Here is a 72,089-nt window from a genome sequence, read left to right on the forward strand (position 1 = left end):
ATTTCACATAACAATCTTTGAAATATTCTAAGATAGCAAGACCTGTACTTTCCTATAGAAACAATATCACCAATCGTCTCTATGAAGAGAAAAAGACCACTTTTTTTTAGGAATTTTCATCTGCCTTGAACATTGTTGGACTTGCAGGAAAAATTAAGATTTCTCATTGGATGCAGCAATCCTTTGATCATCTGACCCATAGTCATTGCAAAATAATCCTAAAAAATCCGGTAAGTATCGCTGCTGGATGAATTGCACAATTTGATTGTTTTTTCACTACTTCATCCGTGCACTACCAAGCCTGTTTTCAAGATGTTAAGTCAAGAGGAACCTGCAGGGTCACAAACTTTTACCTATACAGAGTTTGAAGCCTCTAGAATCACTACACTGGTGAAAGGATCACGGAATTTTTTACACACTGCACCTAAACAAGTGGCAAGTAATGAATATGAGAAACTAACTAAAAGGCAGCTGGCATATGATCTTCATGCCACCACTCTGGCCGAATATCACAGAGTCAAGAGGATTCCCAGGGGTCTACGGATGAATACCAGACCGACACTGTTGAAGGACAATCAGGAGTATTGCAAAAAGTTTGAGCAGATCCTCAACAAATGCTCCTTTGACCTGATTGTCCTTACAGTTGAATATTTACAGATTGACCTGAACAACATCAAGGTGGCTATTGCAACATTAGAGGAGAAGATTCGTCAGAGTATTTCCACAGAGGAATGGGACAAATTGATATCTTCCAACAAAGAATTACTCACCGAGATGAGAACAACGATCGAGGAAAGGAAGAGGTTAAAGTTCCAAAGGGACACTGATGATTATTCCTCCAATCGTATCTACCGCTGGGTGTACGACCCTATGGGAAAAGAGCGTTACGTCACTTCCAGTGCAAGGAGAAGGCAACAGCGACGTAACGCAACGTCAGGCAGCAGCTCCGATTCATCCTCTGATTTTTTACAAACAGAGGCCTCCGACAGTGCAGGAGAAGGGGCCGGAAACATCGGAGGCACAAGCAAGTCTACAAAGGTAAACAAGACCAACAAAGCCTTAACCAACAGAGTTACCAGGGCACGCAAAAAGATATAGTTGTTAATATATCTGATTGCCCGCTTGATACGAGGGAAGCGGATGTTCTACAGAAAGGACTAACGTTTTGCCCACTGAATGACTGTGATTTCTTTAACCTTAACAAGGATTTGTATAGGTTTTTCTGGAATGTTAGATTAAAATTCTGGCATTTTAATAAGGATAAGAGATTGTCACGGTGTAATAGCGATATTGGGTCTACTGCTGTTAGCTCTGACCCTGTTGGTGATTGTGTCAATAAAACTAACCCTTTAAGCATCAAGAATTTGGGGCTGTTTAATAAAAGTTCATTTTATCCTATGGTTACTGATCATAGTATAGCTACTTTTGAACAACTTGTCCTTTTGGATGTACATAAATTGCAGTCTAAAGTTATTCAACAGAAGCATAAGGTTAAACCTGGTTTTATCAACTTCACAGCAGCTGACCATCTAGCCTTGAAATCACTTAAATCTAAGGATGGGGTGATTTTAAAGCAAGCTGATAAGGGCGGTGCGACTGTGATCTTGAACAAAACTGATTATAGGTCTGAGATTTATCATCAGCTAAGTAATGGGTTTGTATATAAGAAAATTGCTGCTAATCCTCTATCTAAAATTACTAAAGAAATTTCTGTCACTGTCAAATTAGCGCTTAACAATGGCATCATTGATGAGAAAACTGCTAAATATTTGATTGTTAAAGACCCTATCTCGCCAGTACTTTATGTGCTGCCTAAGATTCATAAGTCCTTGACTGCTCCACCTGGGCGACCCATTGTTGCTGGGACTAACTCTGTGTTCTCAGGAATATCCATCTTTTTGGATAAACTTTTGAGACCCCTGGTGGAGCAGTCAAGTACTTTTATCAAGGATACCAATGATTTTTTGGTCAAATTGAATAACTTACAACTCCAGACTGATAAATTTATACTTTTCAGTCTGGATGTGGCAAGTTTATATACCTCCATCACCCACGAGAGCGGGTTGGGAGCTGTTAAACATGTGCTCTTTACTTCTGGTTTATACTCCAGTTCACAAATTTGGTTTATTCTGCAACTGCTAGAGATCATACTCTTTAATAATTATTTTTTGTTTGAAGATTTTTTCTATCTGCAGTTGCAGGGTACAGCCATGGGCTCCAACGTTGCCCCTAACTATGCAAATATTTTTATGAACCTCTTTGAAGAGAAATTTGTTTTTGAAAATTTTTTGTTTCGTCAGTGTGGCGCCACCTGGTGGTGCTACATTGATGATATTTTTGGAGTGTGGTTGGGCAACGTTGGAGCCCTTGAACTTTTTGTTAAGGAGTTAAATAATTCGACAAATAGCATTAAGTTCACACTCACAGTGAAATTTCAATTGACTTTTTGGACGTGACTGTTCTAAAGGATGGGTGCAATTTCAAGACTGATATTTTCAGTAAGGAGACTGACAGGAATAATCTGCTGTTATACAGCAGTGCACATCATCCTTCTTTGATCAGATCGTTACCAAAGAGCCAATTGCTCAGAGTAAAGCGCATAGTTGCAGAGGAATCTAAAGTACCCTTGAGACTCTCAGAAATGGGTGACAAATTTTTGCAACGCGGGTACCCCAGAGATTTCATTGTAGACACCATCAATCAGGTGTCTCAATTGGATCGCAAGTCACTGTTAAAGCCAGGTTTATCTGCCAAAAAAGATTCAAAGAGGATGATTTTTGTATCTGAATTTTCCAGACAAAGTGATCAGGTTTGGAAAATTATCAGGAAACATTGGGGTATCCTAAAAAACTGCAATTCGGAGGTTATTGAATTTGACCAAATGCCTATGCCAGCATATAAGCGGAATAAGAGTCTGAAGGACTCTTTAATCAAAGCTGACATTGGCCCTGGTAGAACATTGTCACAACGGTTCATTACCAAAAAGAATTTAGGCTGTTTCCCCTGTTTAGGGTGTAGCAATTGTAATTCAATAGTAAAAAGTCCCTATTTTTCACACCCACATAGTGGTTATAAATTTTATTATAGGGACTATTTTACTTGTAATAGCAATTATGTTATCTATATGATCAAATGCCCATGTGGGAAAGCCTACATTGGCGAGTCCTCTAGGAGGGTACGGGATCGAATTACTGAGCACAAGAGCAACATCAGGTGCAAGGTACTCACTGCACCGGTGGCTTACCATTTTTTAGCCATGGGACATCATATTAGCCAACTTAGGTTCCAGGTGATCGAACAGATTAAAATCCCCCATAGGGGTGGCAATAGGGATGTCCTTTTGAAACAACGTGAATCCTATTGGATTTTCAAGTTGGATACCCTGGAGCCTAGGGGGCTTAATAGAGAGATAGACTGGTCTGTGTTTTATTGAACTGGTGTTGCTCTTGTGTTCATATATTCTGCAGTATTAATCTTAAGTCATGTTGCTTAATGTTCTTAGAATAAATTCTAATGATTGAATTGCAGTGTTTCTGTATGTATAGATGTGGTTCTGTTATAGGGGCTTCATAGCTGTTTTGTTTTTAATTTTTGTACATGGTCTACCTATTTTTCACCAGCAGATGGTGCTGTTGCATTTATAGAATGTAAATTACAAGATTGTAAGGGTTAAAATCCCAAGGTGAGCTATTTAAACAGGTGTACCTGTACTATCACTTACCACATGATTAAGGGGCATGGTTCCCCGAAACGTCGTGGCTGTTTGACTCTGCACTCTCTCTAATAAAGTATTGAAACTTTGGCATGTTGGAGAGCTTCATTTCACTTTATTCTACTATTGTTGGGGAGTTTTGTAGTGACTCCTTGAAGCTCTAACCTGTGAGTATCGCTGCTGGATGAATTGCACAATTTAATCCTAAAAAATCCCCCAGATATTTTGTGAAATTTCTCTCCCTGACGTAGTCTTTAATCATCATAATTTGTGGCCATTCTTTTTCAAAAGCCAAAGTCCAATTGCTTTATATTAAGGAGCCACTGTCATTGTGTTATCATAATTATCATTGTTTTGAAGTTCCATATCTGATCACATCTGCAGAGGCTGAGCGCATGTGTGTTACAAAGTGCGGAACTGGTTTTTATAGTAAAGTAGCCTCAATAGCCAAACAATAACATATGGCTTGGGCTTCAGATGATAAATATTTTTGAATGCAGCAGCAAAACCAGCTATGATTTTGGATTCTTGCAGAGATTTACAAACCCTGCTAATCAGAAACAAATTGTCTTTGTAGTTTTTTTATGTGAAAAAAGAGAAAAGTAAAAGTGTGTAAAAGAATTGTAACTTGTTTACAGCTTAAGCTACTAAAATGTTGTACTGAAATGTGTCATGAAAAGAGAAGTTGAGTTCAGATGAATAAAAAATATCTGGTTACAAGTTTAGTATTTCTAGAGATAATTGTCTTTGTGGTGGATGTAAAAAATTTTTTTATGTAAGAACTTACCTGATAAATTCATTCCTACCAGGAGGGGCAACGTTTCCCAAAACTCAAATGCCTATAAATACACCTCCCACCTCATTCATACCTAAGTTTAACGCATAGCCAAGAAGTGAGGTGTAAAAAAACAAGGAGTAAAAAGCATTCAAAAGAGGAACTGGAAAAATAATGTCCTTTATACTAAAAAATCATAACCACAAAAAATAGGGAGGGTCTCATGGACTCTTGTAACTATGAAAGAAATTAATTTATTAGGTAAGTTCTTACATAAATTATGTTTTCTTTCATGTAAGTGGCAAGAGTCCATGAGCTAGTGATGTATGAGATATAATACCCAAGATGTAGAAGTCCACGAGTCACTAGAGAGGGAGGAATAAAATAAAAACAGCTATTTCCGTTGAGAAATTAAATCCCAAAAAATAATTGTTTTCTTAAAAAATAAAAAAAAACGCAAATCATAAGCACTAGAATCAAACTGAGACAGCTGCCTGAAAAACGTATCTAACAAAGGCTGCTTCCAAAGAAGCAAACGCATCAAAATGGTAAAATAAAGTAAATGAGTGCAAAGAAGACCAAGTTACTGCTTTGCAAATTTAATCAACTGAAGCTTCATTCTTAAAAACCCAAGATATAGCGACTGATCTAGTAGAATGAGCTGTAATACGCTGAAGCGGAGAATGCCCTGCCTTCAAATAAGCCTTCTGAATCTAAACTTCAACCAAGATGCCAAATAAATGGCAAAGGCTTTCTGACCTTTTCTGGAACCAGAAAAAATAAATAGACTAGAAGTCTTTCTGAAATCTATAGCAGCCTCAACATAATATTTCAAAGCTTTTACCACATCCAAAGAATGAAAAAGACCTTTTAGAAGTATTCTTAGGATTAGGACACAAGGAAGAAACAAACATCTCCCTATAGATGTTAGAATTCACAACTTAAAGCAAAAAAAATAAAAACAAAGTCCACAAAACAGCTTATCTTGATGGAAAATCAGATAAGAAAACTCACAATAGAGAGCAGACAATTCAGAAAACTCAGAATAGATAGCCAAAGAAATAACACTTTTTAAGAAAGTAGATAAAAATCAAAAGAATGCATAGGCTCAAAAGAAGAGCCTGCAAAATCTTAAAACCCAAATTGAGACTCCAAGAAGGAGAAATTTATTTAATAAGAAATAACAAAACAAAACTTGAACAAAACAGTGAATATCAGGAAGCTTAGCAATCTTTCTATGAAATAAGACAGAAAGAGCAGAGATTTGTCCTTCAAAATATTTGCAGACAAAACCTTTTATCCAAACTATCCTGAAGAAACTGTAAAATCCTAGGAATTCAAAAGAATGCCAAGAATAACCATGAGTGGAACACCATGAAATATAGGTTTACCAAACCCTATGATAAATCTTCCTTGAAACAGATTTACAAGCCTGTATCATAGAAATAATTACTGAATCAGAGAAACCTCTATGACTTACGAACTAAGCGTTTAACTTCCATGCCTTCAAATTCAAAGATTTGAAATCCTGATTGAAAAATGGGCCTTGAGACAGAAGGTCTGGTCTTATAAAAAATAACAAAGGCTGACAACTAACATTCAGACAAGGTCTGCATACCAAAACCAGAGAGGCCATGCTGGTGCTATCAGAAACACATAAAATTGTTCCAATATGATCTTGGAGATCACCCTTGGAAAAAGAACCAGAGGCAGAAAAATGTAAGCAGATTGGCAAAACCAAGGAACTGCTAGAGCATCCATCATTTCTGACTGAGGATCACTGGACCTGGAAAGGTATCTGAAGTCTTTTGTTCAGACGAGAGGCCAACAGATATATTTCTAGAAGACCTCACATCTATATAAGTTGAAAAAGCACATGTGGAAAAGGAGACCACTCCCTCGGATGTACAGAATGACGGCTGAGATAATCCGCTTCCCAAATGTCTACATCAGGGGTGTCCAAACTTTGCTCTCCAGAGGTTTTGGAACTACATTTCCGATGATGCTCAGCCAGCATTTTATCTAGATGAGCATCATGGGAAATGTAGTTCCAAAACCTCTGGAGAGCAAAGTTTGGACACCCCTGGTCTACATAGATATGAATCGCAGAGTCTTTAAAATAGTTGGATTCAGTCCAAGAAAATATCAGAGATACTTGGGACTTCCTGTGCAAGCTTCAACTGGGTGGAGCTAGACGGAGCACGCAAATTCGGCGTGCAGCCTGAAGGAGCTCCGGAAAAAAACAAGCTGCCGCCACGGTCCGTTGTCGGAGTACCTGGTTTACTCCCTAGGACGTTACCCCACCATTGCAAGGGGGTAAGGCGGGGAAGTCCAATAAGCTGTCTTGGCTCACTAGCTAGAGCCACTGCCATATCATAAGCTATTTAAAGCAGAGAGGGACTTACAGTTTTAACGAAAGCCTACCAGGAGAACAATTGTACCCTGTCGATAAGCCTTGATGGAAACTGTAATTGCGGATGTCCATCTCAGGATTACAGCGTCTCCTGCAGAGTACAGAAAGTAACGCTTCGTAGCACCTACTTGAAGTGAGGAAAACTTTCTGGTGCACAGAGGGAGGCGAGACAAGCCTGGTCAGCGGAGAAAAGAGGAGAGAGATACCGCAGGCGGCTGTCATTGGTATGAGAGTGTGGAAACCTTTGGATGCAGTGTGTTTGCCTGGAGTGGCGAGGAGAATTGCTGAGGGATATAGCCGGCTGGTTGGACTCCTGGGTCCTCATAACACAATGTGTTTGAAAGCCTTCAGCGGAAATAAAACCGGGCTACCACTTAGATGAAAGAAGACACTCGTCCCTAAGGGCCCACACGGAAAAGAAAGTAAAGGAACAAAACTCAACTGGAGGACGCTATGGGAAATTAGCAAAACTTTTTTCCTGCAGCGAAAGACGGTCTGATTATCCACTAAGAGCAGCTGAAGCGCAAGTACTTTTTTGTTCATTTCGTTTGTGAACATTGCGTATGCTGCATTATATCTATCTTATGCTAGAGTTACTAACTACATTTTTACCTGCTGGGGTATTGTTAATGCCCCTTGTTTCTCTGAGAAAGCCAAGAGCAGATAAAGTTAGATCCTAGGTTATTACTGTGATTTGATATTACAAAAGAACTGAGCCAATTTGTATTTTTACAACTGCTTTGTGTTTGCTGTCAATTTATTTAAGTTACGCTCTGGCAGCTAAAGTAACAGTTATTCAGATGTTGCTAAGTTGCTCAGAATTATATCAAGAAAAGGTCTTTTTTTTAAAAAAAATGTTTGCAACAAAGTTTCAATCCCTCTGGGGAGAAATTAGGTTGTTTATGATCTAAAATGTTGTAACTTTTTTTCTAACTATTTAGTTTTTGCTGGTTAGTTGTTAAGAGAATAGCTGTCTTTACAGCGTCAGTCAGCTTCACAATCTAATACAAATAATTTTCTTGATTTGACTGTTTGCAGAAAGGTCTCAGGATATCTGTGTTTTGCGGGTGACTCTAAACTTTGAAAATACCTGCTAATTATTAATAAGAGTAAGCAGCATTATGTGTTACTTCAAAATATATTATTAACATCCCAGGCTAATTTATTAATATCCTGAAGGTCTAGATACTGCACTCATAAAGCTAAACAGTTATTATAATAGAAAGTAAAGCTGTTAACTCCCTATATTTTCATTTTTTTTTTTCAAATAAGATGTACATCAAGTTATTCTTTGGCATGAATATTTAGACACTCACTATATTGTGATTACTCTTTTTTTCTTTTTTAAAAAAAAGAGAAAAAAAAATAATTCTTCACCATTTTAGGTGAATTCACTCTAATACAGGGCGCCGCCCATTAACACGTCAGATTTGAAACACATTTTTCCTTCTGTTCACTGTGTTTCCCCCTCCACACTTCCTTTTCCCCCCATACACTTACACAGACTCACATGGAAAGATTCCTTTTCCCCCAGAGCACTATCCCCCAGACCATGCTGCCTAAAATCAAAGATAGACGTCCACGCACATCTGACATCACTAATGAGACCCTAAATGAGGGAGTAAATCTAAAAACAGATCTTCAACCACTAGTTAGTCAACTGTCTGATATCTTTCTGCCTCAATTTGAACAGCTTAAAAATCAAATGTCCAATTTATCAGTGGAAGTAAGACAATTTGCAAATAGACTCAGAGGCAGAGGATAGAATTTCAGCTATAGAAGACTTATCTAATAGCTATTCACACAAAATCTCTGAGCAGGAAAAGAAAATACTAGCTATGACCTTAAAGATAGAGGACCTTGAAGACCGCTCAAGGCGGAACAACTTAAAAATAATAGGTCTCCCTGAGACAGAAGAGTTCAAAGACTTATTACAGTTTGCAACTAATACTCTCCCTAACGCTTTAGATATGGAATCTAGGGATCTCCCGCTTATAGCTGAAAGAGCTCATAGATTGGGTTCTCCTAGAAGCAGAGCCGACGGGAAAAATGTTCACAGACCAATTTTAGTAAAATACCTCAACTTTCAAGATAAGATAAATATATTAAGAGCATATAGGAAAATTGAGAATTTATATATTGGAAAAAACAAAATTTTACTGTTTCAGGATTATTCCGCCGACACTGCTTCTAGGAGGAAAGAGATGGCCCCCTTTTGCACCAAGTTAATACAGAGTGGATACTCTGCAAAGCTATTATACCCTGCAAGAATACTTATCAATGAGGAAGAGGGCTCAGTTAAGCTAGACAGTGTGCAGGAAGCCAAAGCTTATTTTAAAGAAAATAAATTGTCACTGGTATGAGATGTGTTTCGGAACAGGCAATGCGAAAGTTCCTCAGGCGATATAACCCATTCAAGAGAAAAACAACTGATGCAAGTAATTGCATATATAAACATGGCAGTGAAAGTTTTTTTTTATTATTATTTTATTTTCTCTCAAGTTATCTGTGTAAGTGGTAGTCATATTATCCTCTCCCCTTTTCCCCCTTTTTTTTTTTTTTTCCCCCTCCCTCTCTCCCTCCCGGCACCTTACTGATATATAGATATATTAAATTACCCTCATGAAAGAAAATATTAGATGTTTTTCTTGGAACGTCAGTGGCATCACCTCCCCAATCAAAAGAAAAACTATAATTAAACAACTAGGTAAATATAATCCCGATATAGCATTAATACAGTAAACGCACTTAAAAGCAGAGGAAGCTGCTAAACTTCGTAGCAAATGGGTTGGGGAGGTGATAGCCACCCCCTGTTCCAGAAGAAAAAGAGGTGTAGCATTTCTGATCAATAAAAATCTATCATATATTATTACCAATACAATTTTAGATCCCCAAGAGAGATGGGCAGTTCTAGAGTTACAAATAAATGGGGTAACGGTGATTATCTGTAATGTGTATGGACCCAATAAATTTGACCCCGCCTTTTGGAACGATTTAACCTATCAGCTAACAAAATACATTGGTCAAAATCTAATTCTGGCAGTAGATTTTAATTTAATACCGACAGAAGCATTAGACAGATATTCAAAAAACTCCTTATTTTCTAAACAGAAGGCGGAAATATTTAAACAAATTAATAAAACTTTGAAACTCCATGACATCTGGCGGCTACAACATCCAGATGGGAAGGCCTTCACCTGTGACTCTAAATCTTATGGCTCTTTGTCCAGGATAGATTTTTTTCTCCTTTCTAGCTCAATAATTAAAACAGAAGTTAAGGCGGAGATACATGATATTATTATTTCGGACCACGCTATTATCTCAGTAGACATATCTCTAACGACACACCAAAGAGGTGAACGGAATAATTTTTTCTTTCCAAAATATCTAATAAATGATTCGGAATTCGATAATTGGTTAAAAAGTAAGTGGAGGGATTTCGTATATTTAAATAGATCATATAAAGAAAAAATAGATTTTTTTTGGGAAGCCTCCAAGGCATACTTAAGAGGCGAGATCAAAGCCTATATGATATATAGGGGAAAAAAATTACAAGAAAGAGAAATCCAGTTATCTAGACAAGTTCAGAACTTATTCCGTAAATATATTAATGAACCCTCTAAACGATCCAGAGACAGATATAGGACAGCCAAAACAGAAAGGGATATTTTTCTTAGACAGAAAATAATAGCGGAAGAGATAAAGTTAAGCGCTAAGTTCAGAGGCCAGTACGGTAAATCGGCCAAATTTCTTTCACGACTAGACAAAGCTAGGAGAAAAGTGAACACAATAGAAGCAGTGATGGATGGAATAAATAGAGTCACAGACCAAATTAGTATTAAAAAAGTTTTCTTAGAATATTATCAACAACTATATTCCTCTCAAGAAGTCAACATAGATAACAAAAACTCTTTTTGGCATAAAGTCGCGTTACCCGAGTTACCTAGAGACCTGCTTACCGCCCTTAATAGACCTATAACTAAGGAGGAAATATTAGAAGCTATAAATCATGCCCAATGTAATAAAGCTCCAGGTCCAGACCAGATCCCAGCTGAACTGTATAAAATACTCAAAATAGACCTTGTTGATGTGCTTTTTCAATTGTTCAATAACTATTATATTCAGGGCCAAACCATGTCTAAATATTTTAAAAAATCTATTATATCTCTGATCTTAAAAAAAGGCAAAGATCCCTCAGACCCTACATCTTATAGACCCATCTCATTACTCAACACAGACTACAAGCTATTGACACACATTATTTCAAATCGTTTTAAAATATGTCTTGAACCCATCATTCATTCAGATCAAACTGGCTTCATGTTTGGAAGATCCATAACTAAGAATATCCGCAAAGTATTCTTGACATTAGAACATTTCTGGAACAAATTTCATGTTAAACCGATAAACAACCAAGACTTTGCATTAATAACAATTGATGCTGAAAAAGCGTTTGACGCTGTGGTTTGGGATCATTTATTTACAGCTCTGGGAAAATTCGGGTTCTCGAGCTACTTTTGCCATTTCGTAAAGCCTATTTATGATCACCCTAGATCTTCCTTATTAATAAATGGGAGCCAGACTCCTGATTTTACATTACACAGAGGGACGAGACAAGGCTGCCCACTCTCCCCGTTATTATTTAACGCGGCAATAGAGCCCTTGGCTACTTATCTACGAGAGGAATTGCAAGGAATTAGGATGGGAGGGCAAAAACTAGTATTATCCCTTTACGCAGATGACCTCTTATTATTTATTAAAAACTCTAAGTTAAACATACCCAAGGCTCTTAACATTATTGACACATTCAGCACCTTCTCGGGTTATAAAATTAACACCAGTAAATCCGAAATCCTTTGGATATATAAAAATAAAAAAAGTATCCAAGAACATCCCTTCCAGGAATCCTCTAGTATTAAATATCTAGGGATATGTATTCATATTGATCCTACCCAATGGTATAGATTAAATTATGCCTTATTTTTTAGAAAAGCAACTGAAAAATTTAAACAATGGAGTGCCTTTCCCATTTCTTTATCCGCGAAGGTGATGATTATTAAAACTATTTTATTTCCGAAGTTAATGTACATTATGCAAAATGTTCCCTTATTTATTCCGAATCAAGATATCAGGAGATTTAACAGAGAATGTACTAATTTTATATGGAGTAACAAGAGACATTTATTATCTATTTCAAAATTAACCCTTAGACCAGAAAATGGGGGTCTGTCTTTTCCAGATATCAAAAAGTATAATATCGCAAATTTAGCGCGCTTCGCCTTTGATTGGCTAAGCAAAGCTAACTACCTTACACTCTTTTCTCTGGAAAAGAATTTATGTGCCCCTTATTCTTTTCAAGCCCTTCTCCACTGCACAGCAACCCATCTGCCCAATAACATCAAAAGCATGAAGATAATATATAATTCTATTGAAGCGTGGCAAAAATTGAATACAATCTTAGAGGTAAATTTTGAATTGTCACCATACCTTCCGATTCAAGGCAATCCAAAATTTATACCCGGTCTATCTTGTGAGATCTATAATAGATGGACCCAACAAGGGCTGATCTATGTCTATCAATGTTTAAATAATCTCTTACAAATGAGATCTTTTGAAGATATTGATAGTGAATTTCGTTTATCCAACAAGAATTTTTTTGCTTATCTTCAGATAAGACACTTTATAACGGGAATTAGAAAATCAAATGCAGAGTCTACTGGATGGGCGCAAATTAAATCTTACATAGCAAGTTTCAAAATTGGTAACCATAGCATAGCTCTGCTATATAAAATTATGCTTGCAAAACAAGGTCAATTAATAACCAATTACTTGGTAGAGAAATGGAGTAATCAATACAATGATATTTCGTCAGAAGTACTAAATTTAACCTTTAAGTGGATTAAAACTGCTATCATTCCTATATCCTGGAAGGAATCCCATCTAAAGCTGCTTAATAATGCTTATTTAACCCCATGGAAAATTTCTAATTGGTGTAATGACGTTAGTAATAACTGTCCAAAATGCAATAACTTAAGAGCAGATTTGACACATTGTTTCTGGTCGTGTCCGAAAATAGCACAATTTTGGAGTAAGGTGGAATTTTGGATAAACAAGAATTTAGAAAGTAAAATTAAATTGAAGTCTAGAGATATTTTTTTTTTCCTATTTACAGATATCAAAAAAATAAATACGAACCTTATCAATACTGTCATTGCCTTAGGCTGTAACCTTATATTAAAAAACTGGAAAAGCAAAAAGGCACCCTCTATGTTATGTTTTGTAAATTATATTTACTCCCAGATAGTATTTGAACAAGCAAACATATCAGCTCTACATAGAGAAACAACAAAAGATTTATTTTCAAAATGGCTTAATGTTATTCTAACTTATCCACCGGGCATACAATTCTCTCTTATATTTCATTTCCGTAGAACCGATTACTTTGAATCCTTAGTTCTATCTAATGTTTTTCCAGCAGATTGGTACTAAATATAATAGGCGCTGGTGAATGGAGTAGAAATGGGAGGGATGATTATCCTTTTTTTTTTTTTTTTTTTTTCTTTTTTCCTTCTTTCCTCTTGTGTCTGTTTGTTTTGTCCTGCTCTAAGCTGCTGTGCCTCACACCACCACTTCTATTAAGATCTAACCCCTTCGGTTCAAGGAAGAGGAATTCAATTAAAGGGATAAATAGTTAAACAAAGATATTAGACTATTTCTTTGTTCCCCTATTTTTTGTTATTGAATAGAACCTAGAAAGAGAAATATATATATATATTTTTTTTCTTTTCTTTTTCTTTCTTCTTATCTTTTGCTATTTATAGGTAATATATTTTAAAAAAAAAAAATATATATATATATACCCCAACAGTGTATCTTTAGTTAATGTATTTTTATTTTAAGCCTGATCGACATATTATCTGATTATCTTTATATGAACTAATATAATGGCTAAATAAGGCGCTTATTGGTTTATACTGTATTAATTCTTTTTTTCCAAATATGAAAGCACCTGATGTATTTGTTTTTTTTTATATGTTATGATTATATTTTCAGATGTTATTATTCTTTTTCATTCTCCAAGGCACCCTGCATGGTGAGCTGGAGAAGTAAAATGTCAGTTTTGCTGTGTCCACTGTTGGATTATAAATAAATAATTAAAAAAAAAAAAAAAGGACTGCAAGGCCCCCATTGATGATTGACATATGCCACTGTTGTGATATTGTCTGAAAATGAATGTTAAGTTCTCTATTCAATAGAGACCAAGCCTGAAGAGCTCTAAAAATAGCACAGAGTTCTAAAATAATTATTGGTATCCTCGCCTCTTGAGGATTCCAAACCCCTTGTGCTGTCAGTGATCCCCAGACAGCTCCCTACCATATAAGACTTGCATCTGTTGAGATCACAGTCCAGGAAGGATGAACAAAGGAAGCCCCTTGAATAATAATAAGGTGATGGTTTAAACACCAAAAACAGAGAGAGTTAAATGTTGGGATTTAAGTATATCAACTGTGATATCTGAGTATAATCCCTGCACCACAGGTGCAACATGCAAAACTGTAGAGGTCTCATAGGAAAATGAGCAAAGTAGCTTGCGTCCGATGCTTCAACCATGAGACCTAAAATTTCCATGCATATAGCCACTGAAGAGAATGATAGAGACTGAAGGTTTAAACAAGCTAAGACCAACTTCATTCGTCTCTTGTCTGTAAGAGAAAAAAATCATGGACACTGAATCTATCTGGAAACCTAAGAAAGAAACCTATTTCTAAAGAATATATAAACTCTTTGGTAAATTGTTCCTCCAACCATGTCTAGAAGAAACAACATTTAGTTGTTCCGTGTGAGATTCTGCTAAATGAAAAGATTGAGCTAGTACCAAGATATCATCCAAAATACCACAATGCCTTGCTCTCTGATTATAGAAAGAAGATCACAGAGAACCTTTGAGAAACTTATTGGTGCAGTTGCTAGGCCAAAAGGAAGAGCAACAAAATTGTAATGTTTGTCTAAAAAAGAGAATCTCAGAAAACGATAGTGGTCTGGATGAATCAAAATGTGAAGATAAGTGTCCTGTAAGTCTATTGTGGACATAAAATGACCTTACTGAACAAAAAGCAGAATAGTCCTTATAGTCACCATCTAAAAAGTTGGGGACTCTTACAAAACAATTAACATTTTTTTTTTTTTAAATATATTTTTTTTATTGAGGGAATAACAAAAACAGACAAGAATCAGTTTGCTCAGACAAACATATGGCATGTAGTATGACAATATAGGTTTCATGAACATAAACAAATTCTAAATAACAAATTTGGGTATAGATCTCTTATTATAACAATCATAGAAGACTCGTAGGTTGGGATATACATAAAATGGCAGAGCAAACCTCAAAGCACCCCCTTTTCCCCCCATGGTAGCCGAGGCCACTTTTGGACCTCATCAAGAAGAATGTACTACTCAGAGGGCTTTTAGTTAGTTCAGGCCTGAAAGAGGCCTACACTTTATATCCTCCTTCCTATAGCCGCTGGGACCATGGTTAGGTCCAGAAAACTAACAATAAAATTGAAGGAGATGATAGAAAAAAAATGAAAATTAACAATATATACACGAGTACCTTACATTACTTCAAGCAAATAAGCTACAGGGACTGTTTCATAATTAAATTTGAACCTTAATAGGTGCCAGCGTATAACTATTCGCATTAAAACAGCTACCAGGAGGTCAATAAGAATGTGAGTCTAAAAGCTGTAGGTTCAAAAGACTTATAATCAGGTGAGAAATATACAATCCCTAAACCCATTGCAACGCACCAGTAGTGTTATCACATGCATTAGGTACATAAGTGAGAAAACTCTTATACTAAAATGAGAGTGAAAAAGTATCTAGAAGTATTGAACACAGAGTATTAAACATAGTAAATTCCCGAAGAGCCATTTTTATAATCAAACCGGGACACACTCAAACAAGGCTCCACGGGCAGGGCAGAGACAACACAACTCTGCCAAATGGGAATGTGGAGGATAAGGTGTTTATCTCTTACCACATACTTGGAAGAGGGAGGAATGAGAAGGGAGAGGGGGATAGGGTAGGGGGAGGGGAGGGAGAGAGAGGAAGAGGTGAAAGAGGGAGAGAGAGGGGAGGAAGAGGAGAGAAAAAAAAAGCGGGGGAAAAGAGGGGAAAGGAGGGGGGAAGAGGGGAAAAAAAGGGGGGGGGGGAAGGGAAAGGGGGAGAGAGAGGGAAGGGGAGAGGGAGGAGTAGAGGGGTAAAGGAAAAGGTATAGGGGGGAGAAGAGGGGAAAGAAGAGGGGGGGGGGAGGGGGAAGGGGGAGGGAAGGAGAAGAGGGGAAGAGGGATAGGGGGGGGGGGGGATTTAAAACAGATAATTAACAATTGGTCCCTAATATAAGCCTCAAGGGTACTGGGAACAGTAGGTATCTATTCGGATATCAAGAGCAGCTAATGTGATTCTGTATACACGTTTTCCCAGTTATAGTCTCAAACAACATTTCCAAAACATTTGCTCACATTTTTGTATTACATTAGCTAAATAGTTGCTTATAAATAGCACGGACATAGAATAACCCCTTAAGAGCTATAAAAGTTAGGGCTTAGTATATAATGACACTTTAAGGGATCTACATACAAAGACATATACACTTAGATTTTTGGAGGAGCAGGTAACTAGCGTAGATAAATATTCAAATATGCTCAGTAAATAATTAGCAGTGAACTAGCTTAAGCACATGTTGCACATACATAACGGCTTTTACAGCCTTCATACAGTATTATCTTGGATAGGTTGGATAATGATACAAACGCACTAATAGGCAAGATCATGCAAATCATGTCGGTTGCAAGTAGGTTAGATCTGCTGGTCTCTAGTTCACTACTTCTGATCTAGAATACAGACAGTTAAATAGAGCTTCTTAAAATATAATAGTTTGCTGTAGGCAACATTGATAACAGTGACATAGGCCCCCCCTGAGCTCACGAAGGAGCACACTGGAGGTGCCATACACACCGCCACACAGATCTATCACTTGAGACCCTTACAGGAAAGATAAGAAACTATCTGTACAACTAAAGTCATTTGTACAACTAAGCCCATGTGCAGAACAAATAAGGAATAGGTAAATATACTATGCAGTGTGGAATAACAGTGTGCATTGAGGTAAATGGAGCACTAGTATATATCTGAATCTCACCTCACTACATTACCCAGCCCTAGAGTCTAACCACTTACTGCTCATCGCTCAAACTTGGTCCTAGCACAGCAAATACTAGTTATGTAGCTTTAGGCAGGTCAACATATCGTTATGATACACAGTGTGGGATAATAACAATAAGGCTAGCATAGTGGACTGTACAGTATGTAAGGCAAGTTACAGGACATATCACATCGGTATGTACATATGCTATATTTAAATTAGTCCCAAAAAACTCACCCCAAGCTAGGAAATAGAGATACATAACACACCAAGAAATATCTGTAAATTACAGCATTACATTGCTCTAGATATGTATTCAAGGAGAGGAGACAATGGCACTACTCACTTAATGGTGTGTTATAACGTTCCCCTACTGGTATTGATATACTGTAATATGAATTGTCTAATAGGGGTAGGTGCTTGTACCTGGGAACAAACTATACAGAAAATCAGTGAGGGACTGACAGAAGGGTACAAATATAGCACTCTATGAACGTTATTATTAATGCAAAAAATTAGGAAATTAAAATATAACTTTTACTAGATCAAGTTAAAAACAGGGGATTGACAAACATCATTAAAAGTATAAATTTGGATCCACCACTTTTTAACCAGATACTGTCACTGCTGGTTAATAGAGACAAACACCTTTGTTAGGTATATGTGAGTCTCTTGTAAATCAAATGACAAGATTATCTCTTGGCATATTACTCATATAAGGTGACAATACTCCTGATTCAAGGTAGGTTTGGAGGCCACTAATAAATTACAGTGAATTACGCTATCACAAGTAGAAGGTCATATAGGCTGTTGGTGGTTATTCATAAACATCTAGGTGGTTTGCACTGAAATATCTTTACCTATGGTTGTAAGGAGTTGTGAACTCAGATATTAAATTACCTGTTGATACCGTTTAAGGAAATATTACTCCTAAGTATCTATGTTCATAAGGGTAAGTATTGTGCTGCCCACACTAATATAGAGAGTGGGATACCTCACACATTACTGATTTTTACCTGTTAATACCGTTAATTTCTGACACACTCCTAATTTTTACCTGTTAATACCGTAAAGATGGGTATTGGATTTATCTAAAGTATTAGGTAGAAAGTCTGTTACCTTATAGATGTCACTAAAATATTGTGAATTAAGGTAAATCTGACTCTATTACCCACTCAGTTTTATGAATAACTAGGATACTGTATATACTTGGCCTAGCCTAGATCAACACCTATATTACCTATGAGTAAGCAGGGTTTGTGGTGTACCTAGTGTGGCTCGATCAGCTTACAGCTTGCCTATGGTTGTAAGGAGTTGTGAACTCAGATATTAAATTACCTGTAAATACTGTTAATAAAATATTGCTGCCTGAGTATCAATGTTCTTAAGAATAAGTATTGTGCTACCCACGTTAATATAGAGAGTGGGATATCTCACACATAACTGATTTTTACCTGTTAATACCGTAAATATCTGACACACTCCTAATTTTTACCTGTTAATACCGTAAAGATAAGTACTGGTTTTTCTAAAGTATATGGTAAAAAGTCCATTACCTAATAGATATCGCTAGAATATTGTGAATTTAAGGTAAATCTGACTCTGTTACCAGCTATGTTTGATAAATAACTTGAGTACTATGTATACTAGGCCTGGTCTGGATCAATACCTATATTACCTATGAGTAAGCAAGGTTTTTTGTTATACCTAGTGTAGCTCGATCAGCTTAGACTAGATACCGCTATTGCGGCCTAAACTATTTTAATACCATTTTATAATGTCATTTAAGAAAGAATGGAGGATCAACAAATTGATTTAAAAACAACAATTAGGGGAGAACAGGGGGACGCCACTGACGCGTTTCGCCGTGGTGGCTGTATCAAAGGGCAGTCTCACTCTGTTTGCGTGAGATTTAAATACCCTTAGGTGTTGGCGGATTGGCTGTTAGAAACAGCATTATTTGTAATCATTGATTGGATTGGTCATAATCGAGGGTGTGTGACTTAAGATGCGTGTTGATTGGTCTATTTGCCTCAGCTCTTTTTCTGTATTTGTCTCGATAATATTGTTATCTGCATATATTCAACAATGTTATTTGGTTGGCATCACAGTCTTATTGTGTCTCTTATATGATAATGTTGATGTCATTCATTCATTTGTATATAGTTGTATGCTTGTTAAACGATCATGATCGTAGCCTTTCTGTTATTGGGTACCGCATCTGTCAATCATAGTGACTTGACTTGCGAGAGCAGAGACACGAATGTTGATTGGCCTGAATGCGCTTTCTATCTTGCATTCATATCAGGTTATTCAGATTTACGTCATCCTGTTTCGTGACTCGGCTTTTCTACGCACATCTCATGTTATTAGGTGACGTATCTGTCTGTCAATGTCATTCTGTGTGTTAAAAGTGAATGTCATCAAATAATAATGATGAGTAGAGTGATGTCAATAAAAGTTGATATGTTGGTGCTACTTTAATGATAATTCAAATTTGAAAATATTGAATATTGTGTGCCTTATGGGTGTGTGAAAGATAAATGGATAATTTGGTTGAGGAGAAAAAGGGGTTGTATAAAAATGATCGTTATACATAGCAAAAAATGCTGATGGTGTTGTGACCATATAAGTGTGATCAGTGAATAGGAGCAGTGTAGACTGAAATATTAGTGTGATAAAATTTAGTGTAATATTTGACACTTGAAGGTGCTTGAAAAATGAATTTATAAAAATAGAGTCCATATCCTAGAATATGTATATATTGCAGAAAAGTATATGGAATTCCATATCCCTATTTCCATGTGAATCTTTTTGAGTTACATATAGTCTTATCCATGTGTAGGATAATGAATCCAGCATTGGATATATTTTATTAATAACTCTCCTTGTCGTTCAGAGATAATTCGTTAGAATGTTAACTACAGATGCTATTTTATCGTTTTATTTGATACTTTTATTTAGGAAGAAATACATAGTAGTTGTTATTTTCATTTAGACCATGTGGATTGACAGAATTGAGCAAGGAAATCCACTTGCACTCTGCCTGAAGTAATGCATCTTCTAAGTCTCCTCCTCTGATTCCTAATGATATTTTTTCTAAGCCAAAAAAGGATAGATGTTCAGTATTTGAATCATGTTTGTGCAGAAAATGTTTGGCTATCTGGGTGATCTTTTTGCCTCTTTGGAGGTCTGATTCAGCATTTCTTATATTACACATGTGTTCGCCTACCCTCTTTTTGAGTAGGTGTGAGGTCATACCTACGTAGTTTAATTTGCAACTACATTGTAGTACGTAGATCACACTCGCAGTGGTGCATGTGATATGTTGTTTGATGTGGTGTACTTTCCCAAATCTGTCTTTGATTTGGTCAATCTGAAAAGTATTGGGGCAATACGTGCAGTTTCGGCATGGATAATTTCCAGGGTATGAGATTTTAGCCTTTTTCCTTACAAAATGACTCTGGACTAGTCTATCCTTCAGGTTCCTAGATCGCCGGTAGCAGATAGAAATTCTATCTCCAAGGCTTTCACTCAAATGGCAATCTGATAACTGATCTATTCCGTAAACAAACTGCAACGAACTCAATTTTACATCATAGCAGTGCCCATACCAAAGCACACTCAGATCCCTGCCAGTAGGCGAATTTCTAAGAACACGTAGAAATTGTTCCTCAGACTCAATATTTAAAATAAGAGCAAAAGAATTGGAAACCAGATTGAAAGCACGAGGCTACAGCAATAGAAGCCTGAAAAAAGCCAAATATAGAGCCTTACACACTCCAAGACAAGATCTCCTATTTCCCAAATCTAAGATGAAGGATAACAAAACCAGATTAATAACCACATTCAACTCACAAATTCAGGATGTAACACAGATTATACAAAAATCGTGGTATATTCTTCAGAATGATCCGGATTTGAGTGAAAGCCTTGGAGATAGAATTTCTATCTGCTACCGGCGATCTAGGAACCTGAAGGATAGACTAGTCCAGAGTCATTTTGTAAGGAAAAAGGCTAAAATCTCATACCCTGGAAATTATCCATGCCGAAACTGCACGTATTGCCCCAATACTTTTCAGATTGACCAAATCAAAGACAGATTTGGGAAAGTACACCACATCAAACAACATATCACATGCACCACTGCGAGTGTGATCTACGTACTACAATGTAGTTGCAAATTAAACTACGTAGGTATGACCTCACGCCTACTCAAAAAGAGGGTAGGCGAACACATGTGTAATATAAGAAATGCTGAATCAGACCTCCAAAGAGGCAAAAAGATCACCCAGATAGCCAAACATTTTCTGCACAAACATGATTCAAATACTGAACATCTATCCTTTTTTGGCTTAGAAAAAATATCATTAGGAATCAGAGGAGGAGACTTAGAAGATGCATTACTTCAGGCAGAGTGCAAGTGGATTTACTTGCTCAATTCTGTCAATCCACATGGTCTAAATGAAAATAACAACTACTATGTATTTCTTCCTAAATAAAAGTATCAAATAAAACGATAAAATAGCATCTGTAGTTAACATTCTAACGAATTATCTCTGAACGACAAGGAGAGTTATTAATAAAATATATCCAATGCTGGATTCATTATCCTACACATGGATAAGACTATATGTAACTCAAAAAGATTCACATGGAAATAGGGATATGGAATTCCATATACTTTTCTGCAATATATACATATTCTAGGATATGGACTCTATTTTTATAAATGCATTTTTCAAGCACCTTCAAGTGTCAAATATTACACTAAATTTTATGACACTAATATTTCAGTCTACACTGCTCCTATTCACTGATCACACTTATATGGTCACGACACCATCAGCATTTTTTGCTATGTATAACGATCATTTTTATACAACCCCTTTTTCTCCTCAACCAAATTATCCATTTATCTTTCACACACCCATAAGGCACACAATATTCAATATTTTCAAATTTGAATTATCATTAAAGTAGCACCAACATATCAACTTTTATTGACATCACTCTACTCATCATTATTATTTGATGACATTCACTTTTAACACACGTCTTTTCACCTTTTATTCTTTTTCCCCATTGTTTCACTTTTAGTATTTTGTGCACCTATTTAATCTAGGCATTAAACAATTATAAGATAGAGATTCCCCTAAACATAAAATAGCCCGGTATGCAGAAAGATCCAAAGAATGAACTAACAGCATATTTTGAATCAAATATGACATTGGATAACATAAATATCATTGATAACTACCAAATGCAAATTTGAAATTGGCACAAGATACAAGTTAAGTAAAACATCTATTGTATATATGATACAACTTGTTACGATCATTCTGTTTATCATATTTACAAATATGATGGGAGAATGCAAAAACGGCGGATACACAGAATGACATTGACAGACAGATCCGTCACCCAATAACATGAGATGGGCGTAGAAAAGCCGAGTCACGAAACAGGATGACGTAAATCTGAATAACCTGATATGAATGCAAGATAGAGAGCGCATTCAGGCCAATCAACATTCGTGTCTCTGCTCTCGCAAGTCAAGTCACTATGATTGACAGATGCGGTACCCAATAACAGAAAGGCTACGATCATGATCGTTTAACAAGCATACAACTATATACAAATGAATGAATGACATCAACATTATCATATAAGAGACACAATAAGACTGTGATGCCAACCAAATAACATTGTTGAATATATGCAGATAACAATATTATCGAGACAAATACAGAAAAAGAGCTGAGGCAAATAGACCAATCAACACGCATCTTAAGTCACACACCCTCGATTATGACCAATCCAATCAATGATTACAAATAATGCTGTTTCTAACAGCCAATCCGCCAACACCTAAGGGTATTTAAATCTCACGCAAACAGAGTGAGACTGCCCTTTGATACAGCCACCACGGCGAAACGCGTCAGTGGCGTCCCCCTGTTCTCCCCTAATTGTTGTTTTTAAATCAATTTGTTGATCCTCCATTCTTTCTTAAATGACATTATAAAATGGTATTAAAATAGTTTAGGCCGCAATAGCGGTATCTAGTCTAAGCTGATCGAGCTACACTAGGTATAACAAAAAACCTTGCTTACTCATAGGTAATATAGGTATTGATCCAGACCAGGCCTAGTATACATAGTACTCAAGTTATTTATCAAACATAGCTGGTAACAGAGTCAGATTTACCTTAAATTCACAATATTCTAGCGATATCTATTAGGTAACGGACTTTTTACCATATACTTTAGAAAAACCAGTACTTATCTTTACGGTATTAACAGGTAAAAATTAGGAGTGTGTCAGATATTTACGGTATTAACAGGTAAAAATCAGTTATGTGTGAGATATCCCACTCTCTATATTAACGTGGGTAGCACAATACTTATTCTTAAGAACATTGATACTCAGGCAGCAATATTTTATTAACGGTATTTACTGGTAATTTAATATCTGAGTTCACAACTCCTTACAACCATAGGCAAGCTGTAAGCTGATCGAGCCACACTAGGTACACCACAAACCCTGCTTACTCATAGGTAATATAGGTGTTGATCTAGGCTAGGCCAAGTATATACAGTATCCTAGTTATTCATAAAACTGAGTGGGTAATAGAGTCAGATTTACCTTAATTCACAATATTTTAGTGACATCTATAAGGTAACAGACTTTCTACCTAATACTTTAGATAAATCCAATACCCATCTTTACGGTATTAACAGGTAAAAATTAGGAGTGTGTCAGAAATTAACGGTATTAACAGGTAAAAATCAGTAATGTGTGAGGTATCCCACTCTCTATATTAGTGTGGGCAGCACAATACTTACCCTTATGAATATAGATACTTAGGAGTAATATTTCCTTAAACGGTATCAACAGGTAATTTAATATCTGAGTTCACAACTCCTTACAACCATAGGTAAAGATATTTCAGTGCAAACCACCTAGATGTTTATGAATAACCACCAACAGCCTATATGACCTTCTACTTGTGATAGCGTAATTCACTGTAATTTATTAGTGGCCTCCAAACCTACCTTGAATCAGGAGTATTGTCACCTTATATGAGTAATATGCCAAGAGATAATCTTGTCATTTGATTTACAAGAGACTCACATATACCTAACAAAGGTGTTTGTCTCTATTAACCAGCAGTGACAGTATCTGGTTAAAAAGTGGTGGATCCAAATTTATACTTTTAATGATGTTTGTCAATCCCCTGTTTTTAACTTGATCTAGTAAAAGTTATATTTTAATTTCCTAATTTTTTGCATTAATAATAACGTTCATAGAGTGCTATATTATTGCTCTAGATATGTAATTCCATAATTAAACAACCTTGATCTATGCTTGTGACAGTGTTTAATTTAACATATGTATGGGGGCATATAATAAGCAAAAGTGCATATTGGCATGTCTCTTATAATCATATGCAAACGGATACCACTAATTACAAACTGTGGATGTTTAGTGCCAGTCATGCTATGAAGAGTATACCTAGTCCATAGCCCCCCAGCAAGGAGAATAAATCTAGCCGATACCGGCTCTGAAGAATCTGTATAGTCCCAGCTTGGTCGGTAGAAAAATTGCAGCAGGAGCCGTCCTTCCTCTCAGGACCTCCTGTTTTATTAGCCAGTATGATCTCACGCCAGAATTGTCTCCAGTAAGTGTCAAAATGACGGCCTGAATGAGTACAGAGTTCTCTATGTCTATATAAACACCAACCTGCGACAGTGCTATCCCTCCTGCCGCTCCAGTCCCGTGAACCTGGGCGGCGTGGAAGCGTAGCAGCTCTCTCTGAGAAGGGTCGTCCTGAGTTGCGTCTGTCTCAACAGCTGATGCAGTGTCCCCGGATTCAGTTGTTGATGAGCTCACACCTGCTAGCCTCACATGTTGAATGAGCGGATCCTCATTACACTGGGACGGCTGCAGGTCGGCATGCTGCAGAGAGCAGCCCTTCTTCCCGGCCATATGTGACCCATCATCCTCTTTAGCATTCTGGTTTCCCGCCAGGGCCATCAATCGATCGAATCGGCTGTGCATTTGCCGGTCATATTCTGCAAATAAAGCCTGTACCTGGCATAAGAGAAGGTCCCCCATATTCTGGGAAAAATGTAGAGAGCTATAGGTCAGCTCTCTGCAGGTAGCACAATCGCTTCAGTTGCCCACTCACTCAGAGTTAGAATTCTGTTACTGCCACTTCACTATAGTGATCCGCCATCTTCAATTTATCTGATGTCTTGTCCGCTGCGTACCCTTTCCTCTGTACCGGTCACACATAAAAACAAAAGCATGCATATGCCCTCAAACTTGTTCTTGGATTATCCCATATGACTGGAACTGAAATCTATGTGTCCAAGTAGACAGATATGTCCCTTTAGCAGGCTTAGGGTCGGGAGCTCTGTAGAAGTGCGGCCATCTCCCTCGGCGGTTAGCCCCGCCCCCCCAATTAACATTTTCAGATACAGGATTGGTCTGAAAAATCATCCTTCTCTGGGACAACAAATAAATTTGAATAGAAACCCAATCCTGGAACAATCACCCCCGAAAACTCTAGGTTTGAAACACACTTAAGAAAAGTAGATAGTGGATAAAGAGGCGCAGGTCCCAAAGAGTTATTTTTCTAGTGTTCCAGTTTAAGCTGAAGAAGAGATAACTTGACTTTTGTTTGTGTAGATCAACACCTAATAATTAGTGCAGTATACTTACTCCGAAGAGTTCAGAGTCCAACTTGATCAGTTGTAAAACCTGATATTAAATGTGTGGTACATTTCTGTCTATTCCAATCCCCACTGGTCTGGACTGCAAGTGATAAAACTTTCACTGAGAGGTGTTGTATTAAAAAATGAAAATAATGTGCAGTATACTCACTCGGAAATAAGCGGAATCCAGCTCCTCACAAGACAATGGGGGTGTAGTAAAGTTTCTGTCTACTTTCCCATAATGCAGGTGTAACTGCAAACAATGAAATTTTCACTGAGAAGTGTTGTACTCAATAATGTAAATAATATGCAGTATACTCACTCCAAAATGATCGGAATCCAGCTCCTCACAGGATAAATATAGCAATATTTGATAATTCCCAAAAGGCAGCAGGCAAATATTTGTTACAAAACAAACATTTATTAAAACGTGTCACAATGGACAAATAAAAAAGCTCTATAAATTTTCACTACGCGTTTCAACGAAGAACTCTTTCTCAACAGCTGTAAAAGTTAGATGTGCTGCCTTTGAAATGCACAGGTGCTTTATATACAAATGATTGTTGCTCCTCTTCCGGTGTTACCAAAATTGGACTCACATAAATAACAGTGCCTAATATCTTCAATTTTTATCCCCATTTGATTTCAACTGTGTTGATAATAAACACTTCTAAGCCCAAAATAGATTTAATTGCGCAATCGCGCTATTTAGGAATTTAAATTTGTTCATAAAATCAAATAGGAGTAAACTTGCTTACGTTACCAATATCATAACCAATCAGAACAGTGAGAAACAAAGAGTTCCCTTTCTAGTCTTTTATGTATGTTAGTTCCAAATCAGATCCGTTGTTGTGTCAAGATCATATGTTCCAGCTGTGCCAATGGTAATGTGGATGGTGTTTTCATGGTATCCTTATAGCTAATGTTTGGCAGTTCCATATATCCAATAATAGGGTGTCCCATGTTGATGTTTGACCAATGTAAATCTTTCTTGTATATAATCTAGAGATATACAATAATAGTGCAGATCACTAATGATATATTTGCTCACATTTACTAATACATTCTTATTCTAATGATTATTTAGGTATTAAAATTGAATAAAGTGAGATCAGTTGAAATTGGTATGTATACACAAATACATTATTTATCATTGTTTATCTGGCTGTTTTTAAACTGACACTGCTGCTATAGGATCAAAACCCTTAACTTATATTCTGTCAGAAAGCACCTGCAATATGCCTTTGCATTTGCTCAAAGAAATTTAGAAAAAGCTGCAACTGCCACTAAAACCTATTATGATCTCAAAACGTCCAAAAAGGAATATGAAATAAATGATAAAGTCTATCTTTATAACTTTGGAAGAGATCAGGTTAGGGAGAAGAAATTTCTTCCCTCATGGAAAGGTCCTTTTGTCATTACTGACAAAATATCTCCAGTAGCCTATAAAATAAGGATCCCCAAAAATGAAAGTTTCATAGATAAATGGGTCCATATCAATCAATTGCGGGCATGTCATCCCAGATCCCAACTACAAGTCATAGAGGGAGAATGAAGTGTCATATCCCCAAATGCACTAAAGACATACTGTAGTTTAAAGATGACCAGCTGATGAACATGAAGGCTCAAAATTGACAGACTATCTACATAGAAGACTGTCCATGATGTGTACGGTCAACATCCTCACCAAATACCACTAACTTTGATCCAATTAAAATACATGTGTCCTACATATTTTTGAATTTGAAAGGGGGATTTATGTCAAGGTATTTAAAATATTATTAAATAATATATAGAAGTATATTTATCTTTATTTAATAAATCTGTGGATGTACACATGGTCTGTAGAACAAAGGATTATTTCTAAGAGATCTCCCACACTCATTATGTAAAGTTATGCTGAACACACAGGGGGACAATGGAACATTTGGCCTGCCCAATTTAGAACAGTCACTTAGAGGAATGTTGGGGAAGTAATTTTGAAAGAGAACAGAGTTTGTGGCTTGAGACAGGACCAAAACCATTTGCTCCTTAATTAAAAATACAAGCTTCAGAGCATCCCTTACCCCCATACAGTTAATAAAAACATAAATGTCTAAGGCTGTTGATTTAAGAGATAATGAGATGGGAATTAGCAGACTGGAATCAGAATACCATTTGTCTTTCAAACTGAAAAGGTGTAATAGGATCACAAAAGTAACATGTTTTATGAGAATTTCAGCATTTGCATTTAGGTTGCAGGGGACCCCATGTGGAGAGTAAGGGACAAAAAGTCTGGCAACTGAGTACTGAAAGGGCAGTAAGGACGTTAGGATAACAGCACATGATTTCAGAACAACTGTATATATTTTTTTGTTTCTCACTGTTCTGATTGGTTATGATATTGGTAACGTAAGCAAGTTTACTCCCATTTGATTTTATGAACAAATTTAAATTCCTAAATAGCGCGATTGTGCAATTAAATCTAATTTGGGCTTAGAAGTGTTTATTATCAACACAGTTGAAATCAAATGGGGATAAAAATTGAAGATATTAGGCACTGTTATTTATGTGAGTCCAATTTTAGTAACACCGGAAGAGGAACAACAATCATTTGTATATAAAGCACCTGGGCATTTCAGAAGCAGCACATCTAACTTTTACAGCTCTTGAGAAAGATGAGTTCTTCGTTGAAACGCATAGAGCAAATTTATAGAGCTTTTTTATTTGTCCATTGTGACACATTTTAATAAATGTTTGTTTTGTAACAAATATTTGCCTGCTGCCTTTTGGGAATTATCAAATATTGCTACATTTATCCTGTGAGGAGCTGGAATCCGATAATATTCCGATACTTCTCAGTGAAAATTTCATTGTTTGCAGTTACACCTGCATTATGGGAAAATAGACAGAAACTTTACTACACCCCCATTGTCTTGTGAGGAGCTGGATTCCGATTATTTCGGAGTGAGTATACTGCACATTATTTTCATTTTTGAATACAACACCTCTCAGTGAAAGTTTTATCACTTGCAGCTACGTCCAGACCAGTGGGGAATAGACAGAAATTTACCACACTTTTAATATCAGGTTTTACAACTGATCAAGTTGGACTCTGAACTCTTCGGAGTAAGTATACTGCACTAATTATTAGGTGTTGATCTACACAAACTAAAGCCAAGTTGGACCGAAACTGTCCAAATGTCTTGAAATAACTTAATCTGCCTCTCACCAGAGGAACTGGATTGAAGGCTGCACCTTCATGCAGACTTAGGAGTCGGATTTGGATCCTTATAGGCTTGGATTTATTCCAATTTGGAGATGGTCTCCAAATAGAGCCAGAGGCCTTAGGGGAATGAGAGGTTTTCAGTTCTCTATACAGACGAAAGGAACGAAAATAATTGAGAGCTTAAAATTTACCCTTAAATTTCTTGTCTAGGGCCAAAAAAACTCCCTTACCCCTAGTTATAGAGGAACCAAACCAATTATTTCCCTGAAAAGTTAGAAATAATCATTCAGATTAGGACACTATGTCAATATTTCAAGATTTAAGCCATAAAGCTATTCAAGTCAGAATAGCTAAAAATATAGATATTACATTAAATTTAAATAACATCAAATATAGCAACATAAATAAGATTGTATGTTGAAATAAAACAACAATGTTATATACTTCAGGATCAAATAACTGCTGTGCTAAACTGTCCAACTAGAAAGTTGAAGCAGCAGCAACCTCAGCCATAGAAATAGCCGATCCAAGAATATAATGCTTTATTTAAGGAAAGATTCAGGCTTCCTTAAAGGATCCTGAAAAGCAAACTCAGAAGTCTTAAACTAAGGAGCAAACTCAGAAGTCTTAAACACAGAATCTAAACTATTATTAGCTAAGCTATTAGGAGGACTAGACTCCTTAAAGCCTAAAGTAAACAATACTTCCTTAATAGAGAACAAATGTGTTCAATTGAAAAAATATAAAAAAGATTTGTCAATTTCTGTCTCTGATGCAGGATCCTCTGAGTCAGTGGAACCCTCATCAGTAGATAATACTTTAGTATATTTTCGGTCAGTACAAAATTCAATAAATCTATGACAAATTTGGAAAGACCTTTACGTTTATTTGAAGACAAAATAGCAGTCACAGCCTTCTTATGGCTGCAGAAATAACATTTTACATATCTGGAATATCAGGTACATTAAACTGAGAAAAAATAACAGCAGATGTTATTGTACTCATAGAAACATTATCAACATGTAATAAACAAGTGCCACATAATTGAGCTGAAGAAATAAAATCAGCTTATTTACAATAACACACTTAGCTTTGGTAGAATTGTGTTCAGGCAAATTAGTTCCTAAAGTAACATCAGAGGCAGGATCTGTTAGAGACATTTTGCAAAATGTAAAATGAATAATAACATTAAAACAAAATATCCAATTTCCTCAAATTAACAATTTCAGGAATGGGGAACAAAATGCTTATGATAATATTCTTATACAAAAAGTAAAAGCAAAAGCAAACATCAAAGCCCTCTATAAACAAATCAAAGCAGAGAGCAAATAAAGATGACGCAAATGCAGAGGAAAAAACTTTTGGCGCCAAAGCTAACAAAATGAAATGAGGTGACTTGTGTCATAGCAGGCGCAAATTTGCGCCCAAAATATTTGCGCCAAAAAAGATGCAAGAAATTACATAATTTGCGTCACGACAGAAATGTTCATGCCAAAAATCACGCAATAAAAAGTAGCATTTTGTATCATCGCGGGCCTAGTTAGCCCACGAAAATGTTGAAAAACAGACTCCAAGTTACAACTAACTGGAACCCCAGGTAAGAAACAAAATACCTAAAATCTTCCATAAACATAATTTCCATGCTGAAACTGTTAAACTGCAAAGGGAAATACACAGACCTGACTCATGGGAAATATATGCAATATACATTTAAAACTTTATAATATAAAGTGTCAAACATAGCTGAGAGTGTCTTAAAAAAATTATATATACTTACCAGAAGACACTCATCCACATATAGCAGACAGCCAAACCAGTACTGAAACATATCAGCAGAGGTAATGGTAGAGGAGTATAACGTCAATCTGTAAATCCCTGCGACCGATTTACAGAGAGCCTTAGGGGTCAATTAATCAAGCTCCGTACGGAGCTTGATGCCCCGTATTGACACCCTCTGCTAGCGGCCGATTGGCCACGAATCTGCAGGGGGTGGTATGCTGTCGGCATTTATCGATGTGCAGCGGACATAATACAATACATTGCATAATGTCTGCTCACACTTTAGTAAATTGACTCCTATGAATTGATTTCCCATAGGTGAAAACATGGTGTCATTAGGCAATACTCCCTTCACATCCCTCAGATAAACACTGTACTTTGAGAGGAATTTGGGCTTCAAAATGCTTAGAAGCGCCTTTCTCAGAAAAAATTCAAGCACATCTTGCTTCACCACCTCCAGAAGAGGCAAAGTTTGTAAAACTAAGGTATGAGTGAGGTGGGAGGTGTATTTATAGGCATTTGATGCTTGGGAAACTTTGTCCCGTCCTGGTAGGAATGTATATCCCATACGTCACTAGCTCATGGACTCTTGCCACTTACATGAAAGTGCAAATTGCTGTAGACAAAAAGATGTAGCATAACAAAATACCACACAGTAGCATCTTACTTTTATTTACTACTACGTTTAATAATATTCAATTACTATTCTACTTTCTAAACATTTTATTGTAAGACAGGAAGCTTTGTATTTTGCATTAAATTATTTTCTGAATTCCATCAGCAGCAGCAGCAGCAGCAGCAGCGAAAAAACAAAAAACAAAACAAACAAAAAAACCCCAGAAACAACCAATCAGCACTCAGACACCTGTAACAAATAGGAAATGTACAGAGGCATCTTCCTCTTTTCTTTACTGTCATATTAGTTAGCAGATAGCAGTTTAGTAAAGATCTCTGAACTATTTTAAAATATAGAGCAAAAAACTCCCTTCTTTCTTTTACATTACTCTTATTTTGTTTGCTTGTATTAATTATTATTTTATCTTATATTATTATTTTATGTTATTATACTTAACTATTACTCATCAATTGGTGCAATAAAACAAATAACATTTTAATGTTGTCCTAACTTCCATAGTTGTTTTCCTTAGGTTTTTATCCCCTTCATGTCAATAGCAAGTGTTTAATATCGGAACAAAGTTCCGATATAAACACTTGCTGAAAAAGTCACGCAATGATCGATGTGATCACATGATTTCTAGGCCGGGATTGGATCATGGGGACTGCCTACACTGCAAGGCATGCCCCCAGTCTTATTTTCCATTTCCTAAAAGGAGGAGGCTGCAGGATGGCATATAAGGTAGAATGTTCCATGCCGTCCTAACTGTGTTAAAGCCCAGCACTGTTAGGACAGCATGGAACATCCTAATGACGTGAAGTGGTTAAAATTCTCTGATTTATTTATTTTTTACTTTCCATGAGCATTTTATGTACACAGCTTAGCACAGCTTAGCACTGTTAGCTAAAGCCAGTTATGCCTGTGTATATTACTAAAGGGCTGCTTTGTACAGGGAGTGCAGAAATATTAGGCAAGTTGTATTTTTGAGGATTAATTTTATTATTGAACAACAACCATGTTCTCAATGAACCCAAAAAACTCATTAATATCAAAGCTGAATATTTTTGGAAGTAGTTTTTAGTTTGTTTTTAGTTTTAGCTATTTTAGGGGGATATCTGTGTGTGCAGGTGACTATTACTGTGCATAATTATTAGGCAACTTAACAAAAAACAAATATATACCCATTTCAATTATTTATTTTTACCAGTGAAACCAATATAACATCTCAACATTCACAAATATACATTTCTGACATTCAAAAACAAAACAAAAACAAATCAGTGACCAATATAGCCACCTTTCTTTGCAAGGGGCAGGGCACTCAAAAGCCTGCCATCCATGGATTCTGTCAGTGTTTTGATCTGTTCACCATCAACATTGCGTGCAGCAGCAACCACAGCCTCCCAGACACTGTTCAGAGAGGTGTACTGTTTTCCCTCCTTGTAAATCTCACATTTGATGATGGACCACAGGTTCTCAATGGGGTTCAGATCAGGTGAACAAGGAGGCCATGTCATTAGATTTTCTTCTTTTATACCCTTTCTTGCCAGCCACGCTGTGGAGTTCTTGGACGCGTGTGATGGAGCATTGTCCTGCATGAAAATCATGTTTTTCTTGAAGGATGCAGACTTCTTCCTGTACCACTGCTTGAAGAAGGTGTCTTCCAGAAACTGGCAGTAGGACTGGGAGTTGAGCTTGACTCCATCCTCAACCTGAAAAGGCCCCACAAGCTCATCTTTGATGATACCAGCCCAAACCAGTACTCCACCTCCATCTTGCTGGCGTCTGAGTCGGACTGGAGCTCTCTGCCCTTTACCAATCCAGCCACGGGCCCATCCATCTGGCCCATCAAGACTCACTCTCATTTCATCAGTCCATAAAACCTTAGAAAAATCAGTCTTGAGATATTTCTTGGCCCAGTCTTGACGTTTCAGCTTGTGTGTCTTGTTCAGTGGTGGTCGTCTTTCAGCCTTTCTTACCTTGGCCATGTCTCTGAGTATTGCACACCTTGTGCTTTTGGGCACTCCAGTGATGTTGCAGCTCTGAAATATGGCCAAACTGGTGGCAAGTGGCATCTTGGCAGCTGCACGCTTGACTTTTCTCAGTTTATGGGCAGTTATTTTGCGCCTTGGTTTTTCCACACTCTTCTTGCGACCCTGTTGACTATTTTGAATGAAACGCTTGATTGTTCGATGATCACGCTTCAGAAGCTTTGCAATTTTAAGAGTGCTGCATCCCTCTGCAAGATATCTCACTATTTTTTACTTTTCTGAGCCTGTCAAGTCCTTCTTTTGACCCATTTTTCCAAAGGAAAGGAAGTTGCCTAATAATTATGCACACCTGATATAGGGTGTTGATGTCATTAGACCACACCCCTTCTCATTACAGAGATGCACATCACCTAATATGCTTAATTGGTAGTAGGCTTTCGAGCCTATACAGCTTGGAGTAAGACAACATGCATAAAGAGGATGATGTGGTCAAAATACTAATTTGCCTAATAATTCTGCACTCCCTGTATCTTGTAGTCAAATGTTCATACCTGGAGTTTACTGCCTTATTAAGAGGAGAAAGTAATGAAAGGGGTGTACACAGAAATTTTTCCAGGGGGATGGGAAAAAAAAATAAAATGCCCTAAGCATAATAATAATAATAAGTGAAGCAGACACAGTTGCTTGTTGCTCGCATGAGCTGCACATATTTTCGCAAACACTATATTAAAGTTATTAACCCCTAATCTGCCACTCCCGACATCGCAGCTACTAATAAAATGTATTAACCCCTATTACGCCGCTCCCCGACATCGTCGCCACTATACTAAAGTTATTAACCCCTATTCCGCCGCACCCCAACATTGCCCACACTATAATAAAGATATTAACTCCTATTCTGCCGCTCCCCGACATCGCTGCCACTAAATAAAGTTATTAACCCCTAAACCTCTGGCCTCCCACATCACTACCACTAAATAAACCTAATAACCCCTAAACCGCCAGCCCCCCACATCGCAAAAAACTAAATTAAACTATTAACCCCTAAATCTAACAACCCCTTAACTTTACATTAAAATTTACAAGATCCCTATCTTAAAATAAATAAAAACTTACCTGGGAAATTAAAAAAACCTAAGTTTAAACTATAAATTAACCTAACTATGATTCGAACAGCCAATAGGATTTTAGCAGCTCTAATTCCTATTGGCTGATTTAAAATTTTCAGCCAATAGGAATGCAATTGTACCCCCAGTATAAAAGGGGTACCTTGCATTTGAATCCTCAGTGTGCGGCGGACGATCACATGAGGAGGACCTCCACGTAGGACCGTCTGCCTTGGAACTCTGCCTGGACCTCCACCTTGGACCGTCGCCTGGACCTCTGCCTTGAACCTTCACCTGGACCTCCACCTCCGCAGGGATGAAAAAGATGCCGGTCCCACGATGGATAAAGATGGATCCGCCTGGATGAAGATGGAGCCGCTGGGATGAAGATTGTTCAAGCCGGACTTCAGCAACTGTGAGTACCTAAAGAGGTGTTAGTGTTTTTTTGGGGTGTTTTTTTTTAGATTAGGGCTATTGGGCAATCTTAAAAGAGCTAAATACCCTTTTAAGGGCATTAAAAGAGCTGAAAGTCCTTTTAAGGGCAATGCCCATACAAAAATGCCCTTTTCAGAGCAATGGGTAGATTAGGTTTTTTATAGTTAGGTTTTTTATTTTGTGGGTTTGGGGGGGCAGGGGTTTGTAATGTTAGGGGGTGTTTGTTTTTATTTTTTTAGAAAAAGAGCTGATTTCTTTAGGGCAATGCCCTACAAAAGGCACTTTTAAGGGCTATTGGCAGTTTATTATAGATTAGGGATCTTTCATTTTGTGTTTTTTTTTAAAAAAAACGGGGTATTAGAATAGGACTAATTGTTATTATTTTGGATAATTCGTTTGTTATTTTGTGTAAAGCTTTTTCTCTTTTTGGGGTGTTTTTTTTTTATTATAACAATTTTTTTATTTTTAATGGGCAGCAAAAGAGCTGAATGCCCTTTTAAGGGCAAAGCCCATACAAATGCCCTTTTTATGGTAATGGGTAGATTAGGTTTAACTTTATTTTTATTTTGTGGGTTTGGGGGGTGAGGGTTTGTATACTGTTAGGCGGTATTTGTTTTTATTTGTTAGAAAAATAGTTGATTTATTTAGGGTAATGCCCTACAAAAGGCCCTTTTAAGGGCCCTTGGTAGTTTTTTTATAGATTAGGGTTTTTTATTTTGGGGTGTTTTTTTTTTAAACAGGGTATAGAATAGAATAGGATTTTTTTTATTGTTTTGGATAATTTCGTTTGTTATTTTTGTAAAAAATGGTAGGTTTTTTATTTTTTGTAATTTTAGTGTTTTGTTTTTTTGTAATGTTAGGTTTTAGTGTAAGGCAGGTTAGGTTTTATTTCACAGGTAAGTTTGTATTTATTTTAACTAGGTAGTTAGTAAAATAAATACAAACTTAACTGTGAAATAAAAATAAAACCTAAGCTAGCTACAATATAACTATTATTTATATTGTAGCTAGCTTAGGTTTTATTTCACAGGTATTTAGTTTTAAATAGGTATTATTTAGTTAATAATTGTAACTTTAATTTAGGCCTATTTTTATAATGTTAAAGTTAGCGGGTGTTAGGTTTAAGGTTAGGGTTACGGTTAGGGTTAGGTTTAGTAATTAATAGTTTAATTTAGGTTGTTGCGATGTGGGTGGCTGGCGGTTTAGGGGTTAATAGGTTTATTTAGTGGTAGTGATGTGGGAGGCCAGAGGTTTAGGGGTTAATAACTTTTAGTGGCGGCGATGTCGGGAAGCGGTGGAATAGGGGTTAATATCTTTATTATAGTGTGAACGATGTTGGGGTGCTGGGAAGTAGTGGTTAATAACTTTAGTATAGTGGGGGCGATATCGGGTGCGGCAGATTAGGGGTTAATACATTTATTTCGGTGGTGGTGATATCGGGAGCGACAGATTAGGGGTTAATAACATTATGTAGGTGTCAGCGATGTCGGGGTCAGCAGATTAGGGGTGTTTAGACGTGGGGATTTGTTAGGGTGTTAGGTTTAAACATAACTTTTTGTTCCCCATAGACATCAATGGGGTTGCGTTACGGAGCTTTTCATTCCGCGATCGCAGGTTTTTTTCTAACACGCTCTCTCCATTGATGTCTATGGGGAAAGCGTGCACAAGGACGTCAAAGCAGCACTTGTATTTTGTGCGGTATGGAGCTTAACGCAACCATATTGCATGCACAAGGCAGCTTTTCTAAATTTCATAATGGCCGCACTACGGGGGTTGAAATAACGCAACTTTTGTTGCGTTTGTTTCGCACCCTCTATAGCGCAAAACTGGTAATCTAGGTGATAGAGAATACAATTTTTAGAAAGTTTCCAATTTACTATTATCAAATTTGCTTCCTTCTCAAGTTATTCTTTAAAAAGATACCTAGGTAGGTAGTGTGCATATGCACGAAGCATTACATTGCAGGAAATAGTGCTGCTATCTGGTTGTTTTGCTTATGTTAAACATTATTGAAAAACTGCTGCCATATACTGCTGCAGACAAGTGCACATTCCTGAGCATACATCCCTGCTTTTCAACAAATGATAACAAGAAAATAAAAATGTTTTAATAATAGAAGTAAATTAAAAAGTTGTTTAAAATTGTATGCTCTATCTGAATCCCAAAAGAAAAATGTAGGGTCTAGAATATGCGTGAAGTGCAATTTCACGCTTACACAGGCGCATTATATACGCTCCACTCAGTAATACCAGCACATTTTGTAGGTATATATATGCCTACACATGTAAATGTACACTGGTATTACAAGTTAGGTGCAATATGAACATGACCGTGCGTTCGCATTGCTCAGAAGCCAAGTGCTCACGAGAGCGTGCTTCCATAGACTTCAATAGGAGCCTCGTTTTCATGACAGTAAACATGGCAAACCACCTAGGGCAGCACAGGGAAAAAATCGCACAACCTTGGGCAGCAATAAATAAATAAATATGTATATGCTTATATATATATATATATATATATATATATATATATATATATATATATATATATATATATATATATATATATATATATATATATACTGTATATGTATGTGTTTATATGATATACACATATAAACACATAAATATGTATATAAGCATATACAGTGATCATAACATCACTCAGCAAATGTTCATAGCTCAAATATAAAGAGTCTAAGTTAGTGTTAAGTGGCATGGGGAGCTGAGTTCAAGCGGTAAAACAGTAAAGCAATGAATCTGTTAGAGAGCAGTTAAAGAACAGTCAAGCGGTTCTTGAGTCTGTCGTAAATCAAGATGCTCATACTCGATCTCCTACCTGATGACAAGAGGTTCTATACAGGTACTACTGTGGCCTCAAGCTCACCTCCTCTGTCTCCAGCTCCAAACTGATCACTCAGGGATAGCACGGCTTCTTTCCTGTATCCTATATCTGCTGTCTCAGCTCTGTAGGTTCCTGATGTCATAAGCTCAATGTAACCACTGTGGTATGCAAACAGACCCGCTCCGTGAACACAACGGCCCTCTCTCCGACCAGCCTACTCATGTGACCGCTGAAGCACCAATGGGAATGATAAAAGCTGTGATCCAATAGTAGAATGGAGGTGCCCAGGAGCAATTAATAGCTAATAAAACAAAACAACCAGCACAAGCTCCAATTAAAAGAAAAACAAAACTTTATTGCCACATATTAAAATAACGGCAAGGACGCTTCCTTGCTGTTAGTTTATTATGTGGCAATAAAGTTTTGTTTTTGTTTTAATTGGAGCTTTTGCCGGTTGTTCCGTTTTCTTTGCTATATAAGCATATACATATTTATAGTGAAAACACAGTCCCCCTTGACCTCCCTGTAAAGGCACTTTAGGTGCTGTTTTTTTTCTCCAAACACCCCACATACCCTCACTTACCTTATAAATGCTTTGTGCAGTTTTTAAAAAAAAGATGCTCATATTTATTTTTTATTTTAAAGTACTGACTTTATTTTGGGGGCAATTGGAGCAACTTTTTATAATTATCTAGAGGTCTGATCTCTGATGAATTGTCCTCAGTGCAAAGTGAAACTGTGAGCTCCTGGGAGCATTAACCAGCCACTTGTAATGGCTATTTTTTTTAACATGCACCCGTAAACAGGCAAATTTGCACCGTTAAAATAACATTCCACTCGTAATCTGGCCCTTAATGTGTAAAATAATTTACATATTTAAAAATTATTTTTTATTTAGTTCCATTTAAAGGGATTTGAAATTCAAAATTAAACTTACATGATTCAGATAGAGCATGTCATTTTAAGACACTTTTAAATTCCCTTCTATTTTCAAATGTGCTTTATTCTCTTGGTATCCCTTGTGGAAAAAGAATACGCACATATCCTACAATAGTGGAAGCTATCTAAAGACTGGTGCCTGCACACATTTGGCTCTTGTGATTGATTAAGTAGATGTGTTCAGCTAGCTACCAAAGTTCATTCAGCAAAGGATAACAAGAGAATGAAGCAAATTTGATAATAGAAGTAAATTGGAAAGTTGATAAAAATGGTATGTTCTATCCAAATCATGAAAGAAAATGTTGGGGTTTCCTGTCCCTTTAAATATGGTGGAATGGGATAATAACAATTAAAATAGTGGCAGAAAAAACTACTGAACTGTGAATAAGTCTCTGTTCCCATAAATCATATAAAAGGCATTTGCAAATACATTCTAAGATTTATGAAAGATAATATTCATCATAAACATAGCATCATTCATAAATCAAACATTTTAGAACAGTTTTTGTCTGTATGGAAACATATCCTATTACTCGCAAGCCCAGATAGACTACAGAGAAATAGTAATCTATATATAAAGGAAATTCAGCACTCATAATTTATAAATATACAAAAATTACTTTATCAATTATAATTTAGCAGATTTCTCAACCAATAAAAACATATCTATCCACCACAGAACATTAGTGTAAAACATATTTAGGTTGAAATACTTTTTATTAATGTTTCACAGCAGAAATATCTTTACAGTGTAGTATGTATACAAACATTACTTAGGATTAGCCAAATACATGAACCAAAATGATACATAACAAACCGTCTCCATTCCCATTTTTCTTTTGTTTCTTTTTGTTCCCCCCCCCCTTTCGCCATCCCTTCACCCCCCTCCCTCATTCCTCCTTAACTATTAAACTTATAAACTTCTAATAACTATAAACCTTGAACCTTTTCCGTCCAGCAGTGTCCGTCAAAATATGCATTTATTATTTATATGTTATGGCCTCAGAAAGTAACCCCTGCCCCACCTTATCTCAAGATTTGGTTTTACCCGTTATTATTTATTCAGGGTCCAGTGGATCCAGATGTTATGAAAATTTTCTACATTGCCCTGCATCCAAGCTGCCGATTCCGACATTTTATAAATATCATCAATTTTATCAAGTACCTCATTCCATTTCGGGGCTCCGACTTTCCACTTCCTAGCTATGCATAATCTAGTAGCTGTGCATACTATGTTAATCCATCTGTTAGAGGCTGAATTTAGAGAACCTAAATGAATGTGTAGCAGAGCTTTTGATATTGATAACGTAAATGAGTCAACCAGTATTCTCCTAATCAACTGTTGCAGTTTATTCCAAATTGGTTGTATCTTTGGGCATTCCCACCACATATGTAGATAGGAACCCACCTCTGCACAGCCCCGGTAACATAATCTATTGCTTTCAGGAGTGTAGTGTGAAGTCTTTAATGGGGTCAAGTACCATCTATAAGCTGTTTTAATTGAGTTTTCTATCAGATCTGCCTCCATCAGACCTCTACTAAGCTCAGAGAAAATCTGTCTCCATTCGTCATTATTATGGGTTATGTCTAGGTCATGTTCCCAACTATCGTGGAGCCTCGGTTTTGTTGTGTTTTTCGCGGTTTGAATAGCTAGATATAAGTGCGTGATCATTTTTTTGTGCCTGCCTGGGGTTAATATGAGTTGTTCTAAAATAGTATTCTTTGTGTTAGTGGAGCCCTGTCTGTACTTGTGTATGGCATGCGAAAGTTGGAGGTACAAGAACCTATGTAAAGTGCTCGGATTAATCTTATCCTTCAATTGATTGAAAGTCAACACTTTCCCCCCGTCTATGAAATCTGCCACCCTGTATAAACCCTTGTTCTCCCATTTGCTTAATTGTTTTTGAAATTCATTCGGTAGTAACGTCCCTATTGGTTTAATGATAGTCTGAGGTGAAATTAGTTTCAAAGTCTAAGGCCTAGATTTGGAGTTCGGCGGTAAAAGGGCTGCTAACGCTCCGCGGGCTTTTTTCTGGCCGCACCATAAATTTAACTCTGGTATCGAGAGTTTAATCAAATGCTGCGTTAGGCTCCAAAAAAGGAGCGTAGAGCATTTTTACCGCAAATGCAACTCTCGATACCAGAGTTGCTTACGGACGCGGCCGGCCTCAAAAACGTGCTCGTGCACGATTCCCCCATAGGAAACAATGAGGCTGTTTGAGCTGAAAAAAAACCTAACACCTGCAAAAAAGCAGCGTTCAGCTCCTAACGCAGCCCCATTGTTTCCTATGGGGAAACACTTCCTACGTCTGCACCTAACACCCTAACATGTACCCTGAGTCTAAACACCCCTAACCTTACACTTATTAACCCCTAATCTGCCGCCCCCGCTATCGCTGACCCCTGCATATTTTTTTAAACCCCTAATCTGCCGCTCCGTAAACCGCCGCCACCTACGTTATCCCTATGTACCCCTAATCTGCTACCCCTAACACCGCCGACCCCTATATTATATTTATTAACCCCTAACCTGCCCCCCACAACGTCGCCGACACCTGCCTACACTTATTAACCCCTAATCTGCCGAGCGGACCTGAGCGCTACTATAATAAAGTTATTAACCCCTAATCCGCCTCACTAACCCTATCATAAATAGTATTAACCCCTAATCTGCCCTCCCTAACATCGCCGACACCTACCTTCAATTATTAACCCCTAATCTTCCGATCGGAGCTCACCGCTATTCTAATAAATGGATTAACCCCTAAAGCTAAGTCTAACCCTAACACTAACACCCCCCTAAGTTAAATATAATATTTATCTAACGAAATAAATTAACTCTTATTAAATAACTTATTTCTATTTAAAGCTAAATACTTACCTGTAAAATAAACCCTAATATAGCTACAATATAAATTATAATTATATTATAGCTATTTTAGGATTAATATTTATTTTACAGGCAACTTTGTAATTATTTTAACCAGGTACAATAGCTATTAAATAGTTAAGAACTATTTAATAGTTACCTAGTTAAAATAATAACAAATTTACCTGTAAAATAAATCCTAACCTAAGTTATAATTAAACCTAACACTACCCTATCAATAAAATAATTAAATAAACTACCTACAATTACCTACAATTAACCTAACACTACACTATCAATAAATTAATTAAACACAATTCCTACAAATAAATACAATTAAATAAACTAGCTAAAGTACAAAAAATAAAAAAGAACTAAGTTACAGAAAATAAAAAAATATTTACAAACATTAGAAAAATATTACAACAATTTTAAACTAATTACACCTACTCTAAGCCCCCTAATAAAATAACAAAGCCCCCCAAAATAAAAAATTCCCTACCCTATTCTAAATTAAAAAAGTTACAAGCTCTTTTACCTTACCAGCCCTGAACAGGGCCCTTTGCGGGGCATGCCCCAAGAAGTTCAGCTCTTTTGCCTGTAAAAAAAAAAATACAATACCCCCCCCCCCAACATTACAACCCACCACCCACATACCCCTAATCTAACCCAAACCCCCCTTAAATAAACCTAACACTAAGCCCCTGAAGATCTTCCTACCTTGTCTTCACCATCCAGGTATCACCGATCCGTCCTGGCTCCAACATCTTCATCCAACCCAAGCGGGGGTTGGCGATCCATAATCCGGTCCAGAAGAGGCTCCAAAGTCTTCCTCCTATCCGGCAAGAAGAGGACATCCGGACCGGCAAACATCTTCTCCAAGCGGCATCTTCGATCTTCTTCCATCCGGAGCGAAGCGGCAGGATCCTGAAGACATCCAGCGCGGAACATCCATCCGGACCGACGACTGAACGACGAATGACTGTTCCTTTAAGGGACGTCATCCAAGATGGCGTCCCTCGAATTCCGATTGGCTGATAGGATTCTATCAGCCAATCGGAATTAAGGTAGGAATTTTCTGATTTGCTGATGGAATCAGCCAATCAGAATCTAGTTCAATCCGATTGGCCGATCCAATCAGCCAATCAGATTGAGCTCGCATTCTATTGGCTGATCGGAACATCCAATAGAATGCGAGCTCAATCTGATTGGCTGATTGGATCAGCCAATCGGATTGAACTTGATTCTGATTGGCTGATTCCATCAGCCAATCAGAAAATTCCTACCTTAATTCCGATTGGCTGATAGAATCCTATCAGCCAATCGGAATTCGAGGGACGCCATCTTGGATGACGTCCCTTAAAGGAACAGTCATTCGTCGTTCAGTCGTCGGTCCGGATGGATGTTCCGCGCTGGATGTCTTCAGGATCCTGCCGCTTCGCTCCGGATGGAAGAAGATCGAAGATGCCGCTTGGAGAAGATGTTTGCCGGTCCGGATGTCCTCTTCTTGCCGGATAGGAGGAAGACTTTGGAGCCTCTTCTGGACCGGATTATGGATCGCCAACCCCCGCTTGGGTTGGATGAAGATGTTGGAGCCAGGACGGATCGGTGAACCTGGTATGGTGAAGACAAGGTAGGAAGATCTTCAGGGGCTTAGTGTTAGGTTTCTTTAAGGGGGTTTGGGTTAGATTAGGGGTATGTGGGTGGTGGGTTGTAATGTTGGGGGGGGGTATTGTATGTTTTTTTTTTCAGGCAAAAGAGCTGAAATTCTTGGGGCATGCCCCGCAAAGGGCCCTGTTCAGGGCTGGTAAGGTAAAAGAGCTTGTAACTTTTTTAATTTAGAATAGGGTAGGGAATTTTTTATTTTGGGGGGCTTTGTTATTTTATTAGGGGGCTTAGAGTAGGTGTAATTAGTTTAAAATTGTAATATTTTTCTTATGTTTGTAAATATTTTTTTATTTTCTGTAACTTAGTTCTTTTTTATTTTTTGTACTTTAGATAGTTTATTTAATTGTATTTATTTGTAGGAATTGTGTTTAATTAATTTATTGATAGTGTAGTGTTAGGTTAATTGTAGGTAATTGTAGGTAGTTTATTTAATTATTTTATTGATAGGGTAGTGTTAGGTTTAATTATAACTTAGGTTAGGATATATTTTACAGGTAAATTTGTTATTATTTTAACTAGGTAACTATTAAATAGTTCTTAACTATTTAATAGCTATTGTACCTGGTTAAAATAATTACAAAGTTGCCTGTAAAATAAATATTAATCCTAAAATAGCTATAATATAATTATAATTTATATTGTAGCTATATTAGGATTTATTTTACAGGTAAGTATTTAGCTTTAAATAGGAATAATTTATTTAATAAGAGTTAATTTATTTCGTTAGATTTAAATTATATTTAACTTAGGGGGGTGTTAGTGTTAGGGTTAGACTTAGCTTTAGGGGTTAATACATTTATTAGAATAGCGGTGAGCTCCGGTCGGCAGATTAGGGGTTAATAATTGAAGTTAGGTGTCGGCGATGTTAGGGAGGGCAGATTAGGGGTTAATACTATTTATGATAGGGTTAGTGAGGCGGGTTAGGGGTTAATAACTTTATTATAGTAGCGCTCAGGTCCGCTCGGCAGATTAGGGGTTAATAAGTGTAGGCAGGTGTCGGCGACGTTGAGGGGGGCAGATTAGGGGTTAATAAATATAATATAGGGGTCGGCGATGTTAGGGGTAGCAGATTAGGGGTACATAGGGATAACGTAGGTGGCGGCGATTTGCGGTCGGAAGATTAGGGGTTAATTATTTTAAGTAGCTTGCGGCGACGTTGTGGGGGGCAAGTTAGGGGTTAAGAAATATAATATAGGGGTCGGCGGGGTTAGGGGCAGCAGATTAGGGGTACATAAGTATAACGTAGGTGGCGGTCGGCAGATTAGGGGTTAAAAATTTAAATAGAGTGGCGGCGATGTGGGGGGACCTCGGTTTAGGGGTACATAGGTAGTTTATGGGTGTTAGTGTACTTTAGGGTACAGTAGTTAAGAGCTTTATAAACCGGCGTTAGCCAGAAAGCTCTTAACTCCTGCTATTTTCAGGCGGCTGGAATTTTGTCGTTAGAGCTCTAACGCTCACTTCAGAAACGACTCTAAATACCAGCGTTAGAAAGATCCCATTGAAAAGATAGGCTACGCAAATGGCGTAGGGGGATCTGCGGTATGGAAAAGTCGCGGCTGAAAAGTGAGCGCTAGACCCTTTAATCACTGACTCCAAATACCAGCGGGCGGCCAAAACCAGCGTTAGGAGCCTCTAACGCTGGTTTTGACGGCTACCGCCGAACTCCAAATCTAGGCCTTAGTTAGTGAAATCCACATTGCTTTAGAATCTTCTGTAATTTTTAGTTGTGCTAACCGGCTGGTGCTTGTGTCCTTGGGGCTCCATAGAAGCTCCCCTGGCTCCGCTAGACCCCCAATGTCTGTCTCCACACTAGGCCATGTCATTCCCTGACAGCCTTTGCTTAACAATGCACATTGCGCTAGTCTGGCTGCTTGGTAATAGTCTCGGAGGTTTGGGACCCCCAATCCTCCTAATTGTTTATGTTGTTTTAAGATGTGCGCAGCTATTCTAGCTTTTTTATGTCCTCTGAGAAATAAAATAAGTTCGGCCTGTAGATCGTCTAGATCTTTCAATGGGATTTTGATTGGAAGAGCTCTAAATAGGTATAGCAGCCTCGGTAAGATGTTCATCTTTATTGCCGAAAGTCTACCCAGCCATGAAAAGTTGCCTTTTTTCCATTTGGATAGATCTTTCCTTATAGTCTTAAATATTGGATTATAGTTGACCCTATATAGTGATTCCATTGTGTCTGTGATATATATTCCCAGGTATTTGATATACCCATTAGCCCATTTAAAGTCCCAGTTAGCTTCTATTAATTTTTATGTGTGTCTTGGTATGTACAAGGGTAGTGCTTCACATTTCTCGGAGTTAATTTTGAAACCTGAAACCTTGGAAAACTCATCTAGTAGGTGATATAGGGCGGGCAAAGAAAGCATAGGACTTGTGAGTGAAAGCAGGATATCGTCCACAAACAATGTTAATTTGTATTCTCCTTTGTTCAATTTGACCCCGTGTATTTCTGTAGAATTTCGTATGCAGGCGGCCAGAGGTTCTACGCATAAGGCGAACAACAATGGCGAAAGTGGACACCCCTGGCGGGTTCCATTTAGAATCTGAATGGCTCTCGACTGATAGCCTGCCGCCCTAATTGTTGCTGTTGGGCATGAATATATGCTTCTAATCGCATCTAAGAACTGGTTGCCAAATCCCATATGTTCCAGAACCGCCAGCATGTATCCCCAATCCACCCTGTCGAACGCCTTCTCTGCATCCAGAGCTAGAAGCAAAGAAGGCGTTCCTGTAGCATTTAAATATTCCACTAGAGCTAGAGTGCGTCTTATATTATCAGGTGCTTCCCGATCTTTAATAAAGCCCACCTGATCAGGATGAATTAATGTGGGTAAATACTGCTTAAGCCTGTTTGACAAAATTTTTGTGAGAATTTTTATGTCCTGATTAATTAGCGAAATCGGTCTATAATTTTGTGTCATTGTAGGTTTTTTTTCCTGGCTTAGGGATAACAACTATTTTGGCTTGAAGAAGCTCTGGCGGGACTGAGGAACCTTTCAATATGTTGTTACAAAATTTGTGTAAATGGGCGGCCAAATCAGTGTTGTATAGCTTATAATAGTCCCCCAAAAACCCATCAGGACCTGCAGCCTTGCCTCGTTTAATGTCCCTAATAGCTATCGCTATTTCCTGTAATGTGATGTCAGCCTCTAAAGCGTTTGCCTTGTCTGTATTTAATTTAGGCAGAGTTGCCTTCTTTAGTATTTGTTCTCTAAGATTTACAGTTAGTGGAGAGTGGCAGACCTTCTTCCCATCATATAAGGCTTCATAATATTTGGCAAATTCCTCTACAATGTCCTTTGGATTAGATGTTAGTGTGCCGTCTGATTTCTGCAGGTGAGCTATAGTGAAGGATTTTGTTTTTTCTCTTAATTTGTTGGCTAAGAACCTATCTGGCTTATTTGCATATAAGAAATAAAATGATTTTAATTTGTGTATGGCTCTCAGGGAATTTTCAGTTAATATTTTAGCAAGTTCTTTTCTTTTAGTGGTCAAGGTTGTTAAAACTAGTTGGGACAAGGTTGCCTGATGTGATTTTTCTAACGATTCTATTTCTTGCTGTAGGGAGTCTATTGTTGACCTGATTCTTTTCATATACAAAGCTTTCTCTTTGATGATCAACCCCCTAATATATGGTTTATGGGCTGCCCACACAATAATGGGTCTAATGGAATGGTCAACGTTCAACCTCCAATATTCTCTTAAGTTATTTAAGATTTTAGTTTGGATATCTGGGTGTTTTAGTAGCGATGGGTCATAAGTCCAAGATTTCTGCCTGTTGAAATCTGTAAAACCTTGCAGCTGAATCTGTACTATAGAGTGGTCAGACCATACTGGTCTCTTCGGTATTTGGAGCTACCAACTATAAGAGAACTTTTACACTTCCCTTACCTTTTTAACAGCTAGTAAGAGTGCAAATCCTAGTGGATCTGCAGTGATAGTCTAAACTATATCTATTGTTTGTGACCTATTCTCTCCTCTCAGAGAAGGCAAAACAACTATATAATTTTAGAAAACTGTTTCCAGCCTTCAAAGTCCTGTAGAATGTTCAAGGTCTCTGCTTCCTCCTAGGGACTCTCGTCCAACGACCATTCTGAATAGTCCCTTTTGATAGTAGTGATCTCGCTTTGGGGTTGTCCTGGGAGTTTTCTGGAAGTTCCGGACATTCTAGCTTTAGTAATTGACAAAGTCCTGGTATGTCTTGATGTTCTTTAATAGTATAAGTGCTGCCTTCATGGAGTACGTGTAGGGCAAAGGGGAATCCCCACCTATATGTGATCTGGCTTTTCCTCAAGAGTTGCGTCAACGGACGTAGGGCATATCTCCGCTGTAGGGTTTTGACACTAAGGTCTTGGAAGAATTGTATAATCGAGCCTTTGAACTTGAAAGTAGGGTTCTTCCTCACCGCCGACATAATCTCTTCCTTCTCTTGGAAGCAGAAAAGTTTCGCAATTGCATCTCTCGGGGGTTCTGTCTCTTTAGGTTTAGCTCTTAGAGCTCTATGAGCTCTTTCTAGTTGGAATTTCTCCTCTGAAGACGCCCCGGTGATGGCTTGAAATAGTTGACGTAGATAGTCCCCTAAAGCAGATGGAGTGATTGATTCTGGAATGCCCTTCAGTCGGACATTACACCTCCGACTCCTGTTTTCCAGGTCCTCTAATTTGTCATTCATGTCCGCCAGCTCTTGCTGATGTTCCTTTAGGTGCTGCTTGACGTTGGTAATATCCTCCTCCATTGTTTCTTCTTTTTCCTCCAGCGTTTCAAGTCTAGTGCCCAGTTCTGAGATGTCCTGTTTAATTTCTGTGAGGCTATTTGTAACCGTGCTCTGTAGAGCATCCATCTTCTCCCACATTTTATCAAATATAGAGGTTATATCTTGCTTGGATACTAGATTCTTGATATCAGATTTGGTTATGGGTATATTGCTGCTTTCTGTAGGATTAGCATCTATGTCCTCTTCCATCTCTTCTTCACCTATTTAATCTTCTTTTTCCAATATCTTATCTCCTTTCTGCGGTTTAAAGAAGATACTTGCTGCCGCTGACTTAGATGTGCAGCTTGGTTTGCTATTTCTCCTAATTGACATGTTATTGTTTTAGTAGATGGGTCTCTCTAGTGCTTATTTGCCTCTTGTAATAGGGGATATGGGGTATATTCGTTTCTAAGCTGTTGCAGCTTTGTCTTGGCGGCCAAAATATTTGGCTGTAACTTTCAGTCGTGCACCGGGTTGGATAATACTTTAAGCAAAGACAATAGTCATTCTTTATTATTGTACAGACTTCTGTGATCTTTTTTTTGTATTTCCTCTCTCCCCTCTCTTAACCCACCAGCTCTGTGAGGAGTGTGACTAACTTTAATTAGTTATGTTATACAAAGTCTTTTAGACACAGTGTTTATTCTCTTATTATGCCACTCTTATATTTGTCTTTCTGCTCTGCAGCGATTCCCCTTTCTGTAAGCCCTTTTCAGACCCAGCACTAATCAGCTTGAACCTTGAAGATTTTTAGTGGCAATTCTATGTTTGTAGCAGAGTTTCTAGTGTCATTTTTGCCCCCGGTCTTAAATAACATTAGCGTGTGCCGGAGCTTGTCCGGTCTCCCACGTGGTTACTCACTCATGGTGGCTCAGCTCTGCTATCTTCCTCCTCCTTCTGAACTCCTCATTGTGAGCTGTGCAGCCTGTGGATCCTTTTCTATACACCGGAGTGCTTTCGCGCTGACCTCCGGTGTTGATAGTAATGTCACAGCCTGTCTCTTTCGTCTGGGAGCAGTAGTCACCTGTTAGGGCTGCAGCTCAGGCCTCCATTGCGAAGGGTCTGTCCGGACTTGTGTTGCTGGGTCTACCGCCTGTGGAAATGGAATGCGGTAAGCGTTTTGGTGCGGGGTCAGTGCAGGACCAATCTGGTATACTTTTAAGGACACTCTTTAGGTGTTATCGTGTCAAGTCTCCATTATAAGGGTTAGATGCACTTGGAGCAGACAAACTATACGTCCACCATTATGCTTGCCTAGGCTACGCCCCCCGTGTAAAACATATTTAACAGTGCAAAACACATAAAAAATATAAACAGTCAGATACCTTATGTATGGTTTGGGAAACCATTAGTATTGAAGTTCTAGACGTACAATGCATTGCTGGTTTAAAAAGTGATGTTTGGGCAGGATATAATTGGGATCCATTTACTCTGAGATATAAATATCATGCACAGGTGGAATAGAATTAGAGCAAAGGGGTAATCCATGCAGCAGAAATTTTAGTAAGAAAAGTTCCAGGAAGCAAGTTCATAGATTAGTATAGATAGAAAGGAGACGTTCCAACCGCACTTCTCAGGGGTGTAACTAAGTACCAATCACACTGTCACTCACGTGCATTGAAGTTGGCATTCAAAATCCAATTCTCCTTCAACCACCACAGCCATACTGGCTCGGCCTGCAGGATAACAGGACTGGCAGTAGGAATGGAAAGAGCTGTTACTTCCAAGATGAGGGATTACTTATCTCCCACTCACTTTACCTTTCAATATGTCACCTTAGATTGTTATACTTGCCGGTCAAGCTGCACAGTAAAAAAAACGCTTGAAATCACAGTCATTGCTCCCATAACTTTCTCCATCATGTAGGCATCAACAAACAAACTGCCTACGCGTATTTCATCCTTTTGCCATGAGTAAAGCCCAGTGGTAAAGTCCAATGGGGGTGATAAGTAGGTGGTTTGTTTGTTGATGCCTACTTGACGGAGAAAGTTATGGTAGCAATGGCTGATTTTAAGTGGTTTTTTACTGTGCAGTTTGACCGGAAGTGGTTTTGGCTCCCATTCCATTGCTGCTCATAAGCCTACCTTGGTATGTTTTTTAACAAAAGATATCAAGAGTAAACTGAAAAGTTGTTTTAACCTGCATGGTCTATCTGAATCATACATTGTGTTTCTTACAACATGTAAATGATTTTAAATATTTGTCTTTTATCAATGAAGTTCTACACCAGCTTTCAAAATCAATCACTAACCATTTGAAAGTATTTTTTTGTTTTTTTTTTATAACAAAACTTCCTTTGACGGGTATAAAATAATTAGTGAAATGAAATGAATATAAAAGGCACCGGTGATATAAATAGGTATTTGTTCATTAGATTCACACCTACAACATCTTCACTCAAATACAAATCCTCCTACAAACATTTTTTTTTGAGAGTCTACAATGTGTTCATGATTATTGTATTACACCCACTATATGAGCTAACAGAAGACTTAAAATAGAAAATGCAGTTTTTACAGAATTGCTATATATACATTGTTTTATTCTACTGAATATGATCACAATCCAGCTAAATTATTTTCCCGCAGGGCGGTTTTGTAATCTAATCTCTTCACCACATGGGATACAAAACACCTGTGAACATCATTGAATATGATGCACTTGGCACTGCATGCTGCCTGCTATTCTCTGGTTTAACTTAAACCTCAACATTAAACCGCCAAAAATGTTTTCATTGTGCATAGAAAAACAAAGGATGCGGTTTTACAGTTTTTCCATGTAATTTACCTCTAAATACAGTGCTTTTTTCCCCACTGACCCAGAGTAGCTAAAGTGGACACTGCACGATTCATAACAGTGACCCTGCAACATTCTATAGATAGAGGGGTTATTTACTCGACCAGTGTAGAAACTCTTATAAATTTATACCTATTTGGTTACAGCAGATAAAATAAATATAATCAGTTCTCATAGAAATCAAATCAATGTAAATTGGAAATCAAGTTATTGGAAATTGTTTTAATTTCCAATAACTTGATAAGCAGTTTGTATTTTTAATAAACAATTGTTGATTAAATAATTAATTAATTCAATAATTAAATAATGATACAATAAATTTTTTCATACAGTCATTCATTCTCTCTGATTTACAAAGATACACGTTTTTGTTTAGTTTAAAAAGTAGTCCCTACTAGGCACTATACATTGTAAGCTCAAGTGTTAACACAGACTTAAACAAAGCTGTGTATTAAGGGTACGCATCAAGGGTGAAGAGTGGTACTAACTGGGTGGGTCATCATTGTATACTAGTTATTACTGAATTTTCTTGTTTACTCCAATCCTATTCCTACCATTTAGCTCTCTCCTTACCCTGGGTAATGAAAAACATTTTTACAAAAGGGACTTACTTCCAAATCTATGGCTGGTGACACCTTTAAGAACTGTGGATACTACAATAAACATGAGGGTGCTTAGCACCTCTGTGAACTGTCACTGGCCCTTTCTGAACTCTTCTTAGGTTTAAATAAGGAGTCAGTTGGGACTTTTCAAACATTAAGGTCTAGAAGGTCTAGACTACAACTCGAGTGAAAAATATGTGCACAACTGAGTGCTAATAAAGCTCCTGTTCTTGTGCTTATGTTACAAGTTGAAAGTAAAACATTTCCGCTTCAACGAAAGCCTCAGGCACACTAACAGCGAGGCTGCGTTATTTCCCTCTCCCCACATAGACACAATAGTCTATTTTTAACACCCCTCCTTTTCTCATACAAACAAATTCTGATCCTTACCATTAATCACCCTCTCTTTCCCATCCTCTTATCTTTCTTATTCACATCAGTCTTCTCATCCTCAAACCGCTCTAAGATACACCTCCTTTACCTGTTCTTGTTATAATTTCTCATGCACATGCAGCCTCTTCTATTTTCCTTGTACAACATCCTTTGGTTAGTTTTCTCAAGCTCACCTTAACTGCTACAGCATTGTTCTCCTTTTTCCTAACACAGAGCATCTTCCTAGCCCTCTTACACTTACCACACATAATCTATCCTCTCTTAGAATGTAAACAAACCAAAGGGCGCCTCATGTGCGTATCAATTGCATCTTCACTTGCTTCAATAGTAGAAGTGTACAGGGTACTCACATTTAGTGGCAACACCCTGATGTGCTGATAGGGGCTAGCTGAAGATTCCTAGTGCTCCAGCTCACTGATCCCAGGCTCTCTTAGGTTGTACTTAAAGGGACACTGAACCCACATTTTTTTCTTTCGTGATGCAGATAGAGCATGCATTTTTAAGCAACTTTCTAATTTACTTCATTCTCTTGGTATCTTTATTTGAAAAGCAAGAATGTAAGTTTAGAAACCGGACCATTTTTGGTGAACAACCTGGGTTGTTCTTGCTGATTGGTGGATAAATTCACCCACCAATAAACAAGTGCTGTCCAATATAATTTCTCTGACCTGTAGAATGATGTCATGGGGCCCATTTATCAAGCTCTGGATGAAGCTCCAGATGGCTCGCCAGAAACAGCAGTTATGAAGCAGCAGTCTAAAGACCGCTGCTCCATAAACTGTCCGCCTGCTCTGAGCAGGCGGACAGATATCGCCACAATTCAACCCGATTGAGTACGGTTGGGTTGATTGACACCCCCTGCTGGCGGCCGATTGGCCTCGAATCTGCAGGGGGCGGAGTTGCACCAGTAGCTCACAAGAGCTGCTGGTGCAATGCTGAATACGGAGAGCGTATTGCTCTCCGCATTCAGCGAGGTCCACCAGACCTTTGATAAATTTCCCCCCATAGGTGATGTCACTAGTTATGTCATTGATGATTTTAAAAATAATGTCCTGTGTAATGCAATCAGTGATGCCATTGATGATGTCATGCAAAGCACCCAGTGTGGGGGCAGTTTAAGTTGGGAATTTCCTTGCTTTTTAATGTATGTTTAACAACTTAAACTCTAGGTGTTAGAGTAAGGGTTTTGCCAATTAATTTCCTAGTTTTTTTAAAAAAAATTAAAAAATGTATAAACCATATTTATCATAGATATTTTTATACTTACAATGCTGTGTTACAAAAAAAACAACAACAAAAAGAAAATGTTTTTGTAAAAAAACAACCATTTTTTTCTCTTCTTCCATAATTTTTAGTTACAAATTCTCAAGACCACCCTATTATCATTCTGTAAAGACAACTAATACATTTAAAACTTAAAATAGCTTAAACCTGTTATCTGTATCTTTGTAGAAATCCAACTCATCTCATTGCACATATTTTAGTACATCAATCTTCATCGATCCTTCCAGCAGAGGTTTAGTACTTATTATGCATCTATATCAGGAAATAATAAATACTCCACAAGTAAAGTATAAATAAAGAAAAAAATAAATTAAAATAATAATTTTGCAGTTATTTCTATTAGCAAAATATATGTTTAGAGCTTCAAAGATAACATACCTTTAACATATTCCTATATATATATACTTATATATAATCATGTATGTGTGGATATATATATATATATATATGTATAAATGAATATATATTGTACAAAATTCCATCATATATATATATAGAAATATGTATTTATAAATAAATAGAACATACTGTGCTATGTAAAGAACATTGGAATGTGAAATGTTCATATTTTCATATCAGGTTAGCGCACATGAGAATATGGGATCATATTTGGGCGTGAGTAGGGTGTTTTTTGCCATTTTTTTTGCTCTATTGACTCCTATGGGGGAATAAGTTATCAATATTGTAAATTCGGATTTTAAGCCCATCGGGTTAGTGCATGAGCGAAAACAGTTTACTTTCAACTTGTAATATGAGTGCAACCCAATGTGTGCAAAATGCTCACTTTTAGCGCAGTTAAGGTTTGAGCGGGAGCGTTAAATAATGCTCCAATTGTAATCTGGACCCATATTTGGTACTATACTGATCTAGAATCACCCTACCCACCTCTCTCACAAAATAATTATATTATAAGATCCTCCTCTTATAATTCTTTTTACTACAGTGTAATACTATCACTCATACTTCTCCTAGATCTAATTGACATGGTTGAGAAAGTGACAAGATGCTGTGTGAATCATTCATTAATAAAGATTGTTTACAAAAGCAGTAACACATTCATGCTAAAAAAATGTGATTATATTGCCATCTTGAATAACTCAAAATATCTCAAAAACTAATACTCAAACACATTTTCACCCAATGCAATGGCAGAACCTCACCACACATTCTATTTAAATACCAAGTTTAAAAAAAATAAATAATTCAACTCATACCCCTGTTTTTTCAATCTCAAACATCTCAAAAACTACTCAACCAAATCACTTGACATGTCCCAGTTTTCTAGTGATTCACGGTCCGGATTTAACTGCCCAATCTCAGCAAGATATGTCATTCCACTATAAAGATATGAGCATTTCAAAACTCTAATTTCTAATACAAATCGTTCTCACCTTACACTTACCAGGCAGACACAATCAGTGTTTACAAAAGCAATAAAAGATGCACACGCCCAAAAATGTGCAGATCCTCACCACACAATCTATTCAAATACCACGTTTCAAACAAATCCATGCAGCCGATTCTTAGACTTGTCTAGATCTCCAATATTAAGTCTATTATGTCTATTTTCAACTCATACCTCTGTTTTTTTCAATCTCAAATAACTCAAAAACTACTTAAAATCTTCCAGTTTTATAGTGAATTCCAGTTCGGATCTAAATATCATGCCAGATATGTCATTCAACTCCAAAGAAAAGCTCAAATTTTTAATTAAAGCTGTTTTCAGCCTTAAAGGGACACTGAACCCAATTTTTTCTATCATGATTCAGATAGAGCATGCAATTTTAAGCAACTTTCTAATTTACTCCTATTATCAAATATTCTTCATTCTCTTGGTATCTTTATTTGAAATGCAAGAATGTAAGTTTAGATGCCGGCCCATTTTTGGTGAACACACTGTGTTGTTCTTGCTGATTGGTGGATAAATTCACCCACCAATAGACAAGTGCTTTCCATGGACCTGAACCAAAAAAATAGCTTAGATGCTTTCTTTTTCAAATAAAGAAATCTAGAGAACAAAGAAAATTTGATAATAGGAGTAAATTAGAAAGTTGCTTAAAATTACATGCTCTATCTGAATCATGAAAGAAAAAATTTGGGTTCAGTGTCCCTTTAACTATAGCAACTCTACAGTGTTGCTATAATATACACACACATGCATACACATAAATATATATATAAATATATATATATATATATATATATATATATATATATATATATATATATATATATATATATATATATATATATATATATATACACACAGTGGGTATTGAATAAAATCCCACCCTTGAAAATAATTGCATTTTGTTGCTTTGCAGCCTGAAATAAAGACAGACACAGTTTTTGTTTATCCAGTTGTAATTACTCAGTGCAACTTATAACATCCAAGTGAAAGATATAACACCAACATGTCAGGCAAAAATAAAAATAATTGAAAAACAAAATCACTGAGTTGGAAAAAGGATCATCCCCTTGTGTCAGTATTTTATTGAACCACCTTTTGCTTTAATTACAGCCTTTAGTCTGTTGGGATATGTCTCTACTAACTTTGCACATCTAGACTGGGCAATATTTGCCCACTCTTCTTTGCAGAACTGCTCCAGATCCGTTACACTTGATGGTGACTGTTTGTGGACTGCAGTCTTCAAGTCATGCCACAGATATTCAATGGGGTTTAAGTCTGGGCTCTCACTAGGCCATGCAAGGACCTTTCTCTCCTTCAACCACTGTGTGATCATTTTTGCTGTGTGCTTTAGGTCATTGTCATGTTGGAAGGTAAACTTTCTTTCCATTGATTTTCCTCAAGAATTTGACAGTATTTTGTCCAATCCATTATTCCTTCTATCCTGACAAGTGCTCCAGTGCCTGCTGCAGAGAAACACCCCATAACAGGATATTACCACCTCCATGCTTTACTGTAGGTATGGTGTTATTTGGATGGTGAGCTGTATTGGATTTCCTCCAGACATATCGTTTGGTGTTGAGGCCAAATATGTCAATTTTAGTCTCATCTGACCATAACACCCTTTTCCATGTGGCCTCAGAATCTCCTAGGTGTGTTATTGCAGAGCTGAGCTGTGACTGCATGAGGCCTTTCTTAAGGAGTGGATTTTTTCTTGCAAACCTCCAATGCAAGCCACATTTGTGGAAAATGTGTGATATTGTTGTCACATGCACACAATGACCACTCTTTGTCATAAATTACTGCAACTGCTTCAGAGTTGCTGTGGGCCACTTGGTAGCCTCTCCTGGCTCTTTCATCCAGTTAGGAGTGACATCCTGACCCAGAGAGGGTCTGTGTTGAACCAAATACCTTCCACTTCTTTATAATAGACTTCACTGTGCTTCTAGGCATTGATAAAGCCTTTAAAATGTTCTTGTATCCATCTCCTGAATTGCGCCTGTCCCCAACATTATCCCGGAGATCTTTTAACAGTGCCTTGCCACCCATAGTCGATTGCTTCAGTTGCACTACCAGGGACTGGGATGCTCCAGGAAAGCTCTTTTCATGCTGAGCTAATCAATATGCCCACAGCTGATCACAGTTGAAGGTCAAATGGCTTTGTGTGTGCCATTTAGAAGGTGATTAGCTACACCTGATTGAGCTTACAAGTGATTTTAGGAGGGATCCTTTTTGCAACTCAGTGATTCTGTTTTTTAACTGTCTTTATTTTTGCCTGACATCTTGGTGTTATATCTTTCACTTGGATGTTATAAGTTGCACTGAGTAATTACAGCTGGATAAAACATAAACTGTGTCTATTTTTCAGGCTGAAAAGCAACAAAATGTGATTCTTTTCAAGAGGGGTTATTCTTTTCAATACCCACTGTATGTGTGTAAATATATATTAAAAATAAAAATAACATTTTCTTCAGAGTGAAAAACATTTACCAAGATTACAAGTTGGGTGCTAAACCCAGTTCGTAAATAACTAAAAACAAAGAGCGGTATCGCACTCTCCGTAGCGCTGTCATTACAAGTTTCAAAAACCCTTCTTTTGTTGTGCGATATGGTGCGATAAGCTCCATACCACACAAAAGCCAAGGCCTGACTTGATGTGCTTGTGCACGTATTCCTCCATAGACATCAATGGAGAGAAAGTGTTAGAAAAAAAATAACACCTGCGAGCACGGAATGGTGATCGCTATAACCCATTCTCCATTGATGTCTATGGGGAAAAGAAAGTTATATTAAAACCGAACACCCTACATAAAACCCTAGTCTAAATACCCCAAATCCGCCGCCCCGACATTGCCAACACTAAATAAACATATTAACCCCATAACCGCTTTCCCCCCACATCGCTACTACTAAAATAAACCTATTAACCCCTAAACTGCCGGCCCACCACATCGCTACTTCTATAAGAAACCTATTAATCCTTAAACCGCCGGCCCCCCATATCGCTACTACTATAATAAACCTATTAATCCCTAAACCACCGGCCCCCTACATCGCTAATACTAAACAAAAACTGTTAACCCCTAAACTGCCGCCCCCACATCAGTAACACCTAAATAAACCTATTTACCCCTAAACCTAACACCCCCTAACTTTAAATTAAATTTACATCACTACTGTTAAATAATTAAAAACTTACCTGTAAAATAAAAAAAACTAAGATTAAACTATAAATTAACCTACCATTACTATATTAAAAAAAAAAAGTTACAAAATTAAAAATGAAAAAAACCTAATATTAAAAAAAACACACTAAAATTATGAAAATTTAAATTAATCTAACATTACAAAAAAACCACACTAACATTACGAAAAATTAAAAAACACTAAGATTACAAATTTTTTTATTATTTTAGATAATTTAATTTATTTTTTGTAATCTTAATGTTAGTGTTTTTTTGTGTAATGTTAGATTATTTTTTAATTTTCGTAATTTTAGTGCTTTTTTTTTGTAATGTTAGTTTTTTTGTAGTGTTCGGATTATTTAATTTTGTCATTTAGGTTTTTTATTTCTGTTTTTTTTTTTAATATAGTAATGTTAGGTTAATTTATAGTTTAAACTTAGTTTTTTTTATTTCACCGGTAAGTTTTTAATTATTTAAAGGTAGTTATATTGTAAATTTTATTTAAAGTGGTTGTTAGGTTTAGGGGTTAATAGTTTAATTTAGTGTGTCGCGATGTGGGTGTTTGGTGGTTTAGGCGTTAATAGTTTTAGTTTAGTATTAGCGATGTGGGGGGCCGGTGGTTTAGGGGTTAATAGGTTTATTTAGTGTTGGCGATGTGGGGGTCAGCGGTTTAGGGGTTAATAGGTTTAATAAAGTATTTGCGATGCAGGGGTGTTAGTGTACTTTGCAACATTTTTGTTATGAGTTTTGTGAAACATTTTTGTTTCGCAAAATCCATAACTACTGGTATCTGATTGCGGAATAGATCGTGGCGGTATAAGCTATAACACTAGCGTTATCGCGGGACCCCACAACCTGTAATACAGGAGACCTCAAAATTCCACACTGAAAAGACATTTTTTGAGTGCGGAATGGAGAGTTGCGTAAAGGCTAAAATGCTAGCGGTATAGCTGTACCGCTACGACTTGTAATATGTGAGACCTGCATATTCCGTGCGCAATGGCCAATTTTTCAGCGGTATAGCCGTACCGCACAACTTGTAATCTTGGTGAATGTTATTTGAAGAATACAAAGTATACAAATATACACTCATATATGAGATCTTTGAGTCCTTCTCAGTCAAACACCTTGTCATATATTATCCCTTTAAAACACTTTTTTCTAAATACATTTTATATTTAAGTCACACCAAATTTTTTTAGAGCTGTCATGTGTTGCGCTCAAACGACTTACGAAAGTCGTAACTTTGAATTTAAGCACTAAAGAGATGTCGGCCATGTCCCTTTTAACCTTTTAAAAAACTTGGAAATAATATTTGAATTATATATATTTTTTTAAAATAAAAATTGTATATATGTGTATTATACTTTATGTTAATGTGCTGTGGATGTGTTTTGTGCAACTTTTTACTACAGGCATCAAGTTCTCAAGATGGGATGATTTTCAAAGCCTTTTTGAAAATTTCAGAGGTTACATTTGAAAATATATATTGGATATTAATATTAAACCCTCTCTACATGGACCTATTTTGGCATAGGCCAACTAGGCCTGGGAATAGGAGAGTTATTTTGTGTGCATCTATCTCGAATGAGTGAATAATTTACTGTTCAGTAATGTTTGTGAGAAACATATTTTGAGGCACCTCACAGTCTAACAAGTTTTGTACTTTTTGTGTCTAAATATATCATCTAGCCAGTAAGGCTTGAGAAAAAAACCCAGAATGAAATAAAGTTTGCTTAGCAAGTTCTCTATAAATAGGCTGCTAAGCTATAACTGCAGGAAAGAACTGACACGTTCCATCACTGTGTCACCTCGCTCTAGACAGCTGCGGTTCACAGTGGACATCCATCAGAAATCATGCATGCTACTGCTTTCATGCTGTTTAGGACTCTATAGCTCAGCAAGAGAAAAGTACAGAAACTATTTGAATGTTTCAGTGAATATTTCCACTATTCATTTAAGTATGAAGGATGTCAATACACTGACAAAATCCCAAAGTTTGTTTCTTAAGAATGGTGTTATATATTATTTTAAACATTGTTTCCAGTAGAAAGCAATAACCAACCGTAGAATAAAATATACAAAAAAATAATTGATTCTGTTCCAGTTGTAAATAGTGATGTCGCGAACTGAAAATTTTCCGTTCGCGAATGGCGAACGCGAACGTCCGCAACTGTTCGCAAACGGGCAAACCGGGCGAACCGCCATTGACTTCAATAGGCAGGCGAATTTTAAAACCCACAGGGACTCTTTCTGGCCACAATAGTGATGGAAAAGTTGTTTCAAGGGGACTAACACCTGGACTGTGGCATGCCGGAGGGGGATCCATGGCAAAACTCCCACGTAAAATTACATAGTTGATGCAGAGTCTGGTTTTAATCCATAAAGGGCATAAATCACCTAACATTCCTAAATTGTTTGGAATAACGTGCTTTAAAACATCAGGTATGATGTTGTATCGATCAGGTAGTGTAAGGGTTACGCCCGCTTCACAGTGACAGACCAAACTCCCCGTTTAACGCACCGCAAACAACCGCAAACAGTCCATTTGCACAACCACAAGATAGATAGATTTGATAGATACATAGATACATAGATTAGATAGATAGATCAATAGATGCAATATACATTTGATAGATACAATAGATAAATTTGATAGATAAATAGATAGATTTGATAGATATATCATTTCCCAGACAGAGAATTACAAGACGTGCAGTCTGTGACCCATGGTAAGGTTCCCAGAGGCAGTTGCGGTGCCAGGGGACGTGTATATGGCATGGATTTTAGGAACCGGGAGATGGAAAAAGATGCTTGGTCGATCCTCCTACTTCAAATTTGGGGCACTGCGCGTGCAATCTACTGTGCCACCAGATATGAGTGGTGTGTTAAGTAGTACTATTCTGATCAGTTTAATACCTGTTACGCCCCCTATCAGGGGACGTGTATATGGCATGGATTTTAGGAACCGGGAGATGGAAAAAGATGCTTGGTCGGTCCTCCTACTTCAAATTTGGGGCACTGCGCGTGCAATCTACTGTGCCACCAGATATGAGTGGTGTGTTCAGTAGTACTATTCTGATCAGTTTAATACATGTTACGCCCCCTATCAGGGGACGTGTATATGGCATGGATTTTAGGAACCGGGAGATGGAAAAAGATGCTTGGTCGGTCCTCCTACTTCAAATTTGGGGCACTGCGCGTGCAATCGTGGACGGACTTTTAGCCGACGGACATTTGTCTGACGGACATTTGGCCGAAACACAAGTGGCTGTCACAAAACAGTCCGGCCACGAGATAGATAGATTTGATAGATAGATAGATACATAGATTAGATAGATAGATCAATAGATGCAATATACATTTGATAGATACGATAGATAGATAGATTTGATAGATAAATAGATAGATTTGATAGATAGATAATTTCCCAGACAGAGAATTACAAAACGTGCGGCTGGGACCCATGGTAAGGTTCCCAGAGGCAGTTGCGGCGCCAGGGGACGTGTATATGGCATGGATTTTAGGAACCGGGAGATGGAAAAAGATGTTTGGTCGGTCCTCCTACTTCAAATTTGGGGTACTGCGCGTGCAATCTACTGTGCCACCAGATATGAGTGGTGTGGTTTTTGAAGCCACAGTGCAGCACCAGAGGCCAGAACAATTTGGCATGTACACATGCCGGAAAAATTAGGTATTGTTGGAAAAATTGATGTTTGTTTCCCAGGCAGAAAGTGCCCTAAAACATAACCCTAGTTGGTGGCGGATAAGTCACGCAAGTCATTTGGCATTCAAAGATAAAATACAGCAGCGTGTGGACCATTTTTAGCCCAAGGCAGCTCATCTCATCAAGCCTTTTTTAGTCGAATGTATCGCCCAATGTCAGTCCCTTCGGGATCCATCCCTCATTCATCTTAATAAAGGTGAGGTAATCTAGACTTTTTTGACCTAGGCGACTTCTCTTCTCAGTGACAATACCTCCTGCTGCACTGAAGGTCCTTTCTGACAGGACACTTGAAGCGGGGCAGGCCAGAAGTTCTATCACAAATTGGGATAGCTCAGGCCACAGGTCAAGCCTGCACACCCAGTAGTCAAGGGGTTCATCGCTCCTCAGAGTGTCGAGATCTGCAGTTAAGGCGAGGTAGTCTGCTACCTGTCGGTCGAGTCGTTCTCTGAGGGTGGACCCCGAAGGGCTGTGGCGATGCATAGGACTTAAAAAGCTCTGCATGTCCTCCATCAACAACACGTCTGTAAAGCATCCTGTCCTTGCCGGCATGGTCGTGGGAGTCGGAGGATTACTTTCACCTTTTCCCCTGTTAGATTCCCGTTGTGCTGTGACATCACCCTTATACGCTGTGTAAAGCATACTTTTTAATTTATTTTGGAACTGCTGCATCCTTTCCTACTTGCGGTAATTCAGTAACATTTCAGGCACTTTATGCTTATACCGGGGGTCTAGTAGCGTGGACACCCAGTACAGGTCGTTCTCCTTCAGCTTTTTTATACGAGTGTCCCTCAACAGGCACGACAGCATGAAAGACCCCATTTGCACAAGGTTGGATGCCGAGCTACTCATGTCCCGTTCCTCATCCTCAGTGATCTCACTGAAGGTATCTTCTTCCCCCCAGCCACGTACAACACCACGGGTACCAGATAGGTGACAAAGAGCACCCTGGGATGCCTGTTGTGGTTGGTCTTCCTCATCCTCCTCAAAGCCACATTCCTCCTCTGACTCCTCTTCCTCACAATCCTCTTCAAGCGTTGCCGCAGGTCCAGCAAGCGATGCTGATAAGGCTGTTTCTGGTGGTGATGGTGACCACAACTCTTCCTCTTCCTCTTCACGCTCATCTACGGCCTGATCCAGCACTCTTCGCAGGGCATGCTCCAGGAAGAAAACAAATTGTATGATGTCGCTGATGGTGCCTTCGGTGCGACTGACTAGGTTTGTCACCTCCTTAAAAGGACGCATGAGCCTACAGGCATTGCGCATGAGTGCCCAGTAACGTGGCAAAAAAATTCCCAGCTCTGCAGAGGCTGTCCTAGCACCCCGGTCATACAAATACTCGTTAACGGCTTTTTCTTGTTGGAGCAGGCGGTCGAACATTAGGAGTGTTGAATTCCAACGTGTCGGGCTGTCGCAAATCAAGCGCCTCACTGGCATGTTGTTTCGCCGCTGGATATCAGAAAAGTGCCCCATGGCAGTGTAGGAACGCCTGAAATGGCCACACACCTTCCTGGCCTGCTTCAGGACATCCTGTAAGCCTGGGTACTTATGCACAAAGCGTTGTATGATCAGATTACACACATGTGCCATGCACGGCACATGTGTCAACTTGCCCAATTTCAATACCACCACCAAATTACTTCCGTTGTCAGAAACCACTTTGCCGATCTCCAGTTGGTGCGGAGTCAGCCACTGATCCACCTGTGCGTTCAGGGCGGACAGGAGTGCTGGTCGGGTGTGACTCTCTGCTTTCAGGCAAGTCAACCCCAAGACGGCGTGACACTGCCGTATCCGGGATGTGGAATAGTACCTGGGGAGCTGGGGGGTGCCGTTGATGTGGAGCAAGACACATTAGCAGAAGAGGACTCAGCCGAGGAGGTTATGGAAGAGGATGGAGTAGGAGGAGTAGAGGAGGTGGCAGCAGGCCTGCCTGCAAGTCGTGGCGGTGTCATCAACTCTGCAGAGCCACGCATTTCATGGTTGTCAGCCGTCAGCAGGTTTACCCAATGCGCAGTGTAGGTGATATACCTGCCCTGACCATGCTTTGCAGACCAGCTATCAGTGGTCAGATGGACCCTTGCCCCAACACTGTGTGCCAGACATGCCATTACTTCCTTTCGCACAATCGAGTACAGGTTGGGGATTGCCTTTTGTGAAAAGAAATTTCGGCCGGGAACCTTCCACTGTGGTGTCCCAATAGCTACAAATTTTTGGAATGCCTCAGACTCCACCAGCTTGTATGGTAAAAGCTGGCAGGCTAAGAGTTCAGACAAGCCAGCTGTCAGACGCCGGGCAAGGGGGTGACTTTGTGACATTGGCTTCTTACGCTCAAACATGTCCTTAACAGACACCTGACTGTGGGCAGATGAGCAGGAACTGCTCCGGAAGAGAGACGGAGTGTCATGTGGTTGAGAGGGGGCAAGGAGGACAGCAGTGGTTGACGTGGCTGAAGATGCTGGACCAGGAGGAGGATGGCGGCTTTGAGTTTGTGTGCTGCTTCTACTCATGTGTTGATCCCATAGGCATTTGTGATGTGCGATCATGTGCCTTCGCAAAGCAGTTGTACCTAGGTGGGTGTTGGACTTCCCACGACTCAGTTTCTTTTGGCACAGCTTGCAAATGGCATCACTGTTGTCAGAGGGAGACACACAAAAAAAATGCCACACTGCTGAGCTCTGCGATGACGGCATTCTGGTGGTGGCAACAGCATGCGTTGATTGGCGTGCTGTCTGGCTGACCCTGGGTGCCGATGCATGCTGTCTGACTGTGCCACTAGCTCCTTGCGACGAACTCCCCCTGCTTCCAACTCGTCTCCTCCTCCTCCTCTCTGTCTCCCCATCTGAACTTTCCCCCTGTTCTTCTTTTCTTCTAGCGGGCACCCACGAAACATCCACGGACGCATCGTCATCATCAACCGCTTCACTTGTATCTGATAAATCAACAAAGGAAGCAGCAGCGGGTACAACATCATCACACCGTACGTCCATGTCTGTAATGCTGCCTGACTGAGACATATCACTGTTATCTACATCCTCTGTCAATGATGGTTGCGCATCACTCATTTCTTCCAAATGATGTGTAAATAACTCCTCTGACAGATCAAGTGAAGCGGCTGTGGTGCTAGTGTTGGTGGTGGTGGCAGGCGGGCGAGTGGTAACTTGAGAGGTGCCAGTAGATAAGCTGGAGGAGGATGGTGCGTCAAGGTTCGGAGCGGAAGCTATAGAAGATTGGGTGTCCTGTGTTAAAAAGTCAACTATGTCCTCAGAACTTTTCGAGTTCATGGTATGTGACCTCTGAACACTGGGCATTATTCTAGGACCAAAGGGAATCACAGCAGCACGACCACGACGGCACCTGCAGGGTGGCCTGCCTCTGCCTGTCATTTTTTTTTAAATGTACACTTACAATACTATTAAACAAGATATGAGTGGTGCCACTGGGCAAGTGGGCACAGTATACGCTGTGAGCCTGACACAAAAAAGCAGACTGATGTTTCACAGTCCAAAAAGTTAAGAAAAAATTAAATTTACACTTACACTACTATTAAACAAGATATGAGTGGTGGCACTGGGCAAGTGGGCACAGTATACGCTGTGAGCCTGACAGAAAAAAGCAGACTGATGTTTCACAGTCCAAATTTTTTGTTTTGTTTTAAATGTACACTTACACTACTATTAAACAAGATATGAGTCGTGGCACTGGGCAAGTGGGCACAATATACGCTGTGAGCCTGACACAAAAAAGCAGACTGATGTTTCACAGTCCAAAAAGTTTTTTTTGCTTTAAATGTACACTTACACTACTATTAAACAAGATATGAGTGGTGGCACTGGGCAAGTGGGCACAGTATACGCTGTGAGCCTGACACAAAAAAGCAGACTGATGTTTCACAGTCCAAAAAGTTTTTTTTGTTTTAAATGTACACTTACACTACTATTAAACAAGATATGAGTGGTGGCACTGGGCAAGTGGGCACAGTATATGCTGTGAGTCTGGCACACACGCTGGCAGGCAGGCAACTGCAATTAGATTACACAAGCAGACTGATGTTTCACAGTCAAAAAAGTTTTTTTTTTTTTAATTTACACTACTGTTACACCAGATATGAGTGGTGGCACTGGGCAAGTGAGCACAGTATACGCTGTGAGCCTGGCACACATGCTGGCAGGCAGGCAACTGCAATTAGATTACACTAGCAGACTGATGTTTCACAGTCAAAAAAGTTTTTTTTTTTTTTAAATTTACACTTCTGTTACACCAGATATGAGTGGTGGCACTGGGCAAGTGGGCACAGTATACGCTTTGAGCCTGGCACAGACGCTGGCAGGCAGGCAACTGCAATTAGATTACACAAGCAGACTGATGTTTCACAGTCAAAAAAGTTTTTTTTTTATATTTACACTACTGTTACACCAGATATGAGTGGTGGCATTGGGCAAGTGGGCACAGTATACACTGTGAGCCTGGCACACACGCTGGCAGGCAGGCAACTACAATTAGATTACACAAGCAGACTGATGTTTCACAGTCAAAAAAGATTATTTTTTTTTTATTTACACTACTGTTACACCAGATATGAGTGGTGGCACTGGGCAAGTGGGCCTGGCACACACGCTGGCAGGCAGGCAACTGCAATTAGATTACACTAGCAGACTGATGTTTCACAGTCAAAAAAGTTATTTTTTTTTTAATTTACACTACTGTTACAACAGATATGAGTGGTGGCACTGAGCAAGTGGGCCTGTCACACACACTGGCAGGCAACTGCAATTAGATTACACTAGCAGACTGATGTTTCACAGTCAAAAAAGTTTTTTTTTTTTAAATTTACACTACTGTTACAACAGATATGAGTGGTGGCACTGAGCAAGTGGGCACAGTATACGCTGTGAGCCTGGCAAGCACACTCGCTGGCAGGCTGGCAACTGCAATTAGATTACACAAGCAGACTGATATTTCACAGTCAAAAAAGTTTTTTTTTTTTAAATTTACACTACTGTTACACCAGATATGAGTGATGACACTGGGCAAGTGGGCACAGTATACGCTGTGAGCCTGACACACACTGGCAGTCAGGCAACTGCAATTAGATTACACTAGCAGACTGATGTTTCACAGTCAAAAAAGTTTTTTTTTTTAAATTTACACTACTGTTACAACAGATATGAGTGGTGGCACTGGGCAAGTGGGCACAGTATATGCTGTGAGCCTGGCACACATGCTGGCAGGCAGGCAACTGCAATTAGATTACACTAGCAGACTGATGTTTCACAGTCAAAAAAGTTAGTTTTTTTTTTTTTAATTTACACTACTGTTACAACAGATATGAGTGGTGGCACTGGGCAAGTGGGCACAGTATACACTGTGAGCCTGGCACACATGCTGGCAGGCAGGCAACTGCAATTAGATTACACTAGCAGATGATGTTTCACATTCAAAAAAGTTTTTTTTTTAAATTTACACTACTGTTACAACAGATATGAGTGGTGGCACTGGGCAAGTGGGCACAGTATACGCTGTGAGCCTGGCACACACGCTGGCAGGCAGGCAACTGCAATTAGATTACACAAGCAGACTGATGTTTCACAGTCAAAAAAGTTTGTTTTTTTAAATTTACACTACTGTTACACCAGATATGAGTGGTGGCACTGGGCAAGTGGGCACAGTATACGCTGTGAGCCTGGCACACACGCTGGAAGGCAGGCAGGCAACTGCAATTAGATTACACAAGCAGACTGATGTTTCACAGTCAAAAAAGTTTTTTTTAAAAAAATTTACACTACTGTTACACCAGATATGAGTGGTGGCACTGGGCAAGTGGGCACAGTATACGCTGTGAGCCTGGCACACACACTGGCAGGCAGGCAACTGCAATTAGATTACACTAGCAGACTGATGTTTCACAGTCAAAAAAGTTTTTTTTTTTTTAAATTTACACTACTGTTACACCAGATATGAGTGGTGGCACTGGGCAAGTGGGCCTGGCACACACGCTGGCAGGCAGGCAACTGCAATTAGATTACACTAGCAGACTGATGTTTCCCAGTCAAAAAAGTTTTTTTTTTTTAAATTTACACTACTGTTACACCAGATATGAGTGGTGGCACTGGGCAAGTGGGCCTGGCACACACGCTGGCAGGCAACTGCAATTAGATTACACAAGCAGACTGATGTTTCACAGTCAAAACAAAGTTTTTTTTTTTAAATTTACACTACTGTTACAACAGATATGAGTGGTGGCACTGGGCAAGTGGGCCTGGCACACACGCTGGCAGGCAACTGCAATTAGATTACACAAGCAGACTGATGTTTCACAGTCAAAAAAAAGTTTTTTTTTTTAAATTTACACTACTGTTACAACAGATATGAGTGGTGGCACTGGGCAAGTGGGCCTGGCACACACGCTGGCAGGCAGGCAACTGCAATTTGATTACACAAGCAGACTGATGTTTCACAGTCAAAAAAGTTTTTTTTTTTTTTAATTTACACTACTGTTACACCAGATATGAGTGGTGGCACTGGGCAAGTGGTCACAGTATACGCTGTGAGCCTGGCACACACGCTGGCAGGCAGGCAACTGCAATTAGATTACACTAGCAGACTGATGTTTCACAGTCAAAAAAGTTTTTTTTTAAAATTTACACTACTGTTTGTTACAACAGATATGAGTGGTGGCACTGGGCAAGTGGTCACAGTATACGCTGTGAGCCTGGCACACACGCTGGCAGGCAGGCAACTGCAATTAGATTACACTAGCAGACTGATGTTTCACAGTCAAAAAAGTTTTTTTTTTTTAAATTTACACTACTGTTACAACAGATATGAGTGGTGGCACTGGGCAAGTGGGCACAGTATACGCTATGAGCCTGACAAACACGCTGGCAGGCAGGCAACTGCAATTAGATTACACAGGAAAAAAAACAAACAGACTGATATTCTAGCCCTAAAAAGGGCTTTTTTGGGGTGCTGTCCTTACAGCAGAGATCAGATGACTCCTTCAGGACTGTAGTGGACACTGAATACACTAGCCTAGCTATCAATTTCCCTATTAAATCAGCAGCAGCTACACTGTCCCTCCTCTCACTAAGAAAGCAGCTTCTGAATTAATCTAAAATGGCTGCTGTCCAGGAGCTGGGAGGGTCTGGGAGGGAGGGTCTGCTGCTGATTGGCTGGAATGTGTCTGCAGACTGTGAGATACAGGGTCAAAGTTTACTCAATGATGACGAATAGGGGGCGGATCGAACATCGCATGTGTTCGCCCGCCGTTGCGAATGCGAACAAGCTATGTTCGCCGGGAACTATTCGCCGGCGAACAATTCGAGACATCACTAGTTGTAAAATGTACCAACATTGTCTTCATAAGTTTGCACTAAAATCTATAGGGATTTTTCTTTATACATTAGGAGAAAACGCTAATCTTGAAGGTCACAATTTTATTGTATAGGTTAATATGGTCCATTCAGCTGTTTTAGTACTCTATGCTATAATATTTAATAGATAGTAAATGTTGGTTCATTAAGTATAGGTTGTGACAACATTAAAGTAGGGTTGCCATATTGCCACTTTAAAAGGGGACACATTAAAAATACATGCCAGTGGACCTTTAAAGAAATGGTTTGAAAAATTGTTCTTGTTTTAGGAACCCTGACATATTTATTTTTCATAATTGTCCTCTTTTAAAGTGACAATATGTTAAACCTACTTTAAAGGGAGATGGGAGTTAAGTACAGTGCTAATTCTAGTGATACAAAGCCTACTGATCTTATACTGAAGTGGCGGATTTCTTTCTCCATGACCATTTCATGAGGCTTGAAGGCTTTTTGCAGGAAGAATGAACGAATAGTTGTGAGAGTGCAGCTCTTGGTAAGAAATAATCTTTAATGCCAGCAAAACTCTGGGGAGAAGGAAAGGTTTGCAAAGAGTCCAGAAGCTCTGCTGTAATAGAGATAAGATTCTAAGATAGATTACTATGCAGAGGTCCTCCTGCTATTTGATTCCTATACCTGGCTGCTTATTGATGGCGGACACTCCTTTGAGCCCCTCTGAGCATCCACCTCTGTTTTAATGATGACTCTGTGTTTTGGAAATCCAGAGAGGGCTAAGGATGGCTTTTGAACCACTTCAAGAGTTTATACCATCAGAAATTTGAGGCTATATGGAAGGGTGCTATATTTTCCTATGATTTTGTGGTGGACTCACATCATTTTTCATAACTGCCTAATTTTCCTTTTTATTTTCAACGTTGTGGATCCTCTGTGCCTGTTTGTGGACCTGTGTCTGTCTTCAGGGTGCGCTTGTTACCTGCAAAAGCTGCTGACCTTTGCCTGCCTGAACAATCTTTTGGATTGCCCTCAGTGAGTCATCTCTTAGTCCTCTTGTTACAAATCATATTTGTTCCTCAGGGTTATATCCTGGGCTGCATTCAGTGTGACAGTCTCACCAACAATACCTGCTGGGTATCCTGGGCCTGCTGAGAAACCTGTTTGTACCATATCAGTTACAGCCTTCTACAGATCAGCTGTGTCTGCTGTACCTTTCTGGTATCCAGTGACAGTCTCACCAACAGCACCTGCTGGGTATCCTGTGCCTGCTGAGAAACCTGTGTCTACAATACCAATGACAGCCTTTGTTAAACCAGCTGTGCCTACTGTACCTATCAGGGATTCTGTGTCATCTCACCTTTTGCTGCTCATTTTAAACACCAGTGTCTATTGGACTTTGCTACTGCTAAAAAACTTTAGTGATTTGCATAAGGCCTTTTCTGTGATCTTCAATCTGAACTACCAATTGTTCTTTTACTTATCAATCAGTAAAGCTTTCAAAAAGACTTTCATTTGTTCTGTGTATCTGTTCCTGCATTCAGAGTTCCATACACCCTAACTTCCTCATATTATCACTGCACATGCACATGTTTTGTATAAATAATGTCAGCGGGAAAATTAAAGTTTGTGAGAAGAATATTTTTTTTTTAAAATAATTGCATTTGGCATTTATCTGACTGCTGTCGGCAGAAAATATTACAAAATGCGTCTAGATCAATACCTTAGGTTGTTTACTATTTAAAAAATATAAAGTTTATTGGGGCAGTTATGCAATAACAAATAAACTAATACAAGTGTGATTCACAGCTCCAAATAGTTGCCTTTTAATTACCAAAACCAATAACAAGCCCATGTATTCTATTTCTGAACAAAGGGGATCCAAGGGAAGCTTTTACAACCAATTGTCTTATGGCTGCACAAGTTGTGTGTAAATAATGACAGTGAGAAACCCAAAGTTTGTGAAAAAGTTAATATTTTCTTTAATGATTGCATTTACATAAACTGACGTCCAAATGGTGTCATGAAATACACCAAAATGAGCCTAGATGAATATCTTGGTTTGTTTACTTAACAAAAAAAAAATACTATATATATATATATATATATATATATATATATATATATATATATATATATATATATATATATATATACATATATATATATATATATATATATATATATATACATATATATATATATATATATATATATATATGTGTGTGTGTGTGTATATATGTGTGTGTGTATATATGTATATTTTGTATTTTTTTTTTTAGTCTTGGGGTCAATTGTGACAATTCCAGAAGTTATGAAATAACAAGTGGGCCTGCACCCTTTGCCATAAAATGCCTAAAAATTCTCTTTCAGAAGCAGGTGCAATTAGCGGCCTTCTGAATTTGATCACAAAAAGCAAGGAAAAGCTTATCAATTTATGCTAATTATTATATAATATATTTTTATTCGGACATATGCAATACAGTCACAATGAGAAACAATATATATCAATATTATGTGAACAGTAACAACATCAAATACAACTTTTACAATGATGATATGGTCTCAATATGGTCTTGGTAATATGATGTGGGAGTTTAAACCTCACAAGTCCCATCAAAGTCTAATGTCCTTTAGTGCAAACAGGAAGACATCAATTGTGTTCAACAAAAATATGTAATTATGACATAATAACAGTTGTAAACTAGCATGTGATTAATATGTTTAAAGTTAGCTCATGGTAAGAAAGTATAGATTAGTACATGAGATCAACTCAATAAATGGTATCATATGTAAAGATCTTCACGCTTATAATATCTCTGAATAGAAATAAGGAGAAAGGAAGAAGAAGAGAGAGAGAGAAGAACATGAAGAGAAAAGAGAAAGAAAAAAAAAAAAAAAAAAAGGAGGGGAGGAGGAGACACCAGGGGGAGGAGGGGAGGGGGTTCACGGTTGGATAAAATAGAAATACAGTTGCATAGTGGCCGGGTGTTCTACCCACATCACCCTAAACCACTTTATTTCAACATCTTAATCAGCTGAAGTATAGATCGCTACATTCAAAAAGAACTATCCAGAGTTATACAGGACTATAATCCCAAACTGAGATATGTAAGTCTTCAGAACTATGTATGTGAGAGACATATGCTTCCATTGATTTGAGATATCTCAAGGTATCCATGATTTACTCCCAAAGTGGAGAGGCCGGCTGCAACCACATTCTGGCAATGGATAACTTGATCGCCAGAAACAAGTAGACACAAAACAGTCTCTGCGAGAGAGGTAGCTTTGGAGGGAGGATGTGGAACAAACCCTTCATATAGGTCAGCAG

This window comes from Bombina bombina, chromosome 5, assembly GCF_027579735.1.
Source record: "Bombina bombina isolate aBomBom1 chromosome 5, aBomBom1.pri, whole genome shotgun sequence".
In the NCBI taxonomy this organism is placed as follows: Eukaryota; Metazoa; Chordata; class Amphibia; order Anura; family Bombinatoridae; genus Bombina; species Bombina bombina.